This window comes from Lontra canadensis, unplaced genomic scaffold, assembly GCF_010015895.1.
Source record: "Lontra canadensis isolate GAN:19392208 unplaced genomic scaffold, GSC_riverotter_1.0 scaffold52, whole genome shotgun sequence".
Lineage (NCBI taxonomy): Eukaryota > Metazoa > Chordata > Mammalia > Carnivora > Mustelidae > Lontra > Lontra canadensis.
In genome coordinates, this window is record NW_022631046.1 from 6,431,045 (window position 1) to 6,503,133 (window position 72,089).

The 72,089-nt window shown below is 37.2% G+C and overlaps 1 protein-coding gene across 4 annotated transcripts; it reads right to left on the bottom strand.

Moving 5' to 3' along the window:
• Window positions 1-10,951: 10,951 nt before the first annotated feature.
• DCN (decorin) lies at window positions 10,952-52,867 on the bottom strand. Of its 4 annotated transcripts, none has more exons than XM_032874207.1 (8): window positions 52,555-52,867; window positions 48,279-48,525; window positions 33,463-33,575; window positions 26,016-26,229; window positions 25,100-25,213; window positions 19,765-19,858; window positions 16,064-16,202; window positions 10,952-11,703 (listed from the first exon to the last, which is right to left on the bottom strand). In XM_032874207.1, exons 2-8 carry the CDS (start codon window positions 48,490-48,492, stop codon window positions 11,509-11,511), a joined length of 1,083 nt encoding a protein of 360 aa, XP_032730098.1. In that variant the 5' UTR covers window positions 48,493-48,525; window positions 52,555-52,867; the 3' UTR covers window positions 10,952-11,508. The 4 variants fall into 4 exon arrangements, with proteins under 4 accessions (XP_032730098.1, XP_032730099.1, XP_032730097.1 ...); XM_032874208.1 differs by lacking the exon at window positions 52,555-52,867 and adding an exon at window positions 49,983-49,999; XM_032874206.1 differs by lacking the exon at window positions 52,555-52,867 and adding an exon at window positions 49,348-49,505.
• Between the last annotated feature and the right edge of the window lie 19,222 nt (window positions 52,868-72,089).

A 72,089-nucleotide genomic window follows, 5' to 3' on the forward strand; every position in this document is an offset into this window, starting at 1 on the left:
ACTAGGCTGTTTGAGTCATTCGGTCTTCATTGCCTCAGAAGTGGAATCAGATCCTGAAGCAACAGCTGAGGCTTCTGCACAGGCTGCTTGTACCTCCAGACACATCCTCCCTCGGCTCTGAGACCTGAGTCTCACCAGCCTCACAGTCCCATGGGCAGCTCCACCTCTGAACATGAAAGCAGAGCAAAGCAAAATCTTCTGAGACTTATCAGGGCACTAATTCCATTCACAAAGGCTCCACCCTCTTGAACTCCCCTCATGCTCATGTAAAGAAGTAGAGGCAATACCAGTAAGAATATGGAGCAGGACAAGTGACCTTTCCTTTCTTCCCCAGCTCTGTTAGCAGCTTAACTCCTTGGCCCTTAGCTTATAGATCAGGCCTGTGTTTATCTCATCCGTCTATCAAAGTCCTTTTATTTTATTTTTTATTTTTTTTAAGATTTTATTTATTTATCTGAGAGAGTAGGAGAGAGCAGGAGAGGGGAGAAAGAAGCAGACTCCCTGCTGAGTAGGGACCCTGACTTTGGAATCAATCCCAGCACCCTGGGGTCATGACCTAAGCAGAATAATGACTGAGCCACCCAGGCACCCTATCAAAGGCCTTTTAAATTACTTATTCCTTGTCTCTTCTTTTTTTTTCCCCTTGTCTCTTTTTCTTATCAGAATATAATGCAATTGAGCTGTCCGTTATGAAACAATGAGAATCTACCAGTGAACACACTTGTCAACTAAATGCTGTCAGATCAATACAAAGTAACATTGCTATTGTTATTACTATAGCAACAAAGGAAAGGTGATCAGTTTACTACATATACATATTTTGTGAACACCGAATTCTTATATTGCATATAAGGTGTGTATACACCTTAAATGTATGTACGTTTACATGTCAATAACATCTGATTAAAACTAGGAAAAAAAAAAATTTCTCCTATGAAAACAATACCCAAAAGCCAAAAGCCAAAAATCCCCCTCTGAATTAGTGTGTTATTTGCAAGAGTCAGAAAGATCCAAGGTCAAGAATTTCAAGCAAAGGAAAGACCTTCCACATTATCACCTGATTTCCAACTTTTGCCAACTACAACTTGAGGCATCCTGTCTCAGACAGTTTAAAAGTGGACACTGGTAGCTGGAGAAAATGTAGGCTTTGTAAATGTGATGGCAGCATTCAAACCTGGACTAAACCTGTTCATGAGTCATTAGAGTTTCCTGCCCTGACATCGCCTCTCGGATAATTTCTAGCTCTATTATCACTCATCTTATGTAAACAGATCACAACTATATCTATCATTGAGAGTTGCCAAAGCTAGGAAGAAATATCCTAGGGGGAAAAAAATCCACCTATCAATCCAGATGGCATGAGAAGGATCTTAATCAAAATACGGCATCTAGAAACATCTGGTCTCATAAGCTTTGTTTATCATTGCCTAGACCTCAGTGACTGCTTTGTGATTTGTAGGTGGCCTGGTATTTCTTACAGTATTCCAGATGTTTTTTTTTTTTTTTTAAAACAATGACAGCCACAGGAAATTTGTTTAACATTATAATTTTTAATCATGAAGGGGTGCACAGTACTCTTGGCTTTCATTTCCTTTCAAATTCTTCTCAGATATTATCTTTGTATTCATTTTTAAAGTTTATTGAAAGAATGTCTCATTTTCATATCCCACAGTTTTTTATTACAGGGAAAAAATGTGTATTTTTTTTTTGTTTTTATTTTCTCCAGACAGATCATAGTTCCTGTCATATCCCAAGTCCTCAATAAACGTGTGAATTAAAGGAATAAATGAATGAATGATCATATTAATTAAAATAGCTTTTTTTTCTCTTATGAGCATGATACCATTGCAAGAGGATACACCCGTCCACCCCCCCTCCAACACACACACACATATAGTAACTGGTTTTGTGAAAAGAGGGAAAAGGTAAATTATTTCAAGAAAAATATTTTATATTTATTATAAATCAACTCCAGATCAAATGGCCATGTGGATTCTTGATAAACTAACCTTCACTATAAATGATTAAAAGATTGTCTGTGCTAGTATTCTATAAAATAATCACCTCCACTGTGGCATTTACACGTTTCCATGGTTTGCTAGTTAAATGTGTGGGTACAGTGCCTGAGGCCCGCTGAGACCATCAGTGGATTCAGGAATATGCTTGCTTTATTGTACAGCACAGTTTATTCATAACTGTCAAACCACCAGCAAGTTATCAGCCTACATTCAAGACAGGCACCAAGCTGCACTTTTGTTAATATGAGCTCTTGAGGGAAACAGAAACGAAACTGTTTTTATACAATTTTAAACTCGTAAGAGAAAACACAGGAATCTTTTCAAAAACAATAAAATCCTTTCTCCTCAAGAGGTTTTTCTTTCTTGATGTTGTTTAAGCAAGGTCTGTTTTGGAAATGCTGACATGATCCTAGCAAAGGCATCCAGAGGGAAACATATAATATGTTTATTTATCTTAGAAACCACGGGAACATTGCAAAAGGCCAGAATTGGCCCTGTAAAATGTGTTGCTAACATGTACAGTGTGATTGCTTAGTGTGGATCAAGTCAAGTCATTTCCGCACTGATAAAAGACAATCTATGTGCTGGTATCTCCCGAATTTATGTCCACAGCCCAACCCTTTCCCCTGAGCTCCGGCCTCCTAAATCCAACTTCTTGATACCTTCACGTGGGGACTGAAGAGGAATCTCAAAATGAACAGATCCAAAAACAACTTCTGATTTCCTCCCCTCCACCTCAACGTCCTCACAGTCTTTCCCATCTTAGGCAATGGTGACTTCATCATCTCAGGGGATTAGGCCAAAATTTTTGGAGTCACTTCTCTCTCTCCCTCTCTCCCCATTTGGTTTCTCAGCCCTCCTTGTCCTCAGTATCTGTAAGACGCTTTTGCAGTGGGACCTTTCTCAGGAACTTCCCCACTATGCTACTATCCAGGTCGTACGCTGCTACCAACCAGCATCACATCCTGCTTGGTTATTGCAAGAGCACCCTAAATATCCTCCCTGCGTCCCTCCTTGTCCCTCTATGGCTTTTGCATTGGAGAGAACCCCTCAGAGACGCTGAATAAAGTCATCTTTCTGCTGAGAACTCTTCAATAGCTTCCTTCAATAGCTCAGAGGAATGGTAGTCTTTAAAATTACCTAAAAGCCCTACTGGGTGTGGGATCCTGTTCCCTCTCTGACTTTGCTTTGCCTTTCTCCATTTACTCTGTTCACATTGGACCTCCCTTTTGTTCCTAGAACCTGCCACGCATCCTTCCAATTTAAGGCTTTTTTTTTTTTTTTTTTTTTTCTTTTTGGCTTGCTTCCTTTTGTCTTTCCTATCCCTGCCCACCTGTCACTTTCTCTGGAGGGTCTTTCTCCAACTATCTTACAGGAATAGTGAGTCTCGCCCCCCCCCCCCCCAATGCCTCACCCCTGTTTCATTTGTCACACCCTGCCCCACGTGACAGCTATTGCTTGCCATGGTGAGACAACCGTACTGGTTCCACCGCGGCCGCTAGGACATTCGGGCTTTAAGAAACATGTGTTGAAGAAACAAAGTCGTCTGTGCCAGAAAACATAGCAGGCCTGGGCAGGATGGTTGGATTATTTTGATATTTTATGGGTCCTTTAAAGTTGATTTGTGTTCCTACCCTTGTTCGTGGCCACCTTGCAAGTACTTAGCTCTCAGGGTCCGTAGTGAAATAAACCGCCTGGGGCGAAAGTCTCCAGCTCACGGAGGGCTGACACAGTCATTGTTGTGAGTCCTAGAGGCAGGAGTTCTCCAGTTTCTTTGCCTTGAGGTGCACATGGACTTGAGGACACACGGACTGTCCCCTCCTTCAAAATTATTTAAATTCATGTGGGGAGGGGGTTGCACTCCACGGTGTTTATCTGTGTATCTGTTTTTATTGAGTGTAGTGTTATCCCTTTCTCGATCTTTCTCCATTTTCCACTGTTCTGCTCTGTCGTGTGAAATGGGAGTCTGTGGCAGAGCTGTGACCGGAAGTAAAGGTGGCAGATGCTGTGCGGGGATAGAGAAGCGGGTCCACGAAAAAATTCTGCAGCAGCAAATGGGGGAATCATAAAATGAGCAGCAGAGTGAAGTTGAAATGACTATAATATGGACTCGGCCACTTAACGATAAATACCTCTGCTGCGGGAGAACAGTGTCTGATGGGCGATGGAATCTGGTCAAGAGCTATGTGTGTTGGGGCCAGTCTTCTGAAGACTTTGCTGGAACTCTGGATGAATGGGACACTGGTGTATATAAGATTTCCAGTTTACTTGAGGGATTAGATGTTTCTTTGTTTGCATGGACGATAAAGCAATGGGATCTTGCTGAGATAAAACTCCCGACGAAGGAGTTCCTGGAATAGTATTATGGGTAAGAGGAAGGGAAAAATGAAAAGGGAGATGATGATGATTCAGTAAAACGAGTGAACGAGAAGGAGAGCAGAGACCCCTGTGTACGCCTGATTTATGTGGTAAGAATGACACGGTAATTCTCATTGCCAGATCAAGGTCATTGAAGAAGAATGCATTAAAAAGAACATAAATACTGTATTCTGGAAAACTGGGTGGCTTGAATAAAGTAAGATGACTTAAAACTAGTATGAATGCACAAAGGGTGCTTACCCAACCACGGAGGGTCAGAGGCAAATTTACACTTTCCAACCTCTTACGTAATCTGTACACAATCAAACATAACTGATAACAAAAATAAGATAACAAGTAAATATTTTTATAAAGATAAAAAGAAGGTGAGTGTTAATGGTTGAATTGCACCCCTTCCCCCACCATATGTTCAAAGTCTAATCTCTAGTACCTGTGAATATGAGTGACCTTATTTGGAAATAGGGTCTTTGGAGATCAAGTTAAGATGAGGTCATACTGAACTGGGCTGGGGACTAATATAATATCATGGGCGTCCTTACAAGAAGAGAAGAGACACACACACACGGGAAAAGAAGTCTTTGTGGAGATGGTGGCAGAGATTTGCCTATTACTGCCACAAACCTAGGAATATCTATCTGGACATACTCTGAAGTTAGGAGAAGCAAGGAAGGGTTTTCCCCTAGAGGCTTCAGAGGGAGCATGGCCCTGCCAACACCTTGAATTTGAACTTCTAGACTCCAGAGTTATGAGAGGATAAATTTCTGACATTTCAAGCCACTCCATTTGAGGTCGTGTGTTACAGCAGTCCTAAGAAACTAACACTGTGGGGGTTTCTCACCCAAGCCAGCCAGTGTGGGGAGACAAGAGTCAGCCATGGTCCCACAGAAGATGAGACAACTCTGTTATTTTGTTCCTCAAAGTACGGACCAAGAAGCAGCAGTCTTCCTGGGACTTTGTTTGAATGCATAATTTCAGACCCCATCTTAGACCTGAGAACTAATTGCTCTTGAGATGACGGTAGCCCAAACTATGTGACCTGGCAGCCAATGTCTGTGAACCCTTTTCACGTGCTCTGGTCTAAGAATTACACACTATGTTAACCCCCTTTGTTCACACACCAACCATAAGGTAGGGACTAATATTATTCCCATTTTGCAGGTAAGGAAACAAGCCACCAGAAGGTTAAATAACATTGCTCAGTTGTGTAAATAGCAACTTTTGAAGTCAAGGAAATGAACCGTATCTATCTTTATTTCAAAGGAAACATATGTAAGAAAGAAGTCGCATTGCTACTTGAGAGAGGGATACTGAAGGGTCAGGCCTCATTCCCCTGTGAGTCCTGACAAAATTAGAAGCAGCTACAGGGCTGGCAAAGGTGAGTTGGAAGATCTGTTTTGCAGATCAAAGTCCAAATGGTCTTCTCTGTCCCTTATCTTGACCCCTCCCTCCCCAGGTTGTAAGTTAGGCAGCGGGCTAACTACCAGCTTTTCTCTTACAACAGGAAGGCTACGGTATGCAGGAGAGAGGACTAGGGAAGAGAGGGTATCATTCAAGGTCCAGCTCTGAAGAAAATATCTAGTGAAACCGTGGACCTTGAACACCAAGGGAAACTACCTTTTCACTGGAGTAATGAGAGTGGGATCCCTTGGGAGGTGTAAGAGAGAAGAAAAATAAAACCATTTCCTCCCTCCTATTGACCATTCTGAGGGATCGACGTTTTGTGAGCCAGCAAGACTGTGGACAAAGGGAAAAGAGTGACTTCCTCTGATATCCTCTCTAGTCCTGTGGATATCAAAGGTAACCGTAGACTGCTGTGTGTTTCAGAAGAAGCAAAGAAGTTGACGAAGTCCTCCTTTTGTATCAGACTATCAGAGAAGATGTGCTTAGACATACTTCTGGGACTTCGAACTTCCTACTTTCTTGTCTTTACTCCTTTCTTCCAAATGTTCCTGCTGAACTCTTACACATTCATCCAAACCTGCCTCAAAAATTACTTCCTCAGTGAAGTCTTTCATGGTCCTCTGTGCTCATTCTGCTACCCTTGACAGAGCTGATTATCCCTCCTATGAGCCACTCATGTAACTTGTATATAGAAGCATACTTTGGAAATATTGTGGTCTCAGTTCTAGACCACTGCAATCAAGCCAATATCCCGAAAAAGTGAGTTAAATGAATTTTTTAGTTCCCTACTGCATATGAAAGTTATATGTACACTATACCATAGTCTAGTAAGTGTTCAATAACATTGAGTCTGAAAAAAATGTATTTTTTTAAAGATTTTATTTATTTATTTGACAGAGAGAGAGGGATCACAGGTAGGTAGAGAGGTAGGCAGAGAGAGAGAGAGGGAGGTAAGCAGTCTCCCTGCTGAACAGAGAGCCCAATGAGGGGCTCGATTCCAGGATCCTGAAATCATGACCTGAGCTGAAGGCAGAGGCTTAACCCACTGAGCCACCCAGGTGCCCCCAAAATGTATGTGTCTTAATTTAAAATGCTTCATTGCTTAAAAGTGTTAACCATCATCTGAGCTTAATAGATACCCATAACAAATACAATAATAATGAAAAAAGCTTGAAATAGTATAAGAATTACCAAAATGTGACAGAAATATATAGATACCCATAACAAATAGATAATAGATAATAGATAATAGATACCCATAACAAATACAATAATAATGAAAAAAGCTTGAAATAGTATAAGAATTACCAAAATGTGACAGAAACACAAAGTGAACGAAATGTTGTTGGAAAATCGTGGTCGATACACTGGTTCAGTGCAGGGTTGTCTCAAACCTTCCATTTTTAGAAAATACATCTGCAAAGTGCAAGGAAGTAAAGCACAGTAAAATGAAGCATGCCTTTAATTCTAATGATAAAATTTATCCCTCTGCATTTCCATTATTTGTAATGATGGTGTCTTTGTTAAAATATGACCACCTTTAAGTCAAGAATGGCATCTTATTCATTCTTATATTCTTAGTTAGACACGGGCCTAGTAAATATTTTTGAATATAAATACACTCCACACCAGGAAAATCATATTTAAACTCATTGGGAGGTGCGCCTGGGTGGCTCAGGTCGTGATCTTGAGGTCCTGGGATCAAGTCCCTCATAGGGCTCCCTGTTCGGTGGGAAGCCTGCTTCTCTCTCTCCATCTGCCCCTCCCCCCTAACTCATGCTCGCTCTCTCTGTCTCTCTGTCAAGTAAATAAAATCTTTAAAAAAAATTAAAACTCATTGGGAGTGTTTAGAATGCCACATCCATATGTCATTAGTGACATATGGCTATTAACTTTAAATTCATTAAACTTCATTAAACTTAACTAAAATTTAGTTCTTCAGTTCCATCACATTTCTAGTGCTCCTACCTGGATATGCTCATGAGTACCATATTAGACAGTGCCGATACAGGACATTTTTAAAAGTTGAACAGTGTTATAGCTTCATTTTTTTTTTTATGGACAAATTTATTCTTTTTGAAGTGTAACAAATCACAGTGGTGAGATGACCCATTATTTTATGGCCCTGCACCATATGGCAAAGATGAGAGATGCTATGGAGGTTCAGTGATTCTTCATTGTTGGACACAAATGCATTCTTTCTAAAGAGCTGCAGGCAACACATGGAGAAGAATGGAAAGTTCGCCTTTCTTATTTACAAGCTGTGTGTCAATGGGAGAGCTACTTGACTTCTCTGACGCTTCATTTGCTCATCTGTAAGAGATATTAAATAACCATACATAGTCCACAGGGCCATTGTAAGTATTAAGTGAGACACTGTATGTACAGTTAAGACATTGTATTGAATAAATGACAAGTAATTATGTTTATGTCACCTGCATCTCAGGACAATGGTTTATTACCACAATGCAGAGGAACCACTGAGAGCTATGAAGAGACTCCCTTCTCAGTTTTTCAGACTACCACCTTTGGCCTTGACATGCTTTGAGTTGTACAGTTGCATAGTTGTAAACTATGGTGGAAGCAAAGGCTGACCCTAACTCGATCAGCACACATCAGAGTTATAACTCTGACTCTGCACGTACCATGTCTGAATTTCATCACCTGTGAAATAGAAACAGTACATTCTCATGGGATTTTTGTGATCGGCAGATACGGACCAGGAAGAGCCTGGCACAGAAGCTTTGTATTCACTGAATAAGCTCCAGAAATAAATATCTGTTGCTGTTGTTATCTTTCTACCACATCTTGAGTCATATTTACAATATATCAAGTGCTAGTTTATTGAATGAATGAACGAATAAATGAATGAATGAGATGCTGAATCAAGAAATAGCCTCTCCTACCTATTTATTGCCCAATGCCAGGCTGTGAATAACTATCACTCATGATCACTTCATGGAAGTCCAACATGTGATTAAATAGCTCACACAAAGCCCTGTATATTTCAGGTTGTAATTGTCATAAAGGAGAATATGACTTTGACTACAAGAGCTCAGAGCTCTATGCTCTGATTCTCATGATTATTCAAATATTATTTTTATTTTCTGCCAAATTTGTGTAAAATACATAGTTACCCATTAATATTGACAGTGTAAGTTTTCTGTTTACAATTTGATTTTTAACACTACCCATTTCTTTAAATAAGCAAACTCTGCTACACTCAAAACATTATAAAAATAGCCCCATGTTTCCTAATGGAAAACCAGATTCAGTTAATTCTTTGACCAAGTTTCATCAAATATTGTTTTATTTGTTAGCACCTCTGATCAATGCAGAAAAGCCTAAAATAATTGGGTTTCAGAAAAAGTGCCTGGGATGACATAGGATGTAGACATCATGTTTATCTGTGGCTGGTGACATTTATTTAATAATCCTACAGATACAGTTATGGTGCTGGGCTTATTAGTTATTCTCCAAGTGTCCTGACCAAATCCTTTTTTCTTCCACCTCTGTTCTGCCCCAAGAAGAACCTTCCTTTCTCTAGCTTTCTTGATGGTTGTCTTCCCTTTAGGCTTCATCAGTGGGAGGGTCTGATGTAGGAGGAGAGAAGGGGACATACCTTGCTTCAGTACCCAACCTCTGGCAGATTGGCGTCCTTCCCAGAACATAGTTCTCCAGGCACAGAAATCCTCCAAGGTTGTCCTCTCACGCGGCTCCAGAAACTCAATTCTTTCCCTACCCTCATAGCCATTTGGGAGGCAATGGCGTGACAATGGCTTTCTACCATTGCTGTCTCTTGGTGCCTCGTCATCCCTTGTTTGGTGCAGTAGATCCTGCACACACTCTAGAATAGTCCCTTCATTAACTATCTTCATTTGACCTCCCAGAGGTAAATTCTGTTTTCTGCCAGATCCTGACTTTCACAAAGATTAAAAGAGAAAGTTTGGTTGCCATGTATTTACCAGGTATTTGACTATGGGAAACTTACTTAATTTCTCCTAACTTCAGTCTACTTTTCTACAAAATGGGAATAACAATAGCCTTTACTCATTTACTCTATAGGGCTATGAAGTAGCTATGTAATAATTAGAGAGAATCTCATGACTTCTCCTGGAAATTATGTGTTGTTATGCTTTTGGGTTCTGAGAGAGAAATAACGAGGGAGAGTCATAGTTCAACCGCAAGGGAGGGCCGCTTGAAAATATAATGAAGGAAGGCAAAGAACTGCAGAGAAACTTGGCTGGAATTCTGATCAAACTGTACCTAAAGGCTCTTCTAATAGTAGGACCCTTTGGGTTTTCCTTTTTGGTTTAAACCAGTTTGGATTTGGGGCTGCCTGGGTGGCTCAGTCAGTTGAGAGTCCGACTCTTGATTTTCAGCTCAGGTCATGATCTCAGGCTCTTGGGATTGAGCCCCACATCAGGCTCTATGCTCAGTGAGGAGTCTGCTTGTCCCTCTCCCTCCCTGTCTAAACCTCACCCTCCACGTGTGCATTTGTGTGTGCATGCCCTCTCTCTCAAGTAAATAAATAAAATCTTCTTTAAAAAACCATCTTGAAAAAAAAAAAAAAAAAAAAAAAAAAAAAACCATCTTGGATTTGGTCATCAATATTTGCAACCATAAAACAACCAACGTTGTAGACAGAACAAACTATCCTCACATGTTTGTCAATTAGACGTTGGTAGCATCAATGTAGTTTTTGGTAAATCTTTATTTTTTGTAAATCAGCCCATTCCCCAGGCCTACTGAATGGTCTGCTTTGATAAGTCTTTATAAATCCTGAAGAAAAAAGTTCTAAATTTGAAGGTTTAACTAAGTATAATAAATATTTCTAATACATCTAGTAATTATAGAAATATTCAGGTGAGCAGCCTGATTATACACAAGATATTTTAAGACTGATTTAGTATTTTAATACCTGAAAATACCAGCTTTCTAGACCAATCAGGAAAAAAAATCAGCTTTGGGCTTTATCAGCTTAGCACTGATCATAGATAATGTAAGTTATAATACACGAATGTCAAAAAACAGGAGTAAAAGAAATATCTGAGAACTTGAAGAGATGTGCTATATTTGTCTAGAACACAATGTCTGCTCTCTTCAGAAAATGGGGTTTAGGGAAGATTTACAATTACACTTTTATACAATGGTAATTTTGAATGTATTTGTAAATTTATTTTTTTCAAAATGATGACATAAGCAAAAATTTTACATAGCCTTATTGAATTTACATATTCAAATGAGGCTTTACCAATAATAACGAGGATTAACACAGAGCTAGACAGAACTTGAAGTTTGGCTTTATGTCAAAGGGTCTAACACCCTATGAGCTACCAAAGATGGACACTTTTTTATTTGAATCCTTCTAAGAATTAAATACAAAAAGCTTTACTAAATTGTTGACATATATATATATATATATATTTACTCCAAATTTTATGTTTAAGGGAATAAGAGTATCTGCAATAGCTCAGTTAACATCAATAGAAAGCTTCAAAAAAGAATTCTGAAAATGGCAGGCAAAATATTTTTTTATTGTAGGCAATTATTTCAACTGCATATTCAGCTTTATGTATTATAAATCATGTGGGAAAAAGATCCACATTGCAGTTAAGTTTCCAGTATCTAGCTTTCTTTTTTTTCTTTTTTGAGCAATGATATTAATGGGATTTCTGCCAGGTTATAAAAATGAGGGCTTTCTTGGGTATTATTTATAATTTCCAAGCTGGATGGCAGAACGCACGTAGACACATCGGAAGGTGGATGGCTGGATCTCCCAGTACTGGACTGGGTTGCTGAAAAGGCTCACACCTGAATAAGAGGCCTTTTTGGTGTTGTATCCAGGTGGGCAGAAGTCGTTAGACCCAACTGCAGAGATATTGTTGTTATGAAGGTAGACAACCTGGAAAATGAATTAATGGAGAATGATTATTTTCCTCTAAGTAGACAGGGCCATTCATGTAAATACTTTATTTTTTTCCCTTTATTCTTTATCCTTGACCCTTCCTTTCTCTTACACTCTCCACCCAACCATCAACAAATGCTACTAGTTTAATCTTCAAAATGTACATGTGACCCAGTCCTCTCCCCATATCGACTCCTACAACATTGTCCAAAACTGCCATTATCTCCTCCAGGATGATTGAAGTCATCATTCCTGCTTCTTCTTCTGCCCTAAAATCAATCTTCCCTCCTTAGTTCATAGAGCAATTATTTCAAAAAGTAAGCCAAGTTATATATTCTTCCCCTCAACACTCTAGTGCCTTCCTGTCTCATGCAGAATAAAGGCCAAAGTTCTCACACTGGCTCACAAACCTAACAGGATCTGACATCCTTTTGCTCTGACCTCATCTTCCCTCGCTATTCAATCTAACCACTCTGCCCTACTTGTTTTTCCTCTATTACGAAAATCACAGTCCTTCTTTTGGTCGGCACACGTTGTTTCCTCCACGTGGACTGACCTTCTCCAGGATGTCTCCATAGCTTACTCCCTTATGTGATTGATGTAACTTTTTCTTACCAAAGATGTCATTCCTGACTATCCAGGGCTGCATTCTTCTGCCCTAATTCACTTCTTTAGATCTTCATAGTAATTATCACTATATAGCTTATTATATATTTGTGTGTTTTGTCTGAATACTCCTCTAGAATAAAAGCTCCATGAGGAAAGAAACTTATTCTGTTTTGCTCATGACGTATCTTCAGTGTCTACTAGGACTGAGTAGGTGTTCAGTAATATATGTTGAATGACTACATGAGTAAATTCATGCTATCTCACAAGCTGTGTCTCCATGGAATATTGCGCTTTCGGGGCAAAGATAAAGTGATGCACATTTTAACAAAATTATACAAAATGAGGAAGTAATATACAGTGAAGAAATAGTGTACAGGCAGCATTAGAATCAAAATAATCACAAACCCTAAGAAAACACAGAGTATCAGCATTTGGGATGAACAGACCTAGAAAGTTTAAATGAAAATGCACTATGTGTTACAAATTCTACCTTATGAATATAATTCTACTGTTCAGTAGGATTTTTTCCGAAATGCATTTTATAATTATGTTTAAGATAATGATAACACGTTCATAGATTTTCCTCGGGGAAATTAAGTATCAGACTTATGAAAAGGACTTTAGAAATGGGTTTTTACTTCTATCATGTACATGTGAATTTTGAAGAGCAAGAAGTGACTTATACAACCAAAGCTAAAATATAGAAAAAGAAAATTTCTAAAGTACTTTGTAAAACCCATGTGGTGTTCCCTCAAAATAATTAACTTAAAATATTGTTGCATCTACCAGAACACTCACTTATATGCAGGGGAAAAGGGTCTTGTTTAAGAAAGAGTTTGGAAGGAGAACAATAGATATCACATAAAAACAGAAGCAAGGGATATTAAGCCAAACAATACGTCCAAGTATTTTTTTTAATAATTCTCAAACTGAAAATTTCTTTTCATTTGCCATTCTCTGATTACTAGCAATAATTAGCAAGAAAGGGGAAAGTATTATGACTAATACTGAAGGCGAGAGAAAAAAATATCAAGACATAAAGCAAGTATCAGTCTGTGTAAAAAAGAAAACTCTATTCCCAATTCATTTTATGAAGTCAGTATTTTCTAATATTAAAGCCAGACAAAAATCATCACACACATACACATACAGCCTACAATCAAATATTTCATATAAACATAGACAAAGAACTTTAACAAAACATCAGGAAACTGTATCTCATAACATTAAAAAAAAAATCTATACACCATGACCAAGATGGAGCATCATTTATTCAAGGATGTAAAACTCATTTGGCTAGAAATTAACTAACTTAATATACTATATTAAAGGAATAAAAGGCAAAACCACACGATAACCTCAACAGACACACAAAAAGCATTTGAATACACATCCATGATAAAAATTTTCAATAAGCTTAAGAATAAAAGAGAACTTTCTCAACTTGATTAAGAGCATCTACAAATATCTGTAGTTAACATCATGCTGAAATGTAAGAGTTTGAGTGCCTACCTGTGGCAGAAGATGAGAAAATTGACTAGAAAAAGTAAGAGGAATATTTGGGGGGTAATAGAAGTGTTAGAACTGGATTGTGGTGGGGGCGCCTGGGTGGCTCAGTCCCTTAAATGTCTGCCTTCAGCTCAGGTAAGGATCTCAGGGCAGGGGTCAAGTCCAATGTCAGGCTCCCTGCTCAGAGGGGAACCTGCTTCTCCCTCTGCCCATCCCCTGCCCATGCTCACTCTTTCTCTCTCTCAAATAAATAAAATAAAACAAAAAAGAACTGGATTTTAGAGATGGTTGAAGAATGATATAATTTTGCTAAAAATAACTGAATTATATACTTACAAAAAAACAGTAAATTAGGTGAAATCCCTAGAAGCCTATAAGAAGGGAGGTGAAATTGATGCATGGATAGCCAATTAGAGAAGAAGAACCAAGAGTGAGTCCCTGTGTGAATCCTCATGAGATTTGCTGATATTGAACAAAGATTTCAAAATAGCAATACCATGTTTTATAATTTTTTTTCTATGTGACCCACACTAAGAAACACAATACATGTATTTAATATAGATAAATCTGTGCATTTAAACAAAGTCTTTATGAAATATTTACCATTACATTGATATTTTATTTTCCATTCATTCTAACCCAACTGAGCCAAGCCTATCCCATAAATGTTCTAAATTAACTCATTAAACTTATTTTATGAACTCAGTAATACAACCAGACTAACATTTGAAAAACAGCAATCAAGAAGATAAAACTGATTATTCTAGGATATAAAAATGAAAACAAAACAACTGCCCCCCCCAAAAAAAATGCCCACCACCAACAGAATCCTTATGTAAATCATGATGTATCAATCTCATTTGGAATTTTTGTCACAACTGAATAAAAAAAGAAGAGAGATCAGTAACATATTGACATAACTGACAGCAAGTAAGGGATAAACCTGTCTTGAATCCCAACCAAAGAAGTGGAAACATTACCAAAATGTCAACTTTATAAAAATGATTTATTTATAATAGAATATCATTGTCAAGGTATAATTTGTTTTTTCACAAAATTTATTTATTTATTTGAGAGAGAGAGAATGCAAGCACAGTGGAGTAGGGCAGAGGGAGAGTGAGAGAATCTTAAGCAGATTCCACGCTGAGCACAGATCTCATGTGGGGCTCGATCTCACAACAGTGAGATCATGACCTGAGCCAAAACCAAGAGTCTGACACCCAACTGACTGTGCCACGTAGGTATTCCAACATATAATTTCTGAATCGCCATTACTGAACTAAGTACCTATGTAAATTTCTGAGAGAATTTAAATATGATCTTTAAAGAAACTGAAACATTAGATAAAACAAGCAAATACATTAAATTTATGAATAACCCCCTTATTAATTTTTTAAATAAAAAATTTGAATAATGTATTTGTTGTAGTTACTCAAAGAAACAATGGAAGTCTTATGCTATTATGTATGAAAATATTGTTATTATTTAAATAATGAACATGCCATACATTTATAGATTTATAGACTAGAAAGCTCTGTTACCACAGTGGACCCCTGGATGGTATCTTCTTATTCTTATGAATGTACTATAACTCAATAATCTATATAAAGTTAACTCAGTCACACTGCCAGCTAAATATTGCCTTTGACCTACGTGACATCTGTTGAAGCTAAAAGTTATAACTGCTATTTTATTCCATATCTATGGTTCACAGATTATACCATCATTTTCAATCAGTATGTTTCTGTTACAGTGATCTATTACTTCAAACTATCTTGCCTGCTTCATTAAAAATATTATATTCTGGAAGTCAGCACTATAACTAGTTTAAGGTAACAGTCTTATTTTAAAAAATAACAATTTAGACCTATGTTTTTCAGGATGCCTTGGTGGCTCAGTGGGTTAAAGACTTTGCCTTCGGCCCAGGTCATGATCCCAAGGTCTTGGATGGAACCTGAAGCACTGGGCTCCTTGCTCAGCAGGGAGCCTGCTTCTCCCACTCTCTGCTGCTCCCCCCTACTTGTGCTCTGTCTCTCTGACAAATAAATAATAAATAAAATCTTTAAAAAAATAAACTTGGGTTTTTCACGAAACCAGAATGAATATTTATGTGGAAACATTAAAAATAACTTCCTGCAAAAAGATTTGTAAGCAGAGCTTCCCTTCCTGCCCCCATCATCCCAGTAGGGAGGGTTTGCTCCCTAGTTACCCTTCACACCATTTAGTGGTGCTGTATTACCTGGATGTACTTATGTTCCGCAAGCCCACCAGGTACTTTGATCAACTTATTGTTGTCCAGGTGAAGCTCCCTCAGATGAGGAGTGTTGGCTAGCGTGCCATTGTCAACGGCAGAAATGCTGTTAAAACTCAGCCCCAACCTGCGGAGGAAAGCAGAAATGAATGCGTGCACTGCAGACCGCTGCCCTCCTCACAGGCGCTGTGTGATTTATCCAGTCAATGGGAAAGGACATTCTTTGTTTTCACCCTTAGTGTTCTCTTTGCCTAGAATGCTTTTTGCAACCTTCCCGAGCTCGGATAGAGCCCATTTGTTCTCAAATTCCCAGCTTGGAGTCACTCTCTTTGAAACCCTTCTGACAGGCATCCCCTTGTAAATGTTCCTGTTGTCACCCTCTTAAAAAAACTCAAGGGACTAATGACTTGTGGGTCACTCCTAGAGAAAAGTGACTGTTTTGTGGCATACACAGTATGAACACAGAGTTTGTTATGATCAATGAAGCGCTGTCAAATTGATTTCTCTGTATAATGAATATAATGAATTTACTTCAGACAAAACTAAAAGGACTACTATTATCATCTTGGTCACTGTGGAAATCAAATAACTGTATATTTATTATATAAATTTATTCATTGGAAATAAAAGGTAGAAGGATCTAATGAATCAATAAACACACATGCCAGGAAGGTTAACAGAATTAGCATCTTGCTTTTGTTTGAGTTTTATCAATGACCACCTGTTAATATCAGAATTTGCCTGGTGCCGACATTCTCAGCTACTGGCCTTGATCTCTGACCGAAGTTGTCTCTTTCTTGGCCCCTGACATTTCTTATACAATGCCACTCAAAGTTTTGGGCTGCATTTTTTAAATTAAATGCATGAAAGGTCAAAGTTCTGCAGTTGTGAGGTATCTTCCTAGCAAATGGGATTCAAAAGGCAGAGGTCGACTTGGAGATAAGGTTAATGTATTTGGCATTCTGGGGATGCATGACTGTCAAAACCAGGGTGCTGCCAACCCAAAAAGGCAGAGAGGGGATACTAGGGATGAGACAACAAAGTAATGAATGAGAACCAGAATCTAGCTCCAAGAGAAAGAAGAGGAGATGGGGGGTCTGGGTGGCTCAGTGGGTTAAGCTGCTGCCTTCGGCTCAGGTCCTCATCTCAGGGTCCTGGGATCAAGCCCCGCATCGGGCTCTCTGCTCAGCAGGGAGCCTGCTTCCCCCTCTCTCTGCCTGCCTCTCTGCCTACTTGTGATCTCTCTCTCTGTCAAATAAATAAATAAAATCTTAAAAAAAAAAAAGAAGCGGAGTCTACTGGGATCATTCAAATGTAGTGGAATAGGCTTGGGAAATATCTGTGGGTCGCTTTTTGCTTGCCTTCAGTTTGTTTTGATCTTTGAGCCCTTTTGGGATTTAGATTTTGGTTTATCTGACCAAAGTCTTTCAATTTTAATCATGGCTTGATATTTGAAATAATTGAGATCACAATATATTGATTTTAGGCCATTAGTAAAATAGTTCGTTTATCTTAGTTATGGATTATTGACTTGACCTTTTGGCTGAGAACATTTTGTTTTTTTCCCCCAATCTCAGACATGTATCTCTTGTTTCTGGTCTTTTCTTTTCTATTATAGAAACATGTCTTCTATTCCTTACAACACTTCAAGTCCCATTTCCAATTTGGGACTAATTCAGTTTCAGAACATGATAATCCTAATAATTGATTCAGAGAAACTTCACTTTTCTCATGGTTTATTTAGATATTCAATCAATAAATGTTTTTGAGGACCTACTATGTTCACAATATTATCCTAGGTTTATGAAAGCAGAGGACTCAGGGCTCAAAAACCATTATTCTTTCCGTCAAAGTTAGGGAGATGATCATAGATGTATACATGTATAACAGAAGGGAGGTGTGCCTGAAAATCATCTCATATTTTTGGAGAGAAGCGTATACTATTTTCTTTCCACTTGTTTCTAATAACTAATTGGAATATTTGCCCTGCAACACTGTTTCAAGATCAGGTGTGGCTGCTTTTTTCTTCTTTTCACAGTTTTGATGCTCAACATCAAAATACGTCTCATGTTCCAACATCAGCGAAGAATAAACAACATGAGGATGTGATGGTTTCATAGACAGATTTTTCAAGGCTTGATTCCAAAAGGAAATTTTTTTGATAAATTCGAGTCAGAAAAGTTTGCTTGGCCACTTGAGTCTGTCTGTTCCATTTAATGAATGGAATTTTTAAAAAATCTCCATACCACTTTCATTACAAAATGAATTTTTCTTCTAAAAAGGTACAGATATTATTAATGATTTACCATATTTGGAATTAGATTATTGTTCATCTCTACTATTACTACTGCAACTACCACTGGCCATCCTAAAGATCATTCTATAAAATAGTCAATGCAACTTGTCTTCCTACATTGTTCTGCAGCTAGAGGGACTGAATCACAAAGAAAGGTCAGTGATGCCTAATACTGTTTCAAAATATATTTGCTGTATTAGAGACTGTAATTCAAGTATCTTTAGATAAATGATTTCTTTTTTTTAAGATTTTTTATTTCCTTATTTATTTGTCAGACAGAGATTATAAGTAGGCAGAGGGGCAGGCAGAGAGGAAGGGAAGCAGCCTCCCTGCTAAGCAGAGATCCCGATTCGGGACTAGATCCCAGGACCCTGGGAGTACCACCTGAGCCGAAGGCAGAGGCTTTAGCCCACTGAGTCACCCAGGCATCCCTAGATAAATTATTTTTTATCACTGGAGACAGGAGGGTAAGAAAGGACAGCTAGAGTCACAGGTACAGGCTCACCTTTAGCCCTTACCATCCACTGGCTCACTGGAAATCTCCACAGAAATGAGAAAAGATGTATTATACATCACTGGTCTTAGCCAATTCTCAAGAATAAATGATATACTTTATATTTATTTATCTACCATAAAATTTTTTAGATAAAAGAGGAGTGAGTCAATTTGGCATAACACCGTGCTCCTTTGTAAGAACATTCTGTAATACCATTCAAGAGACCAGTGCTTCTTGAAGATAAAGCAAATAGTTTGCAAGCATTCCCTTTTTTTATTACTTAACCAGATTGTTAATGTAGAAAGGTTAAAGTTAGATTAGAAAGCAGAAAAGGAACGAATGATTATCTATCAGGGAAAAAAAAACCTTAATTTTTTGTTAAAAAAATAAGTTAATTTTTTGTTAAAAAAATAACTTCTTTTGTTAGACTACGCTAGTATGTCCAGAGACATTTTAAACTCTTCAAAGAACAGAAGTGAAAGAATCTCATCATCATTATTCCAATACCATAGGGTGGGATGCCCAGTATGTCCCATGATCTGGTAACTTTCATTTTAAGGCATTTTCAAATTCTGAACTCTGTTATAATTTACTTGACCTTCTGTTTAAGGCAACTAAGTTAGAACATATTGAAGGAACATATTGACTTAATCAGTTACCAGGTACATAAGATATGTCTTAATCTGAAAACAGTATGGTAGATAATCTTCATCGTTATGGTAAGTATGCTATTTCATTGTTTTTTAAAGAAGCAGTTGGGCCTGCTGAGGTCTGAGTTTGTTAGGACCCACAACAAAAAGAGTCACCAACCACCCATTGTGTTTCTAGTTAGGAATATGCAGGCACTAATACATCTGGCCATTCTACAGATAAAAGGTCATGAAAGAATATTATTACTTAGCCAGATTATTCAGTCCTTTCAGGCTGGATGCATCAACTTTGGTGATTTTGTTGCCTTCCAGATGTAATTCAGTAAGGGAAGGAGGAAGACCTGGAAAAGAGAAATACAGAATGTTAAATTAGCAGAGAAACGTAATTACAGGATGTAGACGGACTTAACGAACAGTAGGCCACCAACTTGCTGAAAGACACGGAGCTTCAAAGGGTTTGGTTTTCATCTTTCCCATCAGTTTTGCTTTCTATCTTTTTCTTCATCTCTTTCATAATAAGAGATGCTTTGGGAAGTAGGACAAGCAAGTTTTACTTTTCTCGTAGATTGATTTTAACAGAAACGTGGACTATCTTTATCACGTAGTAGATTTTGGTCCTAGTAACTGTTAGGATACTGTCGTAGAACTGAAGTCAAACCCTGAATCTCATTAACTTCCTCCACCTTTGTTACTAAGCTAATACTGTCACTGATAAAAGACCACAAAGGTAAAATGAGATAAGCATTTGAACTGCAATAGAGAAATTATGTGTAAGTTAAACCTATATACAAATTTAATGAAGTATTTCAGTAATGGGTGTCATAATAACAAACACTTCATGGGGCGCCTGGGTGGCTCAGTGGGTTAAAGCCTCTGCCTTCGGCTCAGGTCATGATCCCAGGGTCCTGGAATCGAGCTCCGCATTGGGCTCTCTGCTCAGCAGGGAGCCCGCTTCCCCCTCTCTGTGCTTGTCTCTCTGCCTACTTGTGATCTCTTTCTCTCTGTCAAATAAATAAATAAAATCTTAAAAAAAAAACAAACCTAACACTTCATAAACCGCGTTGGCCTTAATCTTAATGGGCTTTTCCACATTAAAAAACAAACAAATGAAACAAATCTCGAATGCCTCTACAACGTGGATGTGTAGAAAGGGCTAAAGCTGACTTGGACCTTTTAAATCAAGACTGTTTCTTTACACAAGAGGAATGCAGAGGCCTAGAATCAAGTGATCGGCCATATGTAGAACACCTGGGGAAATAATTTTAGATCCAAATTATCCATGAAACCTCTGGGTAGTACTTCTCGAAAGGCTATGATTTCTAAACATTTAGTAATATTAATATAAAAGTTTAAATATTTTATTTTCATTTCCTCCTGCCATCTGAGGATATACAATGCTTTTATATGGCTTTTTAAGGAGCATATTGTTCCACTTACAAGAATAGCCACAACTACAAAGAAAAGAGCAAATCAGTTATATGTCAAACTAACATCTGCTTAGCAGAAAGTGTTGGTTATCTGTCCATAAGGAACAAAGTTGGGAAACTGTAGGTTATGTTTGGTAAGAAAATTTTCATGGCACACCCCTGAATTCTGTCCATACCATCTCTTTCATGTAAAAGTTTAGTCCGTATTTGATTTGAACTTATTGTTAGTTTCTCTACAGCATGATGTTTTGTGCGGGAAATGCTAAGCTACTCACGGAAAGTCTGTCATGTAGCAAACACGGATACTGGCACTTTTTCTAGCTTAGCTCATTTAACTTTTTCAGTTTACAAATTACTTTTTGCGAACCTCCCTTCCATTGATGAAGAAATGGAGACTCCAAGTTACAAATTTTGGAGGTTATCTAGCTGCCACGTAGGGAAGTAATATGATTTCAGATGGTCAAAGAGAGTTCAAACAGCATGCTTTTAACTGAAGGGAATGAAATGGAGACAGTGTAGGAAAACCAAGAGGGACTTAACTCCTGAAAGCACTGGTCTGAGGCCAAGGTTAAAAGTTTCCATAGGCTTAGAGACAAATACCTCCTTCTGGGAAAAAGAACAAATGAGATAATAGTTGTTAGGAGTAATGGGTGTCTGGGCAAAATTAGAAGTAACAATTTAAAGCCTGCTTGTATAAGTATTATCATTTTCCAGGACCCCTAAAAGAATGTCAACCATGGAGAAAGACATCCTGTGATTGTCTTGTGTCCACTGAGAAGTAATGACCACAAGTTAATGACCGTGGGATTGAAGAATGCTTCCCTACTCCCTTCCCGCCCTCTGGAAAAGTGGCTTTTCTATTCTTTGCACAATACCCCTTCCTCTTTCCAGTCGGCTCCCTTGCAGGTATGGTATCTCTATAAACTCCACTAGCATTCTTTCTCTTGAGTCTGGTGTTCATTTTCATGACATGGAGGCTCAAGAACCTGGTCTTGGGGTCTAGTAGCAAAATCACAATTGAGTCATTCTTATGACTAAATACCAGGAGACCACAGTCACTCTTGGAATAAGGGATTTCAACCTCTTTAATCTCCTTAGAATAAATAAATGTGGATTTTTAAACTATTCCTACATGTAATTAATGAATGAATATATAAAACAAAGCAATTGAATACACATCTTTTCTTCCCTATCACCATGAAAAGTATTTTTAAAAATGTACTGTCTCTAGAACAACAATCATCATCGTGTCCAAAACCCTACCTACTTTCTAAGTGTCTTCCCTTCTACAGCATCAGTTTCCCAAAAGGGAAGTGATAGCCAGGAGAAAGTTTGACAGTGGACGAAAACTGCAATAGGATAGAGAGAGGCAAATTTATCAAGAATACCAGAATCATTTGCCACTGTAGTAATATTTAGCTAAGAACCTATACTCTACCTCCTTTTTTTTCCCTTTCATTTCCCTTCCCATTTTTAAGATAAATATATTAAGAGCTTACTTTGGGCCAGCTACTATGTTTGCACATTATGCATCTTATTTGTGTTTATTAATCCTCACAAATATCCTAGAAGACAGGGGTCATTAACAACTCCATTTCACAGACAGCAAAACTGAGGTTTGGAGATGTGCAAAAATTAGCCTGAAGTCACAGAACAACTAAGTGGTGGAATCAGACCTGCCAGCCATGTGGTCTACGTGGAGAATTCATAACTCTCCACTTCACTTCACTGCCATGTGTTTCCATCATTGATGGTAGATAGTGTGTGGACATTAAGATTCCCAGAAGATAGTGCTATACAGGCATAAGGGTCAAGCCTAGGAAAAGCAGACTTATCTGTTTTGTTGGCATAAATATGCATAGGTGGGAGTACTTAAGTTGGCAGCAGAGTACAATGGTCATGCCCATGAACTCATGTCAGCACAGCATAGTCCTGGCTTGGCCACCTCCTAGCCCCAGGACCTTGGGCACGATGTACTTCATGTCTTTAAGCTTCATTTTCCTCATTTATTAAACAGGTATGATTATATTACTATAGAGGAATGGTTTGAGATTCATAGCAAAGAATCCATAAAAAGCCTTCGGCACAATACCTAGTATTAGTAAGTGCTTAGCAAAACTTCGTTACTATATTTTTTATAGTAAGTGTTTAATACATAAAAGTAAGCTAGAGATGGTGAAAAAAGAGCACCTAGGGTAGGGAGGAGAAATAACAAATACAGGTCACTAAGTGATGAAATGTGTTCCCGAGGCATATTTTTGAGGATGCATTAAGAAGGAGAGCAAAATCAAAGACTGTGTTTAATGCAAGTCATTTAGCAGCATGAAGTAGTGGAAAAGACCCAGACTTTAAATTCCAGCTTTTCTACTCCATTTCCTATAGCTCTATAGATTTGGACATTGCATATATTACATGTGTACATGTAATATATAAAAATATAATTTAAATTTTAAAATATTATTAAAATATAAAATATATTAAAAATATAAATATATACACATCTGCACTCGAGATAATATTAATATATATAACATATAATAAATATAGATATAGATATGTACACATCTGCAGTGGGGATTTTAAAATAAATAAATAAATAAAACCACTTGTTATGATGTAACAAGTTGGAGGCCCAACATGAAGGTGCTTCATAAACTGTAGATCAATCTCTATCTATCATCTATCTATCATCTATCTATCTATCTATCTATCTATCTATCTAATCTATACCAGCAGTTACTATTATGGGCATAAAAACATCTTCGGTAGCAAAAAGACTGTGGAGAGAGCAAGGGGTGGTGAGAAACCATTCTATGAACTATATCTTCTTGGAAGCTGAGTTTCTGTGGAAGTACAGTGAAGGGTAATTGTTTTCTGTGGGCAAGAACCTACACTTTGTACCCAGTCCAAGAACGAGATATCTAAGCTGAGAAAGGGCCAGATGGAGGAGAAAATTTGAGAATATAGAGGGGCTTTTGTGAGACTAAAACCCTGGAGCAAGGAAAATGTGAGAATTAGAGGAATTGCTTTTTTTGGTGAGTTGATTTCTTTTCTGATCCACAAAGATTGGCTTCCTTGCCTTCCCCAGGGAACCCTTAGCATGAGGTCATGTGATGACTGCTGCTGACCTGCCTGGCTTTGCTCTGGGTGATAAGCTCCTTGAAGTTAGGTAATAGACCCTATTCATTGTCCTGTCTCTGGTATTTGGTACTTTGCCCAAGCAAAATGAGTGTCAAAATAATTTTAAGAAATAATAAAAGGTAATATTAATCTACTACTTATTTGAATACCAGATATTTCTCTAATTAGTTATTTAATTTTAAGGCAAACTAATGCTATTACACATTCATGAATAAAGAAATTGAGGCAGGGGCACCTAAGTGGCTCAGTTGGTTAAGCGGCTGCCTTTGACTCAGGTCATGATCCCAGGGTCCTGGAATCGAGCTCTGCGTAGGGCTCCCTGCTCAGTGGGGAGCCTGCTTCACCCTCTCTCTCTGCCTCCTGCTCTACCTCCTTATGCTTTCTCTCTCTGTCAAATAAATAAATAAAATATTTTTAAAAATAAAGAAATTGAGGCATAAATATTGAATAAACTTGCCCAAGGCCTTAAAGCCAATTAGGGACAAACTGAACTCAACCATACAGACCAAAATCCCCACTGTACAACATACAACCGGCACTATCATACAAGAGCATGACCTCTGTGGATGCTCTTACTCTTAAGGCCTGAGATGTCCTATGATGGAAAGGAATTCACTGAAAGATTGCAGACTCAAAGTAAAAATTGGCTCAATTTCAAGGTACGTCATGTATCTTCTTTTTTAATGCCACTAAGGTATTCTATTTTTTAAATAATTGTACATTAGTGTTATCACAATTCTTCTCTTTTATCACAATTATTTAATATGAAATCATTGTGTGTTGAGTTATATCTTAGAAGAGACTTAATAAGTAGAAGGGTCTAGCCATCTCTACTGTGGGCCTCGATGGCCCAGGGGTCATCGAGGCTCAAAAGAAACACTTCCAAGGGTAAACAATTTACCAGCAATAACATTGGCTACTTCAGTCACCATTTAAATTTCCAAAACAATTTTTTTTTAATGTTAAAGTTTTAATATTTAGTTGTTCAGACTGCTTTGGAGAGTTTTCTGTCACCTTGAGGGATGGTGGTTATATTGGTGTCAGCAATGCGGATATAGGACAGCTTCTTCATTCCCTGGAAGGCTCCATTTTCAATTCCCGAGCTCTTCAGTGGGTTGGTGCCCAGTTCTACAAATGCAAGAAATACAAAGCTTTAGTGGACAATATTAGGATATTGCAAATCAGAGTAGGGTCTGTTTCGACAAGGATTTTAAGAGAAATTTGGGTTGATAACAACTTGACTGAGAAACCAAAAAGAAATTAAAGGATACACTCTTCAAAGGGATAGCAAACTGAGGCAAAATTTTCTTTTTTTAAAACAAACAACAAACACAATAAGAAAACAAAGATTTATGGGAAAAGCAATAGTGATGAAAACAATAACAAGATTATTTAAAGTACATACACAGGATTGCACAGAAATCAACAAAAACACGTGTTAATAAGTCACACTTATTATGGTGTTATTACTTTCCTGAGATGAATTAAAATATGAAATAATTTGAAATATTAGCATCTTGTAAGCCAATTATAAAATCACCATTTTTACCACACATGGAGCAAAACGTTAGAACACATTTTTTAAAGCGAGTGATTTACACATGTTCAGAATAGAAACAATTCCCATGATGGAAAGGTATCCCCACATATCTCTAATCAATCACTACCTAATTCCATCTTGCATCTTGGGCATACAGTAGGGTGACTTTGGCCCTAGAACTTCTCCACATTCTCAGATCCTCGAGGACGAGAAACAAAAACATTGTAAGGTGCGATTCCAAATCTCATTTCTGCCGATTTTGCTACTGTTACTCCTACAGGCTAAAGATATGTAAGCTCTGGCTGGTCTACCTCCTGCAGCTATAGCTTACTTGGAATCTTCTAAGGTGGACCTTCAGTCCTGGCCTTAGAGTTTTAAGAATATCTGTACCTATGACGATCATCTGGTTCAGTCCATTGAACACAGCTTTCCGCACTTTGGTGATCTCATTCTCATGGGCACGCAGCTCCTGAAGAGTTTTGGGCATTTTTTCTGGCAATTCCTTCAGATGATTCTTGGATAGATAAAGTCGTTCCAATTTCAACAAAGGTGTGAATGCTCCAGGGCTGATTTTGCTAATTTTGTTGTTGACAAGAATCAACGTCTATAGATAATGAACAAAAACAACACCTTAATTTCAACTCTCTCTCTATATATATGTATATATATAGCAAGAAATTAGAAAAAATCAAATATTATATATATTGCAAGAAATCAGAAAAAATTAAGCAAATGTGACTCTTTCACTTAAGAAGTGTATGAGGATCTGAACATCAGGAGCATCAGGAATAAAGGTGATGAGATATAGGTTATAGGTTATAATATAGATACATAGATAGACACTTAATTTTTAAACAGTTAATACTTCTAAAGATTGAAACTACAAGAGTAACCCGAGATACCAGAAAAGAATCCAATGCCACAGGCATCCATCCCCCAGCCTAAAATCCATCTTCATTGACTGCTGCCATGAATTCCAGTACCAAATGGTGACACCAATTTATATTAACATCAGCAACGCAAAAAAGTAAAAATTTTGTGCTTTCTTGCAGCCTTATAAATTTAGATATATTTTTTTCAAAAAGTTTGTCAAAGTAGTACACCATGTTGTACCTCATTATAATTTCTTTGCATTTCTTTGTCACTTGAAAGGTTAAATGAATTTCCTTTTGTTCTGCTACTGCTTTCTGTACTTTTTGGAAAGAAAGGATTACCTGATCACAATACTACTCATTTTAGTAAGTTTTAATATATTTTAATAATTGGTCTACAGAAAATAAAGATGTAATTAATATGAAATGCAGAGCTTTAATATATTTTTCTTCTGTTTTTGTCCTTTTTACATATAAAGGTTTTATGTAGCCAAATATGCTAACATATTTGGTAATTCTTAAATTTTTGTTTCTGCAAAATTGCTTCTCATTCATTACCAGTATATGTATAGCTATTGCTGAGCTTATTTTTGGATACCTCTTTCTCTTCCAATGATACGTATGTCTATAGAACCATGCTTCTTATTATTCTAAATTTTCTATCAATTAATCCTAAGGAATTCAGGATCATTTGAGTATGGTCTAAGAAACCTCATTTTCAATTGTAGTGGATTTATATGCATATATGAAAAGCACAGGGACAAAAAAAGAAAACAATGAGAACTTCCAGATTCAGAAATGCAGGAATACTTTCTGAAGGTAACAGCTGGTTAGTTAACACATGTATATGCTCATGGAGTTCACAATACTTGACTAACTAAAAGTCCTTCTAAGTAATAGTTTTTCAGCTAATCCTAAAAGATGATGGGTTGATTAAAACAAAACCCCAGGAAATTCCAATGAATATTACAGAAAATTAAAAAACACATGAGAGTTAAAGTCATAGGAAATTAATATCAACCAGCAAAATGTCCAGGAAATTAGTAAAAGCTAGAGCCAGAGGAGAGGTTTAAGAGGACTTGCATCATTGAAAGACACCCAAAGTGGCAGATGCTTAATTATGAAGAAAGAGGAGATCTTCTATTGCTATCTATGGAAGACAACTCTGAAAGCTAGATATCATTCAATACATTCAACATGGTCTGAAAATCTGATTATTTTATGTTAAATATCAAAACCTAGTATGAAGAATCACCCTGATGATCTATTATCTGACATTTCTCCTAATAAAATATCGTCTTTTTTAAACTAGATAGTAACTAGATGATGCCTCTACCTATGAACATGCCACAGTAGTGTCTGCTATTAAGTCCTGGGGGTTGTGTGACATTTGCCCCAATTATTTCTTCAGTACAGTGGGAGTAATAATAGCACCTACAGGGCATACATGATAATGTATATAGACTTATTTGCAAGGCACCTTTCAAATGGCAACATTCCTGCTTTCAAATTTAAAAAAAATTGTAACATAAACTATGTAAATTTTAGTCATAATGAGGTAAAACCTTAATACCTATATGAATTAGAATTTCACTTAAAACCGATCCATAGGTAAGGCAGCTCTTTCTGCCATTAGGTCCTGTCCCCATGCTTTAATAAAACCACCTTAAAGAAAAATCCACAGGTGAAAAAAAGTTAATTGTGTATATACAGTATTGCTTAAAGATGGTTGATGTTAGTGCCATACACAGTGATATGTATTTAAGAAAGCACCCTTACAATTATAACAGGCAATGACAAGATGTTGAGATGGGAAAACAAAAGAAAACTAATTCCATTGGCTAATGCAAAAGGCCAGCTAAACCAGAGAAAAAGTCAAAGGTGAACTTCAGGTATTCTTCAGGAGATCAGCTGATGAAAAGCAGAAAGCTCTTCCTGTAAACAACCCAAGGTGATCTCCAAAATGGTTCACTATTCACTTGGCCCAGAAAATCCTACAAGATCATGTAAATCAGGATGTTCAAATCTTTGTGTTTGCTTTAAGAACGCATATGAAACTGCCTAAGCCATCAAGAGCATGCATATCGGAAAAGCCACCAAGTAATCTGAAGGATGTCACTTTGGGGAAGCCATGTGTGCCACCCAGTCCCTACAATGGTGGAGTTGGTAGGTGAGACCCAGGCCAAACAGTCAGTCTGGACACAGATGGCCCAAAAAGAGTACTGAATTCTTACTGCACATGCTTAAAAATGCAGAGAGTGTTGCTGAAACTTAAGAATTGTAGATTCTCTGGTCATTGAGCACATCCCAGGGAACAAAGCTCCCGAGACGCAGTGTTGAATTGACAGGACTCACAGCCGATGAACCCCTCCCTGCAGGAGCTCTCCCTGCCGCACTGAGATGATCCTCACTGAAAAAGCAGAAAGATCTTAAACCAGAAGAGGCAGTTGCACAGAGGAAAAAGATATCCCAGAAGATACTGAAGAAACAAGAATTTGTGGCCTGGGAGTCAATTCCGCATAAAAAAAATTCAAATAAAAGTAAAAACAGAGAAGAAGAAAAGAAAAGGTAAAAGACAAGCAGAATCAGTTTATCATGACTTTGCAAAGATGGTATAGAAGTCAGAGGAGGAGAGATAAAATTGAAGCACAGCCTCAAAAACCAGGATGGCCTACTTCTTTGGTAACTAAAGAAAAAGGGATCTAGCCTGGGAGGTAGGGGAGAGGTGATGAAGAAGGCGACTGGCAATGGAAATGAGTGAAAGTAGGAATAAAAGCATTTTTACCACCTTCATCCAAGAAGGAGATCAAAAGAAACAAACTTGCAGTTATAAAGTGTATAAGGACAGGGGAAGTAAGGTACAACATGATGACTATAGCCAACATTGTGGCATGGTATAGTTGAAGGTTGCTAAGAGAGTAAGCCCTAAAAGTTCTCCTCACAAGGAAAAAAACATTTTTTTCTTTTCATATATATATATGAAAAGAAAAAAATGTTTTATATGTATATATTTATGTGTGTGTGTGTATATATATACGTATATACATATACATATATATATAATATTATATATGGTGGATGTTAACTAAACTTATTGTGGTGATCATTTTGCAATATATGAAGTCATTATGCTATACACCTTAAACTTATACACTGCTGTATGGCAATTATACTTCAATAAAATTGGAAGAAAATAATCTTGAAACCTGACTTAATATGATGTAGTTTTCTCCAGAGTCACTTATATACGGTTTACACTGCATCAGGTATGGTTTTAAGGAATTGTATGGTTACTATCATTTTTATAGGCAATTAACGGACTCAATTCACAGTGCTCCTGAGTTTCAGTCTCAACATTTGGCTCTTATTTGTGAGTGACGATGAACGTGCATGACTTATAGTGCGTGACTAAGTAACCTTTCTGAACCCGGGTGTCCTCTTCTGTATAAAGGCATTATTAAGAGTGTCCACCTCAAAAGAATGGTTGTGAAAATTAGTAAGTGAGTGTGTATAGGTATTAAGCCTAGTATATAGTAATTGCTAGACAAGTGTTTACTAATACTCAATCTTTAAAAATATTTTATTTTTAGTTAAAAAAAAACCTCCCTGACTAGATTTTTTTAGCATGAATTCAAAGGAAATATATTAAATGTTGGCACTATAATATTTAATTTTCCATTATTTCGCAGGATAACTGTGTTTTTTGATTACATACGAGTATAAAACTATTCTTGCACAGTATATACTACTCATCATGAGACACAGAGTCTAAAATGATAAAACTATTGAGAAGAGAGGAAGTGTTCTGTCAAATCCTTTCTATTTTAATCGTTGCTGAAATTTCACTTCTCGTCCTCCTTTTCATTCAAATGTGGCTTTCCTGGCTGAAATTATAACATTTATTTGCATAATAACAAGGATAGAAACTATCATGAATGAAAGAGTAAGAGAAAAATAGCTGTTTAACATCCTCTGAAGAGTTGGAAGCTCTAATAAACTCTTCCTCTCCTCCATGTATACTTTGAAGTAGAAAGAAAGAGATTGCTAAGATGGTACTTGCCTAAAACATACAGAGAAAGAAACATGGAAAAGAAAGAACATATTATTACAAATGCCAGATTTAATGACAGTGTCACAGAAACAGATATCTCTTATTTAAGGCCACGCAGAGTTTAAATAAATTATTTAGATTATACTTAACAATATAGAAAGTTAGGATTCGAGTAAGAGAATTTTCCTCCCTTAAAAAATTAGCTTTAGGGTAAACTTATAAAAAAAATGAAGTTTTAAATTTTAGTTCATTGAAAATAATATTAAGTTTTTCTTAATTAATCTTTTAACAGATCTGGTGATAGTTTAAGTAGTCATTGACAAACCTTGTTGGTATCACCATTGTCCCACTCCCAGGGAAAGCATACCATGGAGGCGGAGAAAAGGTGGGTTGGGGCTCAGGCCTGGCATCCTAACAGTGAAGATGGATCCTACTGGTTCAAGATTTGAAATCTCTAGCTCAAGCCTTATCCTCACTTTTTCTAGCCTGTCTTTCACTCTAGCCACCTCCTATCTGCTTATTTTCTTCTTTCCTTTCCTTTTGTAGAGAAAACCCTCTTTTCCTTCTTTTTCCTTTCAAAATTCTGCTAACCCTCTAAAAAATCCTTTGTCCCATATTCTCTCACATACTGGTCACCTGATGTAGGATATGTCTGATCTGTCTGATAGCATTCACTACTTATATTACATTGGTCTCCGATGGTTGGACACTTCAATAAACTGACTATGCCATTTTATTTGCCACTTTTGATTATATTAATTGTTCCATAGAGAATCTTAAAATCTTAAGGAAAAAATCCTTACAACCTTCTAAGAATATGGTATTTTTTCTCCTAGTGGGTGTTTATTGCTTTTCTCACCCTAGCTGTCAGAAAGTTGGTATCTAAATCTTGTCCTGATTATATTAATTCTATAACATAGGATGACCAGTTTATTTTACATTATTTCCCTTGAATCTATATTTCTTATTCTAAAGCATACCAGCCAGATGTCTTATTTTTATATTTACATGTATTGCCTATTCTTACTATACATCCTTTCAATTATTTTCTATAATGGTTACAAGAACTAAATGGATCTGAAATTAGAGTTTTCTGTTTATACTCCCAACCTTAAAAATGTATTTCTCTGATATTCATCATAAGAACCTGTAAACTTATCTCTACATATAGGTCACTCATAACTAAGCAATTCTCTCCATTGTTTTCTGAAACTTCTAACACTATACATTGCATTTTTTTTAAAGATTTTATTTATTTGACAGAGAGAGGCACAACAAGAGAGGGGAACACAAGCAGGGAGAGTGGGAGAGGGAGAAGCAGGCCTCCTGCTGAGCGGGGAGCCCGATGCGGGACTTGATCCCAGGACGCTGGGATCATGACCTGAGCCGAAGGCAGACACCTAATGACTGAACCACCCAGGTGCCCCCTATACATTGTATTTCTAAAGTTGAGGAAAACTCTGCTTCCCTGAAATTTCCACTCAGTTGTCAAGAGGACAATTCTGTCATCTTACAGTTGAAGCAAGTAAATTCAATCTCTCTTTTCCAGCATGGCCCTTCAAAATTGTCACTCACTACCTCTTTCACTCAGTTTGGGCATCCATATCTCTGTCAACTCTGCCTATCAGACATGGTTTCCAAATTCTTTATCCACATGATAACCATTCTACGGATACTCAACAGTTAACGCCCTCCTTAAAATGTCTTGCCCAGGACCAGACTTAATACTTCAAAGAGTGGTCTACCAGAGTCGAATACAGAAACAGTGAGACTTGCATTATTTATTTTAGACATTGAAGGTTGGCTTATTTATACTAAATGTGCAATGATATTCTGAGGGGAAACTACATTCTATTTATCTCACAGGTAGAGAGTTGGACTAGAGCATACAGTTTATTAGGATTCTGATCCCCTACCTGAAAAGACAATGCACTTACTCTGACAGAAGTCTGCCTTAGCAATGCTGAACCCTATTTGATGGGGTTGGTCATCCTCCATTTACCACACACCCTCTCCCAACTATAGTTATACTCATTCTTCATTCTTTGTGAGCTTCCTTTGTGTCCTGGGAAGATAAACTCTGGGGACTACTTCACCCAGATGATCTTGACCCTGGCCCCCAGTTAGGTTCACCTATAGGAGACACAGACAGGAAATGAGGAGGTAGGACTACGGCTCCCCACCTCTTTCAAGGTGGGCTTGGGTGTTTCATAATGCTTCGTTGGTTCCTATATCCCTCTGCAAATCATCCCTTCAGTAAAGCCTTCTCTGTGAACACTTTAGAGAGTGCCACCAATTTTCTGCTGGAATCCTGTTTGGTAGACTGGATGTGCGACATAATAGAGTAGAGGTAAGTAAAAATCACAATTAAAGCACAGATACAGATAAGAATGCAATAAGCAAAGTTCTAAATACAAAGCAAGCTGTAGATATATAGATATTTGAAGATAGAATTATATTTACTAAGTAAATTACAGATGGCTATCCCTTTTTCTCTTGGTGCTAATCTTTGAGCCTTTACAACATTGGCACCTCTTAGAAAATTAATGAAAGAAGACCAAAGAGATAAACTAATACTAAGTTCAGTAATCCATTTTGTATTTTGCTCCAATATTAAAATAGAATATACCTAGGAAGATAAAGACTTTAATTCATGAAACGTAAGAGAAGACTAAGATATGAAGTATTTCTTAGGATATAAAGACCAAAGATATATGGGGTAAACATAAGAAAATTGGCTGATTTTTTTAGGGGTTAATGAATATGATGCTTTGCTCCCCTCTCACCCCCTAAATAGAGGATTTAATAAATGCTTCTGTGCTTATTTATTACCATATAGTACTCCTAGCCTTGTTTTGAAGAACCCTGTGAGTCAGATCTTGTTACAACTCAAAAACAAACACAGAACTCTTACATGAAGGTTCTTCAGGTTCTTGAAGTCCCCATCTTTTATTTCAGTTATTTTGTTGTTTTGCAAGTCAAGCAGCGTAGTGTCAGGGGGAAGATCTTTTGGCACTTTTTCCAGACCTTGTGTGACAGTAAAAGAAATATGCAGTCAGTAAGAGGGACACAGGACCACAGAATCACAAAGGATGTGCTCACAAAAAAATCAATGTTGCAATGAAAGTTTTACCACTACCATATTTTTCTTCTTCTAGGAATTACATCGACTATAGTTTAAAATATCTGATTTATCCTTTCCAAAGAAGTCAAATGCTCTATATACTTTTTAAAATTATACACTGACCACATTATTTTTCCCATGTAATTACTTTGCTGTGTAAAACTAAAATTCATATTTTGTAAGAGAGTGGCTGAAAATTCTCAGGGCACATTAGGGTGTTACCTCATTGTTCTTGTTTTAGAAAATAATATGCTGAGTGAAATAAGTCAAGCAGAGAGAGTCAATTATCATATGGTTTCATTTATTTGTGGAACATAACAAATAGCATAGAGGACAAGGGGAGTTAGAGAGGAGAAGGGAGTTGGGGGAAATTGGAAGTGGAGGTGAACCATGAGAGACTATGGACTCTGAAAAACAATCTGAGGGGTTTCAAGCGGCGGAGGGGTAGGAGGTTGGGGGAACCAGGTGGTGGGTATTAGAGAGGGCACGGATTGCATGGAGCACTGGGTGTGGTGCAAAAATAATGAGTACTGTTATGCTGAAAATAAAAAATAAAAAAAAGAAAAAGAAAAAAAAAAGAAAATAATTCCTTTGATCAGTGTTAAGTGCACGTGATTTCTAAATTTATGCCTTTCTACATAAATATACCATCTAGCTTTAGCCAAATCATTGAAGATCCATCTGACCTAACCTACCATTGCCACAGAGGTACATTCAAAATGCTTCTGTCTCTTCCATTGGCTTTGTTTCATATTGATGTAGGAAGTTAAGCAGAAATTTGATATTCTATTAAAATTCTATCAAATTCATGTGATCTTTTCTGTATTTGAGATTGCATAACATACATCAGAAAAGTTTTTCCACCTCTCCATCGTACTTGAAGCTGGAATTCTTTCATTCACTCAACAAAGCCAATAGAATACCTCCTAGACATCATCAGTTTATCAGGTTCTGAGAACACAGCATGACCAACACAGAAATTGTCCACATCCCTGTAGAAAATATAATTAATCTACAGCTTTCAATTAAAAGGAAAACTGTAACAGGGAATGCAATTGTTATGTTGGAAAGATGTCTTTTCAGTTTTGAACCTTACGTAAGTGTGTGCTGTTCAACTATCATGGTAGTCATCGTGCTGTCTTTAAGTCCTCCATGAAAATTACAGAAAGTGTATCTGAAATCACCTACCTTCTAAGTTCTCTGCAAATAACTTTTTTACTCACATGACTCTGTTGATAGTGGGGAAAAAAAATCTAGTATCCAATTCAGAGATCAACTGTTATAAATTTAAATATCAAAATGCATGTGATTCTAAACATACATAAATATATCCCAAGAACTTACTACAGAAACAGTTCACAGAGAAATGACAAGAGTGAAGTGTTTTCGGTGATAAACAGCTATCTTGTAGGAGGATTTTTAACGGCATTATGCAGTCATGTTCACTGCCATTTTCAGAAATGTCAGTTTGATAATTTCATGCAATTAGGAGTGGCAGTCCTCTGCCAAATCTTTGATAATTAGTGTTCTCCAACCAAGTAAAGACATATTGCCTTTCATTTGGAAAAAAAAAAAAAAAAGTTAACTGCCTACATTTCATTATTACTCCATGGGTTTCTTTGTCAAAGTTTTAATTTCCACTTATGCTCACTTTTATACATTATTGAACTTAAATCCCAGTGACTCTTTTAACATTTGTTCAAACCTAAAGTGCAGATAAATTTCAGTTGTGGAGGGAAAAAATGATATATCTGCTTGGCTAACAATTTTGGTTATGTTGTCCTTCTAGAATTTTAGGAACGTCTTGGGGTGAATTGTATACATTATTTTTTTGGAAGATTTAGCATAAAAAAATCTTAAAGCTTGGGATCTTCACATTTTAATGCTTAGAAAGTCATTTTAATGATTAAAATCATAACGCTACTATCTTCTCTGAGTTACTAGTAAATTTATATCCATCTCAGGGATTTTACATATTCATATTTTTATAAAAACTTTGTATTTATTCTGACATCAGATGCAAGAACTTACTGTTACATTTAAGGTCTAGCCAGGGCATTGCACTGTCAACTAGCTTTTCCAACAACTACAGGCAGAGTAAAACAGGGACATTACCCTATTTATGAGTTCTTAGAATGTCACAAAGGGAAGGACTATTAAGTAACAGCTAGTCTATGATTCCAAATGCTGATCAGATAGACTCTATAATGAGGTTCTTATCAGTCTATATCAAAATTAGAAAAACAAATGAGTGCAATGAAGTTAGTTTTAATATAAATTACACATACGCACATACACACATGGATAAACACATTTCTGAAACTAGCTTCTGCTTCTGTATTAAATATACCTTCTTAAAAATCATTATAATAAGCAGATGGCAGCTTGTTGTTATTTTGTTGAATTTGGTTTTCACCTTATAAGAAATTAACTTGTTCAACATTCAAACAATCTCACTGGTCCCAGAAATTACAGAATTTCTAAATTAGTCCAATACTCCCTTTTATGGGTAAAGAAACAGAAATCAAATGAAATTATATGACTTTGGGGTGCCTGGGTGGCTCAGTGGGTTAAAGCCTCTGCCTTGGCTCAGGTCATGAACTCAGGGTCCTGGGATCGAGCCCAGCATCAGGCTCTCTGCTCAGCAGGGAGCCTGCTTCCCGCCTGCCTCTCTGCCTGCTTGTGATCTCTCTCTCTCTCTCTGTCAAATAAATAAATAAAATATTAAAAACAAAAACAAAAACAAAAAAGCAAAAAACTTCTATTAAAAAAAATAGAAATTATATGGCTTCACTAAGGTGTCTCATGTTTAATCTAAACCAAGAACAAGATGGTATGAGACCCCACTCTAGAACTATGCAACATGCCATATGTACTTGTACACAGTGTGGATTTTTTTTTAAAGAAGTTGATCTATACTGTTCCTTGAACATACCATGCCTATTCTTAACTATTCGTTTTTGCTTTTGTTCTTATAATTTCTGTTTCACGGAATATTCCACCCACTCATGTCCTTCGAGCTTCATTCTCACAACCTCTAAAAGTGCTCTAACAACCCCTTTACCCCTCTCCTCTAGAATATTCATCCTAACCACACCAGACAATGGAGACCACATAGTCCCTGCCAAACTCCTGTTTGTATATAAGTTCATGAGGTATTGTCCTGCACTTTAGTTTTCTTTCTTTTCTGTAAGTTCCGGAAGAGCAGGGACAAATGACTATATTTCGTGAGAGTTGTGATCTTACCGCTTCATATATAAAGGTATCTTTTTGATTGATTAGTTTTTTTAAAAGATTTTATTTATTTATTTAACATACACAGAGAGAGAGAGAGAGAGATCACAAGGAGGCAGAGAAGCAGGCAGAGAGAGAGGGGGAAGCAGGCTCCCCGCTGAGCAGAGAGCCTGGTGTGGGGCTCCATCCCAGGACCCTGAGATCACGACCTGAGCTGAAGGCAGAGGCTTTAACCCACTGAGCCACCCAGGCACCCCAACTGATCAATTAGTTTTAAAATTATAGTCTTTCCTGCTGTCCCATGGTGAAAAGTTCATGATCATAGCTTCAAGATCTTTTCTGCTATGTTTTGGTACAATCCTCTCTTCAGATCGTGCTTTTGCAATGGTTCTTATTTTCCTTGGAAGTACTTGAATACAACTGGCTATAATAATAGTAATTTTCCTTCTGTTTCTTGGTTGGCCAGAAATATTTTAGGAATAAATATTACCATCAAATATGTCATCTCCATTATCTGCATCTGAAAATTTCTCTCAATGTTTTCTGTGTCTTTGACATATTTGTGAGGAACTTTTGGCTACATGTGTCTGAATGATACTATCCTTCCCGTCCCACATGATAACTGATCCAATGGTACAGTTTCTCAGTATGACATATATTTCTCATGGGAAGAGACCAGTTATAAACCTTTGGATGGAGAAACAGACCCTCATTTATGCATAAGTATTATCAAAAACAATCAAGCAAATAATGAATATTGAATCTGGTTAAGCCTCTAGATGTAACTCCCAATTTAAAAGAAACAGTCAAAGGTACATGCTTCAGTCTGCTAAAGAAATGGATTCAACAATGCTAATTTAAAAATGGACAGAATATATAAACAGATATTTCTCCAAAGAAGACATCCAGATGACCAACAGACACATGAAAAGATTCTCAAGGCGCCTGGGTGGCTCAGTCTTTAACGGTCTGCCTTCGGCTCAGGTCATGATCCCAGAGTCCTGGGATCGAGTCCCACATTGGGCTCCCTGCTCAGCAGGAAGTCTGCTTCTCCCTCTCCCCCTCGCCTTGCCTGTATTCCTTTTGTCACTATGTCTCTCTCTGTCAAATAAATAAATAAAATCTTAAAGAAAAGAGAAGAAAAGAAAAAATTCTCAACATCACTCATCATTAGGTAAATGCAAATTAAAACCATGAGATATTGGGGCACCTGGGTGGCTCAGTGGGTTAAAGCCTCTGCCTTTGGCTCAGGTCATGTCAGGGTCCTGGGATCGAGCCCCGCATCCGGCTCTCTGCTCAGCAGGGAGCCTGCTTCCTCCTCTCTCTCTGCCTGCCTCTCTGCCTGCTTGTGATCTCTGTCTGTCAAATAAATACATAAAATAAAATAAAATAAAACCATGAGATATCACCTTATCACCTATCAGAACGGCTAAAATCAACAACACAAGAAAATACAGGCATTGGTGAGGATGTGGAGAAAAAGGAACCTTCTTGCCCTGTTGGTGGGGATGCAAACTGGGGCAGCCAATGTGGAAGACAGTAGGTACCTTCCTCAAAAAATTAAAAATAGAACTACCTTATGACCCAACAATCACACTACTGGGCATTTACCCAAAGAATACAAGAACACAAATTCAAAGGGATATATACACACCCATGTTTATAGCGGCATTATTTGCAATAGCCAAGATATGGAAGCAGCCCAGGTGTCCACCGATTAAGAAGATGTGATATCTATCTATATAGATAGATAAATAGATAGATATAGATATTTTATATCATACAGATATAAAATAGAATATTATTCATCCATTAAGAAGAATGAAATCTTGCCATTTGAAATGAAATGGATGGAGCTAGAGAACGGAATGCTAAGTGAAATAAGTCAGTCAGAGAAAGACAAACACATGATTTCACTCACAGGTTGGAATTTAAGAAACAAACAAACATGTAAAGGGGAACAAAAGAAGAGAGAGACAAAGACACAAACTCTTAATTACAGAAAGTAAACTGATGGTTACCAGAAGGGAAGAGGAAATGAAACAATTCAGCAGATAAACTGCAAAGAAACTGTAAGAAAAAGTAAAGAAATGTAAGTTTTCCAAATAGTTTAAAAGAGACTTAAAAGCTATTTAAATGATTACAATATGTGTACTTCATTAGGATCCTAATGCATAGGAACTGTAAAATAAACCATTTCTAATATTTATGAGACAATTGAAAATGTGTACTCAGAATGAATATTGAATAATTTTAAATTTTAGATGTGATCTGATAGTTATGATTGTATTAATTAAGAGCTTTCATCTTTCAGAGAAACTTATGGACATATTGTTGGATAAAATGACGTGACATCTGGAATTTGCTTTGAAATAAAATGGGAGGGGGAAGGTGGGTGGAGATACATAGAAAAATACTGGCATTCGTCGTTCCATGTTGAGAGCTGGGTGACGGGTGCACCAGAGTCTCTCATTTTGCAGGTTTCTTTCTTTTTTTTTTTTTTTTCCCCAAGATTTCATTTATTTATTTGACAGAGAGAGCTTGAGCGGGGGGAGTGGGAGCGGGAGAATCAGACTCCCCGCCGAGCAGGAAGCCCCACACGGGGCTCGATCCAGAGATTCCCGGATCATGACCCGAGCCGAAGGCAGATGTTCAAACCACTGAGCCACCCAGGCACCCCTCGTTTTGCAGGTTTTGTATATTTTTAAATGTTTCTACAATTCTTAAATAAGATTGGTATTTGAATTTTCATCCTGGTTCCTCTTCTTGATCCTTAACATCCCCAAACAAGTTGCTTCCGCTGTCTAGGCCTCGGTTTTCTTGCATCTTTCACAGAATTTTCATGAGAATTCAGTAAGTTGTTCTATTGTTCTACTTCTATTAAACTCTAGTTTAATAGTGGCAAATGGTATGCTCTTTTGGAGACTTTGTAAACTATCAGTCTCAGTTTATGCTGGGTTATTTGTTTTGGTCAGCATTATCATCTTTAGAATCAGAGGGGCTTTGAGTTCAGATCAACTCAGACACTAACCAGAGATAACTAAGAACATTTACCTTAGCATCCCCTTGCTGCTATCTCTTCATGTGAAAATGCTGAGCATGAAGTAGACCAGGGTAGAAATACTAGAGCTAAAGGTGCTTTCAAGGTGATTAAAAACTTTATTTTAGTTGAAAATTGTTCATTTGAACTGAAGCAAATCCTCAAAGAGTATGAAACCATTAATAACCATTAATATTCAACCTTAAGTATATTTTTACCTTTAGCTTTTAAATAAAAAACTTAAATTCTGTCTGTGTATATGATCTTATTAACTATATATGATTTTAACTAAGTCACTGTTATTGAAACTAATGAATTTTATAGTCATTCCCAAATTATATGGGAAGTAAGATAAGCATTTTAAGTGAAATATTGATTAGCCAGGTAAAATTCGCTTCAAAAAAGATATTCTACAACAGAAAGAAAGCCATCGAGATATGATTCAATGCCTTTCTTACAATCTTAAGTAAAAAGTTTAAGTAACTATGACATAAAGTTATAAATTAATGTGCATATAATTGATTTGACCTCTTAGGTAGTTTGCAACTGTTAAATAATAACCTTCACAGGGATGTGTAATACCTGTGGACCTTCTATATATTATACAATTTATGCCTGTGTTTCTCATTATAAATGTATATAAATCCATTTTGTATACCTATTGAGGTAATTGCATTTTCCAAAGATGGCATTAATTGTATCTCCCATCCTGGTCCCAATATTCAATATAAACTAGTCCCAACCCCACCAAAAGATGAGGTCAAATTCTCCTCTTGTGGAATCTGGGATATAATGTCTCTATGATCTAATGGAATGGGCCAGAAGAGACACACAGCATGACTTCGGAGTCCAGGTCAGAAAAGGTTGTACAGCTGCTACCCAGTTCTGGGACACTTGCTCTGGGGGGCAGCCAGGGGCTAAGGGCTATGTAAAAAAGCCTGTGTAAGCTGAGACCACCCTGCTACAGAGCCACGTGAAACACTCCAGCTGACAGAACAGCTGAGCTCACAGGGAACAGCAGCACCAACTCCAGCTACAAGGGTGAGCTGTCTTGGGTGTGGAGCCTAGGCTAGACTCCCCATGGCCATGGCCCCAGCCAACACTTGACTGCGATGCCTGAGAGACCCCAAGCGAGAACAGCCTTTCTGAGATCTGTCCAAATTTCCTGTACTTAAATAATGAGCAAAATAAAATTATCTTTTTAAGTGGCCAAGTTTTGAGATAAAATGAATTCAGCAATTGTAACAGGAGCAGAGTGGTTTTCTAAATGTAATTATTTTTCAGTGAGTATCCTTTAATATAATTCTATATTTTCCATTTAAATGCATTATTTCCAAGGCTAGTCTGAATTATTTATTTGTTCCCCCAAAATCTGTAAATGGAAATTTATTTTCTTTAAAATAGGATTATTTATTGAAGTAAATAAAATTCTACTTAAGATGTTACCAGAAAATCATTTCTGAAATAAAGTCTAATGAGAATTGTACTTTTTTTTTCAAGTTGTCCCAGTGATGTACATGAATAGCATGGTTCTGCTAGCAAATGTCAACAATCTGGTAAACATCATGTTGGACAAAGGCCAGGTTGTCCTAAGACATGATACTTTCTTTCCACCCTCTGTTCTGTGGCAGGGGTCCAAACTCCAAGATTTATTCTTGTTGGTTTCCAATAATATTTTTTATAATGCTGTCTTCAATTTAATAATTAGGACAGTGGTGATACACTTTAGTATTTGGCACGTGACATGACATGTTGGAGCCCCGGCTCCATCACAAACCTTTCCTCTGCTCAAGGCAGGCATGTTCCCTTATTTCCCTCTTAAAAATGGCAATTTGATTGTGGTGGCAGTTGGATCAGCTTTCAGAAATAGGAGTTTTCCTCCCCTTCAATTCAATTCTTTTTTCAAATAAGCCCAAGGAAGGCTTAACCTTTCTGGTCTACGTATGGTCACCCTCAAAACAAAACAAATGAATAAACAAAGAAAAGCAAAAATACTGTGTACGACAGCTCCATGACTCAATTCCCACATAGCCATGTTGCCTCCTTTTTCCAGCTTGACAGAATGAGGAAGTTGTAGAACTATACACTCATCCAACACTAGGTCCCGGATATGTTCACTTACTCATCAAACATTTATTGATGTTGGACTATCCACCAAGTAGAAGGCATTTTACTAAGTAGAGGATATACAAAAATAAGTTCTCACTATGCTTCCCTTCTGGTAGAGAAAGTAAATGTATAAATAGATAAATAAAATAGACTGAATCACTATTATATACTATATATTTGATTAATACAGAATAATCAAGCAAATATGGATTACAGCGAACCCACAGACGTAGACAAGCTGCAGAGATCGCCTCAAAGCAATCTGCAGACTAAGTCAAGGGTTTATTGAATCCTGAGTGTCGTAGTGTAGTTGCTAGAGGGCTCTAGAGGGCTTTCTCCTTTTACTAAGACTGGATTGAAAACTGGATTAATTCTTCTTTATCCTTATTTTTAAGGGAAATATATAATCTTTTTGCTACTCTTTGAAGGCGAAAACTTCAGATTAGAAGGTCTCCTGCATTTCTTTTACCCAGGGAATTGATATTCTCACAACCTGTCCCCATCCTGTCTCCTGGAGCCAGGAGGATCTTCCAGAAGAGAATGTCTCACAGCTGCAGTCTGATCAAATGCCTTGATCCCACACAGCTGCTGTTCTCTCCCTCCTGGGACCGAGAAGGAAACCAGGGATTTCTCAGTCAGGTCAAAAAGACAGATGCTTCCTTTGGCTTTCTCTGACTCTTCTCTTCCTCCTCCCCATCTTTAACCCCTGGTGTCAGGAACGTTGGCCATCTGGGTCACATGAGAATTCTTCCTGCTGCGTCTAATGATCTGCCACGCTCCACACTACCCAATATGAATTTAGGCAACCCACTGGGCATGCTCTGCACACAGCCTCCTTCCTGTGCCACGTCTTAGGCACACCCTTTTGATGCATCTGAGACTCCTAATGAGGGTCACCCTACATCCCTGCTGTGGCAGAGCCAGATACAAACTATAAAAGCAGCTGAGCTTCCAGCATTCTCTGGGCCCCTCTACAAAATAGCCCTAATTTATTCTTCGGAGTTGATTTCACAGAGGAAGTCTAATAGTTCATTTACCTCACATATAAAATTTGCTTCTGGAAAACCAGTTTCCCCAGACAAGAAATAAGCTATCGCATGTATGTCCCAAGGGGTGGCTACTGATAAAATTTTCACCAGTTGAAGCAAAATGATTAAAAAGAAGAAAACTAATTCTATGCAGTATAAAGGTGGTGGGTTTTTCTTTTCCTTTCTTTCTTTTCTTTTTCTTTCTTTCTTTCTTTCTTTCTTTTTTTTTTGTTAAGGCATTTTTAAATATAAATATCCTTTGCCATATGAAGTACATTTTAGGAACCAGTAGTGATTTGCACTGCTTTTACATGGCAAAATAAAATGTTACATCTTCCAACATCATCCCTGGAGAACCAAATATGTGGGTTGTGAATCATTTATGATTAAAAATATACAAATGTTTCACTGTTCTCTACTTCACTTAACCCATTTTGTTCAAAGGAATGGTGTTTGGAGAAGGCTGAATTGCTTGATAATTGTACGATTTTCTAATATGTGTCTATTTATAGTTAGAGGGGATGTGGTCCTATTCAGGAGGGAAGGGAGAGAAGGTGCTGCTTTGTTTCAGCTCTCCAGGCCATCCACTTCTCAGAAATTCTTGGTTTCAAAGAAAAATAAAAGAACATTAGGAGGAATAGCCTCATGTCACTAGCCAACTTTGTCTGAAATGGTAAACTAAATAGAACAGTATGGTAGACACTCATCAATATTTTCTATTCTTACCTAATGAAATGTGATCTATTCCCATTTATCCAATGAAAGTTTCAATGTAAAGCAGGACTTGAGTTCAGAGGCGTTGAACTGCAAAACCCAAGTTCTTGCAACTATTAAATCATTTTAAAAGCTATTTAAATTCTTTTGAAATTTGCTTATAAGAAATTCATCAAGGGGCTCCTGGGTGGCTCAGCAGGTTAAGCATCTGAGTCTTGATTTCGGCTCAGGTCATGATCTCAAGGGTCTTGAGAATGAGCTCTGCACTGAGCTCCAAGTTTAGCAGAGTCTGCTTGAGGATTCTTGCTCTCCCTCTCCCTCCGTCTTTCCCCCTACTCTCTGTCTCCCTCAAATAAATTAAAAAAAAAATTTTTTTAAGATTTTATTTATTTATTTGACAGACAGAGATCACAAGTAGGCGGAGAGGCAGGCAGAGAGAGAGCCATTGGGAAGCAGGCTCCCCGCTGAGCAAGGAGCCTGATGCAGGGCTTGATCCCAGGACTTGGAGATCATGACCAGAGCTGAAGGCAGAGGCTTAACCCACTAAGCCATCCAGGCGCCCCTTTAAAAAAAATTTTTTTTAAAAGAAATGTATCAGTAACTATTACTTTAATTTGGAAGAATAGTCAAAAAACAATGCTTCAGCTTATTTCACCTACAAGGGTTGATCTGCCTTTTAGCAACAAGATGGAAGTCGGTACAAAATAATGCTACCTGGTAACACTTGAGCCAAAGATGAATGGTTACCTAGTAACACTTGAGCCAAAGAGTACACATCTAACTAAGGGAACTGTTTTCCTTCAAAACAGTACACAAAACATCATTCACTCACAAGATCAATATTAAGACACTTCAAAAATATTTGACAAGAATGACTTACATTGTAGGCTTATTATTTTAAGGTAACCCATAGATTGTTGAATTTCTTAATCTTACATTTATTTGTTTTATAATTTCTACATTTAAGAGGAAATTGCTTTATGTCTCAAGAGGATAAATTAAAAAAAGAGAGAGAGAGAGAGAGAGAATGAAGACAGGGATCTCATTTAGTTCTGGCTCAAATGGCAATCTAAATTACAACAAATTCAGCCAAACAACTTGGCCAGTATCTATGGAGTATTCATTACTTTCTTTGACGGGTGAAAATATGTTTATTTTCTCAATCCCCCATGCTAGAGAAAAACATACATAATGCTAGTCTGATAAATTGGAATGAGGAGAACTAAAACAGTCCATGTATCTTCTTAAAAACCTCAAATTTTCCTATGGGCTAATTATTCAATTCCAATTTCACAGTTTTTACTTCTTAGCTTTGATGTAGAACTGCTTAAAAATTTGATGTTGTTTAACTTTGCCAAAAATACTTCTTAGCAGCAAAAATAAACAAACATTTTAGTAAGAATTGTTTACTTTTATTAAATATTTGTTTAGTTATAAGATGGCAAAGGACTACTGTCCTTCAACTCTGTAGCTCCCCTCTGCTCATTAAAAGCTCTGGCAAGGATAATCCTTAATAAAACATTAGCCCTTGATAAGGATAAGCATTCACTTTTCTCATCCCAAAGTGCATAACATTTTCTTCTCTATTAAAATAACTCAAGTTTCATGTTCAGATCACTAAATAACTAAAAACAAAAACAAAAAAAATAAACTACATGTCCTCACAATGAATAAGATTGACTATTTCTCCTTCCTTGTTTTTTTCTACGTATCTTCCACCTTTTACTCCATACAGTCATCACGTAGAAAATATATGTTGAGAGTCTACTATGAGCCAGGTACCACACACAAATAATAGAATCTCTAAGATTGGCTGTGATCTTTCTTCAGATGAAGATGTCAAGGCTCCAAAGAATGCCAAGAACATAGAGTGAGAAGTTTGATGGTAGTGGAGAGTGTCAATGGAGTGTTTTCTTTAAAGACGAACAATTGTTCTTCCTTTTCAAGATGTATTTTCTGTTTTAGAAATATCTGATCAAAACCTTCCATAATATATTTAAGTATGAATTTAATAAAAACTAAAAGTAACTTAGATGAGACTACTGCTCATGGGAACTTAGTTCCCTTCATGTGGTAGGGTTTCCCAAAACAAATCATTAGTATATTCTTCGCTATGTCCTTGGTATATAGGGTCAGTCAGCCTTTTCAAGGAATGCTATGCACTCTGGGCTCTTAGATAAAAGGTAACATGTAGAAAACATCCTCATCCAAAAACAAACACAAAATAAATGAAACAAAATAATAACAAGGACATCAAGGAAACCAAATCATGAGACACCCAAGTCAATGAACTTGACGTTTCTGGAGACTGGATTTTTCTGTTTAGTTTTGAGCAATAGGCTTAGGCCATTTTTATGAGAGTCAACTGGAAAACTATCTCATAGGCTTTCATCAGACTCAAGTTTTATAAGCTATTTATTATGTGAGCAAACTATATTTATGGGAAATAAAACCAATGAAGTGACTGGACAACTCTTTCCTTCTTAAAAATATCAGCTGGTCATTGTTGGCAATATATGTGGTGGAAATAATCATGGATCCCTTTAACCGTGTTTCCAGAGGCAAAATGAGATTTAATTGGATTCACATTTCTTAGGAACTTGGCCATTTAAAAAAATTTTTTTAAGTTTACCCCTAGTCTATCCATCATATGGTGATTCCAATGTGCAGCTATTTTCAACTGCATGATTCTCCTGCCTATACTAGTAAGGCAGGTAATGTCCAGTTGCTTACAACAGTTTCTGTAGAACTAGAGAGTGATCTAATCCCCCTTGTAGCAAATATACAATTCAAAAGAGAAATAATCACTGCCAATATCATGTCAGACTGACGAGAACAAGGACCATATTTGTCTTCCTCACTCCTTCCTTGCCAGAGCCTACAAGAGATCTGACCCATTGTGGGAACTCAATATATTTGGTGAATGAATGAATGAATCTTGTGAAATTATCCTGTAGCCTTTTTAAAGCCTTACTACACACTTTCCCCAACCCCAGCGTTAAATGGCTATACAATATGTCCGCATTTAAAAAGCTGTCCTGAATGTTTGATTTTGAGTTGTTACTATTGAACATGATTTATGTTTCCCTGGGTTTCAGCATGTAGTTTATTCCAACTGTAGAGGTTAGTGGCAAATTTTCCTATAAAATATTGCTAGAGAGACCATGTTCTGAATAGATACAGGGTTCCCAAAAGAAGTACCCTACTAAAAACAACATCAATAACAAGAACAAAAAAAAAAAAAAAACAAAAACAAACCACAAAACAAAACAGAAGTACCCGACTACGCTATGGAGTTTCTTCCATTAGGAATTACACCATGGCAGAATCATTCTGTGAGGACTTTTGGTTCTTTCGTTTTTCCCTTATAAGAAAATAAACCGGGACGCCTGGGTGGCTCAGTTGGTTAAGCGGCTGCCTTCGGCTCAGGTTATGATCCCAGCATCCTGGGATCGAGTCCCATATCAGGCTCCTTGCTCGGCAGGGAGCCTGCTTCTCCCTCTGCCTCTAGCCTGCCACTCTGTCGCCTGTGCTTGCGCTCTGTCTCTCTCTTTCTAACAAATAAATAAAATCTTTAAAAAAATAAATAAATAAATAAATAAAATAAATAAAAAAATAAAAAAAAATAGAAAATGAACCAAAATGAGAGGGAGAGAGAGAGAGATGCAAATCAACTGTCATGTCAACTATATTCATTCCCTTTGGCCCATCTGCTGGGGCCTCAAACTTTCTGGAGATTTATCTTTTGAGTGTATTGCTCTTGGAATTCCCAGACCAGATTTTTCTTCAAACATGATAAATCAAGCTGTATACAGTGTTAGGCTAAAGATAAATGTCCTGTGATTATATTGAATATTTACACCATATCTTAGTTGTAAAGATTGCTTTTGAAACTTTCTAAAGAATATAAACAGCGAGATTACAAAATGCCAAAGGCAAAGGCAAAACCAAGACCCAGAGATTAGGGGAGTATTTTGGTACTTGAAAGATAAAGTTTTGTTCTAAAACTTTACTTGTTTTGCTTCTGATAACTCTGCATACTTTACAGTTTTGTAATGTTCGAACTCTGTTATCTGGGCTAGGCCAGGAGTAGAGACATCACCCAGGTTTTAACATCTAACATTTCTTGAAAGCCAATCACGGAATTAAAATAAGCCATCCCTTTGGAATCGTGGAACAGGAGACATTATTTGGCTCAAAATTTCATTTTACAGAAATGGGACCATGAAGTTCGGAAAGATTTTTTTTTTTTTTAAGTGACTTGCAAAGGTGATGGAGTCCCAATTTAAAAAAGAAAGAAAAAGGTCTCCTAACTTCAAAGTTCCTTCTTTCTATGCTAGCCAGCTTCCTGCACTTCTCCATAGGTGGCGCTGTCTCTCACATTTGGAACTGCAGAGATGAAAAGGGAAAATGCTAACCTCTCCAGGAAGCCATTCCTGTGAGTGAAGCAAGACAGGTAGAGAGAGCCCACACCTACTCACCCAGATCAGAACACTGGACAACTCGCAGGTGACACTGACAGCGGAAGGGACACACAGGTCCCAGAGGCTCTAGGTCAGACTCCACAGGAGCGCCCTCTTCCGGGCCTATCCCAGAAGCCTCATCTTCTAGCATAAAGTCAAATAAGCCTCTCTGTTGGAATGGCCCAGCCCAGGAAACTTGTGCAAGCAGGAGGAAGATGATGGTGGCCTTCATGATTTATCTCATGTATTTTCACAGACAAGGAACCTAGGAAACAAACGAAAGGTTTAGAAGAGTTGCAAAACCTGGGTACTGCGTTATCTTCTAAAACACCCCACAGTAGAGTGAGTGTAAAGTATATATATATATATATTTTTGTTACATATATATATGTAACAAAAACAACAACAACAAAAAAAACCTTTCATTTCTTGTTAGGAAGCAGAACACTGAAATGTATTTGAAGGGTACGTAACAGATTATGTACAGCTCTTTATTTAGGAAAAGAAATTTGAATGTAATTTGAATCTCCTGCTTGAATTTGGGGTCTGGATTGAGACAGTATATTATATATTCACATCATTTGCAAACTTGTTAGGATGATAAGCCCTATTGGAATTCTCAGGGCTCACTCAACACAAGTCAGGCCACAGTCAAATAAACTCTGGTCTATAAACATGAAAGATCGTCAATTCCTGTGTCAGAAATCTCTCTGGAAACCAATCTCATCTCCCCATCCCACTGTATTTATCTTGGTCCAGAACTTTCTCATCACTCCCCCAAACTATCCCAAGAGCTTCCAAATGGTCTCAGCCTTGAATATTTGTTCTACTCCAGGTCTTCCTCCACTCTGCTGCTCAAGTCATGTTCTGAGAATTAGATTTCATTGCCTTCCTATTCTATGGAAAACTCCTTGTTGACTTCTCAAGGCTTGCCAATAAGGTCCACATCCCCTCTGTGGCCTGTGAGACTAATTGTAATTTGGTACCAACCAATGTTTCGAGCCCAGTTTCTCTCCATCTCCTCTCTCTCCTCCAGTCCCCACCTCAATCCTGCCACTCAAAGCTAAGTGCCATTTAAAATACCTACCTTGCAAGATGGCTGTAAAGACTGAAAATGATAATGGACTTCCCTTGTGGATACCCTGGCTCATCCAGGCAGGGCACGGCTTCTTCCCTCTTCTGTGCCCCAAATCACGTTGCTCTTACCTCTTTTAAAGAACTTATCACATTATACCGTAATTTGTTTTGCATGCTTGGTCTGTCCCCCCAACTAGAAGATGTACTCCTTCAGGGCGTGTCTTATTATTCTTTGTTCTGTACCCAGGCCTTGCACAACATTTTGCCCATAAATGACTCAATTGACCATCAATTTATTAACAATACAAGTTATTCAGTTTGTTCCAGGCAACCAGTGGGTCTGATTTCTTAAAACACAAACTTATGTTTTTTCAATATCAAGTTTCTAGCCTGAAAAGTTAACAAATGGAAAACCTTAATTTGGTGGAAGCACAATTCATTTTTTAAAATAAATCTATGGGCCAGTTTCCCAAACTGATTATTTTTTATTAAAGCAGCAAACATATATGGGAAATCCTGATTTTTATAGGACTTACATGTTATCTGGTTTTACCTAGAGGGCAATTTTGTAAACAAACATAAGTACGGTTTTGACAAATCCATATCGTGTTTATCCATTCATTCGATAAGCATTTACATACGTACATCTGTCTTTGAGTTGGTGTTCAGCTGGCTGAAGGGAACTACATAGATCTGAATAACAAAGAGTAGTTGATCATGTAGAGAACAAGCAGTTTATTTCTTACTTTATATGTTTTAAACCCCTATGGAAACTGTTCTAAGGATTCCCAAAACACACAGCAGATGTTACCTTTAGTTCCCCCCACATCTACTTTGAAGTGTACACTTATAAGCATCATATTAAAGCTGCCCATTCGTAACCAGACTTTAAAATATGATTTTTAGTCATCAGCCAATTTTAACACATGCAACAAAAACAACAAAACCAAGAAACAAAGACAAAAAATCACACCATTCTGGATGCCCTGACCTCAATGTATCTATCTATGTAACTTCTGGAAATTCTTGGCTAGATGCACTAGAGAAGGAAAAAAAAATGTTTTTGGATTTCTTGCACTTTTGTTCTTCAGCTTATATTTATTAGAGAGATATGTGTAAGGCAGTAAATACACAGTACGGGCATGTGGCTTCTCATTTAAAAAATACCACAAAGATTATTATTCACACTGCCCCTTTAAATTCAGTATCAGGTTTTCTCTGGGAGCATGTTACCACTCAGTTACTGCACTGGCCTTTTAACGGAGACCCTATTGTTTTGGCAGTGTTCCCTTGGACTCGATCTAAGGGAGTGGTTTCTGTCTGTTTCACATTAAAATGTAATGTTTACCGTTTACCATGGTTTGCTAGGCTTGCATACTTAATATCTTACAATTTTAGAAGAAAAATGAAGCAAAGTAATTGCAGATTTAATAAATCGCAATGAGAATTAATGCAGATGTCGTTTTTTGATCTTTTCTCCAGAATAGAAAATGCCCAGTTGTTTCACCAACCCCAAAAAGGAAATCTTGAACGCTAGCTCAGAGGAATATTATCATTTATATGTGTTTACTCTTGTTAAAGTTGTGCAAATTCTCTGCACAATATTTTTCTTGATTTAAAGCTGAACACAAGCAGGGAGTTTATAGCTTCCATTACTTATTTTATATCCCTTGGATGCATGTGTGCGTGTGTGTGCGTGCGTGTGCGTGTGTGTGTGTGTGTGTGTGTGTGTGCATTTTAACCCTGAATGTCCTGGAAAGAATAATACGTCCAGAAACTTTATACAGATCCCCCCAAGAGATAATTTCTTTTAAATTAGTGTCATCATACTTGAAGACCCAGCATCTTAAAACAATTAATGGGGACTGTTGATATTAATAATTTCTTAATCATTTCCTTCCTTCCTTCCTTAGTATATAAGAAAAATAAACAAAAAAGAGCTGATGCCCTTGCAGAAAACAAGGAGATTATGAGACAATATACTGTCCAAATTTCATTGAGATTGTTTTAAGGGTTCTCAAAAAATAGGACTCCTTCCTAGATGCTAACTGCTAAGTATAATGTCACTAGTCCACTAAAGCTAGTCCCCACAGTTTAGAACTGTTTCAACAAAAATCACAATTTCTGGCTCCTTAAACTGCTTCAGCTCATTAAATTAACTATATCATTCAGTTCAGCATTTGTAGGATATCATTTATGTCTTTGGTATGACTTTCAAAATCAAAATTTAACCCTCAGGAGATAAATAAAACTATAACTACAGAGCAAAATAAAAATTCCCCAGCACTAGGTGCATGAAAAACCTCAATAATACTGGAAATAATTTAAAAATAGACAATAAAAATGGCATTTATCTATAAGGACTGCTATAGGAAGCATTTGGTTCTTTTTCTCGTCAAAATAGCAATAGGAAAAGAAAAAGCCACAGGAATTTATGTCATTGGGACCCCACTTAGCCAGTGGTCATTGTGTTACCCTGTTTGGAAATTATCAAGAAAAATAACCTACACCCTCCTTTTCAAATGATGTATCTTACAATAAAATTTCATTTGCATTGAAAATACTGGCTGGGTTTTTTCTTTCTCTGTAAGGAATTATGTAGCTAACTGTGAGATTATCTTCAAAAAGCAGCATAAGTATTTTCAATGTTTCTTTTCACCTCTCTGGTGATAATTTCTATTATTTTCTAGGTTGCAGAAATAGACATTTATTTGACTTCTGCAGCTAAACACCAGAGTTCACATCTCTTGAGTTTTTAAAAGTTCTGAAAATATCAAGAATTCAGGAGGGAACTAAATCTCTTAAAAAAATAATAATAAATAAATATATATATATATATATATATATATATACAGCAACTACAAATAGTATGCTGATCTAAAATATAAATACTTTCTAAAGAGGTAAAACATTTCATTAGTTCAAATACAAAATATATCAATATAGACAGTCATGGTGTTAGGTTATATTATTTTTTTAATAAATATCCTGTAAGAACAGAAAGAACTAAAACAATGCATTCAACCATTTTACCAAATATTTCACTTTTGTCTTCAAGTAATACTTGTTTAAAACACTGTATAAAGATTATCAAAAGTTTAGCATGATTTTTTTTTCTTTCTTTTCTTTCTCTCCCCAAATAATTCCTTCTGCTCTCAACTTGATCAAAGTTTTATTAGTCTGTAGCAGAGTTCAGGACAATTATTGAAAACCATACCTTTTAATCCGGGGATTTGCCACAGGAGCCCTCAAAGCTGAGATGTAATTACACTAAATATTCAGCCCAAGCAAAAGAGTTTGCAGGTGTGGAAAGGAGGAGGGGGTAGGTGCTGCTCTGTGACTGTCACTAGGTTGCAAACCTCCTGCTTCTACTCCATAGCACAGTTAAAAAATAAGGTTTCCCTCAATGAACACAATCCGGCTGACACCCACATTAGATCATATGGTAATGATATGTGTCTTGTATTGCTGCCAGAAAGTTTATCGGCCTTTTTTCTTCCCGTTTGCTTTATTCCTTTGGCATCTGCTTAAGATTCTAAACTGCTTATGTGGTATAGAGGGGCAACTTGATTTGAAATTTGTTTTATTGTGTTGATTCATTTCCCGAAAACATTGTAACTAAAGGGTTTGCTTCCCCACCCCCAGTCTTACTCCACTATCCACCCTTTCTAGTGTTGTTTATAAGTAACATTTAGACTTCCAAAATGACAGTTTTTCTGGCTTTCGTGATGTGCAAATCTGGCAAATGGAACGAAATTAATCTTGTGGTTATTTTGAATGTGGTCTGCAGAAATACATGAGTAGTTTTATATGAAAATACTCTTTCAGATTCTTACTTGCCCTGGGCTGTTTGTGCAAATTCAAGTACTCTGCCGTGGAGTTTTTCTACGTATTTCGAACATATTTCTAAAGCGTCCTGGAAGGAAGTCATGGTTTTATATAAGAATGTCACTTTTGCTGCTATTATTATTAATTATTATTATTTCATTACTTGTAGTTTACAATTTTTCTTGTCATTTACTAGCCATTGGGTTTCTTCTTATTTTTCTAAATAAAACACATAGATACTAGAAATTGGTAACTTTTTAATTTAGCCTGTATATGAAAATTTTGATTTATTAGAACTTTGAAAAGGCAACAGAGTCTATGGCTCTTTTCAAATTTCAGTAAATAGAAAAAAGAAAGTGTAAACACAAGGAATGATATTTATTTAGCCACTGCAAAGCTTTTTTGAGTTTTTGTAATTCCCTGGCTGGATGCTGTTTAATTCTCTCCCTGTGTGTTTCTGTGTTTTGACTTGTATCTTTATGCTGGCCGTAGGCTGTTGTTACCAGGTGGAAACTTGACATCAACATCTGTGAAACATGAGAGGATAGCCCTCCCATCCTCCACCTTCCATTTCCCTCCTCTAGCCATCCCTGTACCCAATTCTACAGTGAATACTTTTGCCTTGATGAAACTTGAAGGAATTAAATTCTTGAGTGGGTATCTGCAGGAGGGGAGGGGATGATATTTTACGTTATTTCCCAAGACCCGCCTGCCTAATTTTGTAATGTCTTACCCCACACCTCCTCTCTTTGACATTGGAATAACCACATGCCTAGTTTTTCCGATTTTTTAGAAAAAAAAAAAAAAAAAAAAGCCAAGTATTATTTTCCCTGGACTTTGGTGCAAAATCCATGATCCCCTTATGTGGACTTAATTATGTTTTCCTCTTGAATTCCTCTTGCATCCATTTCTTTCATATGACACGCAATCCCTTCTTCTTCATGTAATAGCTGTTGACAGACGTGTGTTGCCCAAGGAAGGAAGTGCACCATTTTCATTTGTAGAGTCCTTGCACCCAGCACAGTCATGGTATATAGTAAATTCTTAAGAAACCCTTGGTGAATGACCACATAAAGACTGTCAGAACATTGGCTCTAGATCCCACCATAATTATTGTTTTGCCCAGCCCCCGGTTTGCTCCTTATCAAAACCCAACCCTACCGTAGTGTATATGATGAGTAATGGCAATAATTGTCACCGAAGAGAGAGAAAGGGGTGGGGGGATAAGGGTATGAAGGAGAAAGTGGAAGAAGAAGTAGGAAAGGAAGAGGAAAAGAAGACACATTATCTTGATATGTAGTTCATCTTACTTTCATACAGCAGAGGCATTTTGGTTGCCATTTACATCTGGGTTTTCTTCCTCTGATAGTAAGACAGCATACTGAATCTATCTGAGTCTCAGTTCCCATATCTGGATGATAGGTAAAAATTATGACCTACCTTAAAATATTGGAGAGAAGATGAAATGAAGCAGTATATAAAGCACAGAATTCAGAGCATGGCCCAATAAATTAAGTTCTCCATAAATATTAGCTTTTATTGTTTTCTGATGTATGTCATAGCAATCCTTTGAGAACATCAAAGGAAATCATTTTTACTATTTCCATTTTACAGATGAGTAAATGCAAGTCCAGTGATCTGCCCAAGTTCACGGAGCTGGTAAGAAGCACAACAGAAACTAACACCCAATCTTGCAACTATTCTAGTCTTCTGTTATTGTACTAGATTTTAAGAAAGACCAAGCTCTTAGTAAATAAAATTAATTAGCAAAATTCTTGGATAACATGTCTTTGCAGACTAGTTTAAAAACTGTGACCAAGTTACAATTCTTTTTATATGTCACATTTGTGCAAGAACATGCATTTCCATTTTGTTCTAATTTAAGAAGTTCTCTTCCAAAATCCCAAGGATTTTACCAAACCTCATCTTATTTAAAATCCATTTAACCGGATGTTAAGTTGTATACATTGTCACACCCACTTTTAGGTAGAAGACACTAAGACACAACCAAGTCTTATGCAGCTAAATCACAAAGACGCCATGCGGCTATCAACAGAACCCAGGTCTCTTGTAATTCTAGTGTGAAATGGAATACTTTTGAGGCTAGAAGCAGTGGTTGTGCAGAGGCTGCTGAAATTTATCCTGGCTTGGAATGTTTGGGGGTAGGGTTCACCCAAACCTTGGCTGCCTTATAGATATTTGAAATATTCAAATTCAGAGCACATACCACATCTGCTGTTAAAACCACTTAAGCTATGATTTCTACTGACAACCCACTAGTTAGCAGGGTAACTATATTCTCCATGTTGTCAAAGTTCATTTCAAGGCTAGTCACTCTTTCTCCCCAACATCAAATACAAGTGATTTAAATTGTACCTGTATATTAAAGATGTGAAGAATGCCAGAGTTTAGAAAGGTCTCCTTCAGACACCCTTTTATTTTCTAAGAGGTCTGGAAGCAAGTGATCATCTTCACAAACCTGATGTGACTGGTTTATTCTTAGACTGACTCTTCAAAGTCAGGTCAGGGGCTGGAATGGGTTGTCTGGCTCTTTATTTTGCTACCCTGGACAGATTTTCTCTTTTAGCCAAGAAAGAAGGTTCAGGTGCTATTCAAGGCAGCCTTGAACACAGGGTGGCTCGAAACATAATCTGGTAGTAGAAAACTATTCGGTTAGCATCTTTCTTTCCCACAAGCCTCCTCTTCCCTGACCCATCATCACTGTGTTCCATTTACATGCGCTTGTATAAATAACTTAACCTCTCCGTCCCTCGGGTTTTAAATCTATAAAATGTGCGTAAGCATAGAATCACATACATCATAGATTTGTGGAGAGGTTTCAAATAGGTTAAAACACACAGCGCTTGGAATCGTGTCTGCCACCTATCAAGTAGCACATGAGTGTTGCTTGTTGCTTCTGTTGCTGTCACACCTGTGGTGGTGTTGTTGCAGAACTTTCCTCAGAAACTCCAGTCCGGTGACCAGAGTGCACCCTTTCCCTAGCCCAAGATGCCAGAACTCACCTAAGCCATGATAGAGTCAGAAAAGCAAGGACATTGCAGTTAGGTAAGTTTGAGTTTAAACCTTCCCTTTGTACTTGTTAAATTACTCTCTGCCCTTCCTTATCCATAACATTTCACTGGGTTACAAGTCCTGCTCCAACACATTCATGGACTTCGAAAGGAGCCAGAGACTCCAGGTGAAGAACCTCTACTCTGGGAATAGAGACGAGGACAGGGTAAGTTCTGAACTAAGGCAGGGCGAAGGTGCCTCTCTTTCACCACAGGGAGGTACTCGGTTCCCTCATTCTCTGCCTCTCCTCTTGAATGCTCAGGAGCATCTCTTTTATCAGTGACACTCGAGAGATTTTTATTCTTTTCCTGAGTTGATCAGTTTGTGCTGGGACGACAAGGCAACGTTTATTGAATATCTAGTAGTGTGGGCAGAGAACATAACTCTCTATTAAATACAAGGAAATTTCCAGTAACTGGTCAATCAACCAGCAAATACTAACTGAGGAACCACTATGTGAGAAAATATTAATATTAGGCACAATGGAAGATACTAAGAAATAAAAAGTACAATGCAAAAGGCATGACCTTAAAGAACTCACACCAGTAAGGAGATAAGGTATAAACTATATATATACATATATATAGTATATATATATATGTATATATATAGTTTATATATAGTAAAAGGTTTAATGTATGTTTATTTATTTGTATTTATGTTATATATAATGTTACATAATACAGTAATGATATATATATAATATACAATATGTTAGATAACAAATATATGTGTTATATAATATATATAATAGCATTTTAGAGTTTTCATCCCAGGAAATTCATAATGTTATATAACTATAATTCCTAGCCAAAGTGAAGCATGATATAATTAAAAATAATTGTCTTAGAAAGGGAGAGGAGGAATGGGGAGAGATCATTTTACACATGGATAATTAGGTAAGTGTTTATGGAGAACAAGGTACAATTTGAGCTGCTGAATCCTGAGGGATAAAAGGAATGTGAAAGAAAAGAGACAGCTTTTTAGTCTGGCAGAACAGAGCTATCAAAATCTTGGCAATGAGAGGCAAAAGACAATAAATAAGTCAATGCGGTTTCCTTCAAAGAAGCCATGAGCCCTCTTATTACCCTTGAATATTCATGGTACCTGACATGTTGAAGTCACACAGTAAGTGAATGTTCCCTGTTTGTGGTAATCACCAGCAGGAGATAAGGTAAGAAAGGAGGGTAGGGTTTGTGAAAAGTTTTCCATAGGGCACTCATGTGATTTTTTGTTCACCAAATACATTTGCTGACTAATATTTGCCAACTGATGTGCCAGAAGCTGGATATTATCAAAGGTATTTGAGTGAAGTAATAGCCTGATAAAAGTTTTATTTTAGCAAATAAAATCTGGCAACTTCAGGCAAGGTGGTGGGAATAGAATCAAGGAAACCAGTAAGGAGGTATTTCTTTAGTGCTGATGTATTAATATCTTAGTAACGGAAAGGTGGACATGATGAAACAGGCCCACTGCCCAGGAAGGGGATGTGATATATTAAAGACAAAGGTTTGGAGCCTCCATCCTGTGCCAGGCACTGTGGTGTTCTTCAAAGATATTATCTCAATTAAGACTCATGATAATGCTATCATTTAGGTGCTATCATAATCAATTCTCATCATCAATGCTTTTTTAAACATTTTATTTTTAAGTGATCTCTTCAGCCAATGTGAGCCTGGAACGCACAACCAGGAGAGATCAAGAGTCACATGTTCTACCAACTGAGCCAGTCAGGCATCCCCTTGTAACCAATTTTTAAAAGCACAGAGCTGAGGCTTCCAGAAGCCATGAACTCCACTCACTGTTGCCAGCCATCCTGACCAGGGGCTTTGTCCTGTGAGCAAAGGCAAGGAGAGTAAACTTCTTTGTGCCCATCTTTATCTCTGGGAGAACATTCTATAAATGCAAAAAAGCATCAAACAAAAAGGATTAAGCTCACTAAAGCCCTTGATGGATGCCAAAATCCTAATAAATTAACCATTTTCTGTGAAGTCAGCTTTTAGGGCACTAACATGATTTGCAGCCTTGATGGTGACTCTTGTGCAAGTAATGAGGGAGAAATCATACAATATGAATTATAGGATTAAAAAAAAGAAAGAATTAATGTAGAATCTTTGCCTCTGAATTCATACATGGGGAAAACTTTATGTGGAATGCAGGTTGTTCTCCCACTGAGTGATGGCAGACTTGTCATTTTACAGATGAGACCAGGTCAGGACATGTATATATTGGAAGTGAGGGGAAACTACAAAAGAGAGAGAGAAAAGCCAGACATTTCCTGGAAGACCACCTCCTGGCCCAGCTCCCACCTGTTGACTTACTAACTGACTAGTGCTGCTGGAAGCAAGACCTGCTACCATAAACCACTGAAGTAAACTCTGTTGGCAGTGCTGTCCTTGCTTTTCCAACAAAGGAAAACATCCTTTGTGAAGATGAAAGTTGAGTTCAAGCACAAGATGGAATAGAATAGAATAATGTGCAATGCCTGAATTGTAGAAAGCAAAAGAGTCCCTGTCTTTGTAAAATTCCCTTAACGAAGCTCATTTCATGAGTTTCTCTAGGAGATAGCCTCATATAATAGTTGAGCACACAGACCCTGGGGCCAGAAGGCTCAGGTTTGACCCTTGACTCTGTGGGGTATTTCTGTGTGACCTTGGGCAGTGTCCCCATGCATGATAAAATAGGATAAAAGGAGGAGGATACAATGAGTCTGTATTTGTAAAGGGTGTAGAACAGAACCATAGATGATAGGCTGTGTAAGACTATGTCAAGGACTGAAAATGTCAGAATGGACTGAGGATTTTAAGAGATTATTTTCTTCTCCGTGTTGTTTTTTTCTTCATACTCTAGCCTGAAAGTTATGTCCTGTTTAGTTTGGAACCCTCAAATGCAGGTCATGTCTGTGCAGTGTGTACTTACTGCATGGTACCTATTTGCTCTGTAAATATTCTCCCTTCAGTTTACCCTGTATCCTAAGAAAAGTGAATGCTCCACCCCAGAATACAGCCATTTGGATTTAAGTAGGCAAACGAATGAACCGTTTTGTTCTAATGTCTGTCCTGTCAAATAATGACTTCATTTAGGAACTTTTTCTGAGATCGTTATAGCCCCTTGAGAACTATTTGATTTGATTCAAGTTGTCCCTTTAATAGCAGTAATTCATCCCTTGTAATTTGCCTTGTTGAGGTTAATTCTTTAATAATTCATGAGATGAATTTTTTGATGCAGACATATATTAACATGACAACAAAGTGAAACATGCTTTCCCATTTAAGTCACAGGAGAAGTTTTATATTTGGAAACAATCCCATATTTTGAGTAAATCCACTTCAAATACTTGAGGAAATATTACTGTTCAGAAATAATTTATGTGCCCATATTTTATAGAAGGATGTCTAAGCATATCATTTATAAAAGCATTAAATCACCAATATGCGAGCTTACTTTATAATTATGAGTCTATGGGGATAAAGAAGAAAATTGAGGCATGATCACATTTGGTGTTTCAGGTTTAAATCTCTTTGGAGCTTTCTTCATCAAAAGGTTGGATTCTCATGAAACATCTTCATTCCTGGGGGCCAGTTTCAGGAACTTCCCTAGCATTACTCATGGTCGGAAACAATACCCAATCCAACTAGAAAGAGTATTTAATTCTTCCCATAGACCAAGAACCCAAGAAGTGTATGCTATCAAAGCAGCTCTTTAAGCAGATGATTTGCTAACCTTCTAAATGATAAGAACATTGTGTGCCTGTCTGAGGAGGGGAAAACCACATAGTAAAAGTGGCTGAGAGATTCCAGGAAATAATTGAGATTTTTTTTTTTTTTTTCTTTCATGGAGCTGCAAATCCTGATGTTTGCCAGCTGGCAATTAAAATATGGTGATACCAATGTCACATTAAGAAATATTTAATGATGCCATTGCAAAGTTTGTGGTTTCAAACTCCATGTAATGTGTGTATGTGTGTGTGTGTGGTAAAAGTATACATAATGAAATTTTATCACTTTCTATTTTAAGTGTTCAACTTAAGGGCATTAAGAACATGGGTTGCCTGGTGGCTCAGTTGTTAAGCATCTACCTTTGGCTCAAGTCATGATCCAGGGTCCTGGGATCGAGCCCCACATCAGGCTCCCTGCTCATGGGAAGCCTGTTTCTCCCTCTCCCAGTCCCCCTGCTTCTGTTCCCTCTCTTGCTGTGTCTCTGTCAAATAGATAAATAAAATCTTGGGAAAAAAAAAAAAGTACATTTATAATCAACCATCACCATGTCCATTTCCAGAACATTGTAATCATCCCAAACTGAAACTCTTTCCCACCAAATAATAACTCCCCATTTCTTTCTTCCCTTTGTCCTCAGTAAACCTTATTCTACATCCCCATAAATTTGCCTATTCTAGATACCTCATTTAAATAGAGTCATGTAACAAATTTTTGATTTAGAAAAAAACTTTTTTTTTTTACTAGTTTAAAAAATGCGTATTTAAGTGGAAAGATAGTGAAATAACAGGAAATTACCACAGGCAGTGAAGAAGCCAGAGCCATATTGCTTCAAGGGAAGTGTTTCTTCTTGGAGAACAACCCTAGTCTCAATCAATAAATCCTAGTCACTGGGTCCAGGAGTTTGCCATGTTTATGTCAAAGATGAAATTTAGACACCTAACATTTTAAATTCAAATCATTACCAAACAAAAACATAACAATGAAAACACATAGGTTTTTTTGTAGGAAGTAATTCACCATGAAAGCTTTAATATCCCAAACGTTTGCTTACAAGCATTGCGAATGTAATCTGAAGACCAGCTAACGCATTTGGAATGATGGTACTGACTCCTTATCAGTAGGCATTTCTTTTCAGTTCTTTGCTCAGTACTGATAACTGAGCTTCAGTAAGGTATCTGTGTCTTGTCAAAGTAGTCCTATGAAACAAAGAACATAAGTCTATGTTTTATGATTATAAAATACAGTTAAACTAACTTGGCATGGTCAAAGATGTATCTTATTAGAAATATTTTCTACACTAAGTAGCTATTTTTATGAAAGTACTAAAAACAATATCTTCCTGAAAGAACAGCATGTATTTCTGTAAAGTGCTTTTAAAATTTCTTTAAAAATAGGGAGTATGTTGAAATTAAAAGCAAGCCACTTAAATGTTTAATTCCAAACAAGAGAAATAGTGTAAGCCTTGTGTAGAGACTTTTAGGAAGGAAAAAATTCAGTTCTGGACAAAAGTTACCTTGGGAGAAGTGAAGTTTCTTTCTTTCATAATTTAAGAGTCATAATTCAGTTCACTGCAAACTGAATTTATGTTAAGGCATCCTGGATGTGGGTACCAGAATGAAATCTCCATTAGAGCAGGGATATGGGTCCCTTTTGTTCACTGCTCAATCTCTTATGCTTAAAACAGGCAGGGCACGTGGTAGGGCCAGGTAAATAGTTATTGAACATTAACCCTTAGGACCTAAGGTTCCACAACTCAAGGCACACACATTCATTCCTCCATGTTACCTGCCCTTAAACAGCTAGAACCTGTCTTCCCCAACAAAGTCCTCTTAGATCGACAGAGGATCAAGTCATTATTCCACTTAAGCTGAGTATTGTTTCAGAGTGGCAATTTGGAAGATCTCAGCCCTTCCAGCTTCCTTGCCATTTTACAGAGTTGAGACATCACCAAACCTGTTTGTTCTCCAAAGCCCCGCAAATGACCCCCAGGTCCCTACACATAGCATTGCAAAACTGCAGCTGTCTAAACTTCCTTAATGTGCCTCTCTACTTCCATTTCCATAGCCCAAGACTTTTCCACACTGCATCTTTCCAATACCACTGTTGTTTCCCTTATAAGTCTGTGACTTTCAAAATTCAGACAGATTGCCAACATCATAAATTTTTGTCATCTCTGTTTTATTCGATGATTATGTATTTTACTTATTGATTATTCATTGTTTACTTAATGGTTATTGTTATTGCTCTAAATAATAATAAAATCTGCAAAACCACATCAGCATATGATAAGTTTTCTGTTACATGCCTAAATACATACATAATTATTCTAATAAAACTATTTATTGATGTATCATGTAAATTCACATTGCCTGTTATCAATGGCAGAGGCTTTACTTCTTGGAAAATATTTAATAATCCCTAACCCAATACTTTTAAACCAAATTCCAATTATTTCGTATTTAATTTAATGTTCGTAATGATTAATCCATAAGATGTCAGACATATACATATTTGGGGACTTCCTATCTAAGGCCACTTTAGTTTGGTGGGATCAGGTCAGAAGCATATCCCTAGTACTTTACATTTGTGAGGTCATTCAAACCTCCTTCTGAAATGTTACGGAGACTCCCCATAACAACAGTGTAAGGGCTACACTAATCTTATTTCCTACGTATTAAAACTACTTTAACTAGGCTGATCAGCCACTCTGCTCTTATTGGGTGAAGCTACCTAAAGGAAGTGTCTAGTCCAAGTCTCATGGGTGCTCTAATGCCCTATAAATCCCACCTTAGGTCTTCCCTAACAAACGCCCTTATTGAATGCCTTATCCTATTTCCAGTCTGGCCCCTTAGGATTTTCCTTGAGGACATGGGACTCTTATGTGTGCATATTGTCAGAGAGGTCTCAGGTCAGATTCACCAGAAAGCAGATCTTGAGACAAAGCTTACTTGGAGGAGGGTGATTGTTTCTGCTCACAGAAACAATCCTTGTAATGGTGTGAGGAAAGCAGGATGAGACAGGAGAAGCAGGGCTGTGTTGGCAGTCAAAATCACAGCCTCAGCCAGTCAAGTGGGAACTTCCGGAATTCAGAGGACTTGATACTTAACTTGAGTTTGGCAGTTCTGTACCCTCACATCAGCCAGATACAGTGTATGAGTAGCCTTATGCAAGGTGAAGCTCCCTTCCCCAACGGGGCCATGTTGGGAACTGCCAGTTGTCAAAAATTCTGGCAGCTACAGGAGTGAGTGCCTCAGTGCTGAAGAGAACTGGGCAATGGTCACGAGGGCCTCCAATCCTATCATGTCAGGGAAAACCAGCCACATTTTCATATAAATAAGTACACGGTATTTTCCATTATTTTAAAAAGGTCTTTGTAACTGTTTATCTCACTAAACTATGGGTTGGTTGGATATAGGGGCCATGTCTTTTCAACTTCATCATCCTGGACATCTGGTAGAAGGGGAATACAGTTGCTCAATAATTGCTTGTTAAATCATTGAAACTAAAACACTGGACATATGACACAAGTCCATAAACAAATTATAATGGATTGATGGTATATAAAAGTCATGAAATTGGCTAACAGACTTGTACATGACTGTGTATACATTGTTGAGGGCATAGAAATTCCAGGTGGACTGTATTACAGAATTTTGTTACAGAATGGGATGGATTGCGGTCTAGGCAAGGGGTTTTCAAACATGCTAACACTTGAGGACTGAAGAAAGAGGTGGCTGATTCTTCCCAAATCTTCTCTGCAACCAGAACAACAATGACCTTATCTGTTCACATGATCCCATCCCTAAGAAAAAGGTCCATAAAAATCCAATGGTTTTCATCAGTCACTTCGGACTACATCTATGAGGAAAACACAGTGTCTTGGTCTGTTCAGGCTGCTACAGGAAAATATCACAGACTGAGTGGCTCATACATAACAGACATTTGTTTTTCACAGTTCTGGTGGCTAGAAAGCCTGGGATCAAGGCATTGACAGATCCGGTGTTTGGTAAGAGCCCGCTTCCTGGTTCAGAGACCATTGTCTTTTTGAGATAACCTCACATGGCAAAAGGTGCGAGGTAATCTTCTAGGGCCTCTTATGAGAGCATGAATCCCACTCATGAGAGCTTGACCCTCATGACCAAACCACCTCTCAGAGTCCCTACCTCTCAATACATTTATTGAGGATTAGATTTCAATATATGAATTTGGGGAGAATACAAACATTAAATTTATTACACACTGTACTCCAATTTCTTATATTTACAATTTTCTCTAAAGTAAGATAGTTATACAAATATAAAAATTAAATGTATTGTCATTTAAAAAAAATTTTGGCTATTTATAAGGTAAATTTTTTAAAATTTTGTCTGGTTTTGTAAGATGAAGTTGGTTTTAGGTCTTTCTTCTTTTGTGATATGTGCATTTACTACTATAAATTCCTTCTTACCACCGTTTTGTATGGTATTCCACAAATTTTGGTAACTTATTTTCTCATTTCCATTTACTTCAAATGAAAATTTCTCTTCTTTGACCCAAACATTTGTCTTCTTTAACCCAAAAGTTATTTAAAAGTATGTTGTCTAATTTCAAATATTTGGGGATTTGCCAGCTGTTTGATGAATATCTTAATTCTACTGAGTCTAATAACACACTTTGTATATTTTCTTATCTATTAAATTTATTAAGGCATATTTTATGTCCCAGAATGTAATCAATCCTGGTGAATGCTCTGTGTAAGCTTGAGAAGGATGTGTCCTCTGCTGTCATTGGTTGGAGTATTCCATAAATATCAGTTAGATCAAGTTGATTGATAGTGATATTCAGGTAAAATATATTCTAATTTTCTGCTTGACCTATTAGTTACTGGGAGAGGAGTGTTGAAGTCATCGACTATAGGAGTGAATTTGTTCTTATCTACCTTCCATTTTTTAATCTTTTGCCTAATGTTTTTTGACACACTGTTCTTTTTTTTTTTTAAGATTTTATTTATTTATTGGACAGAGAGAGAGATCACAAGTAGGCGGAGAGGCAGGCAGAGAGAGAGGAGGAAGCAGGCTCCCCGCTGAGTAGAGAGCCCGATGCGGGGCTCGATCCCAGCACCCTGGGATCATGACCTGAGCCGAAGGCAGAGGCTTAACCCGCTGAGCCACCCAGGTGCCCCTGACACACTGTTCTTAAGTACATATGCATTTAAGAGAAATTAAAATTGATTCACTTATCATTAAGTAATGCTTGTTTATCCATTATAATTTTCCTTATTCTGAAGTATGCTTTGTTTGAAATTAGTACATCTTTAGTTTTATTTTGATTAGTGTTAGCATAATATATATTGCTCTATCCTTTTTAACCAATCTGAAATTTTATTTTTAAATTTGATATCTTTTTTTTTAAAGATTTTATTTATTTGACAGAGAGAGATCACAAGTAGAGAGAGAGAGAGAGAGAGGAGGAAGCAGGCTCCCTGCCTAGCAGAGAGCCTGATGTGGGACTCGATCCCAGGACCCTGAGATCATGACCTGAGCTAAAGGCAGAGGCTTAACCCACTGAGCCACCCAGGCAGCCCCTTAAAGTTGATTCCTACAGTGGGTTTTATGGGGCAATATGAAGTTGAGACTTGCTTTTTTATCCATCCTGACAGTCTCTGAATTTTAACTGGTGTTTGACCATTCACATTGAGAGCCTTTCTTGATAGAGTTGGGATAATATCTTACATTTTTGCAACTTTATTCTATTTGTTGAACTTTTTCATTCTTTTTTCCCCTTTTCTGCTTTGTCTGGCTTATAAGTGAGCATCTTATATGATTCCCTTCTTTCTCCTGTCTTAGCATGTAAATTAGTTTTTTAGAAATTTAATGGTTGCTTTAGATTTTCCAATATACATTTTTAACTAATCTAATAAACATTCAAAAAACACTATAATGTTTCACTTGTAATGCAGATATTTTATAACAGAGCATTCTCAGTCCCTCCTTCCTCTCTTTATGATATTGCTGCCATTCATTTCACTTACCCATAGGCAGCAGGCATACAGAGGACTGGTTGGCTATTATAAGTTTATATAAAGTTATCTTTTATATCAAAAAAGAGTAAGAAAAAGAAAATATTTTTATTTTATCTTTATTTTTTTTCTTCTAACACTCTTCCTTTCTTTAGGTAGATCGAAGTTTGTGGCTTATATTACTTTCCTTCTGCTTAAAAAAAAAAATCTTTTAATTTTGCTTTTTTATTGTTGTTGTTGTTTGCATATTTCTTTAGTTTTTGTTAAAGGGAGTCATTATTTCTCTTGCACTTTGAAGGATAATTTTTCTGGATATAGAATTCCTGGTTGGTATTTTTTTTTTTCTATCAAAACTTTAAATTCATCCTACCTTATTTTTCCTTACATGATTTCTTACAAAAAGAAGTCCACTTTTATAGAATGGCCACCTTGTGCCTCTGTAAGTAGGATGCATTTGTTCCCTTCTGGATTTTTTAAGAGTTTGTGTGTGTGTGTGTGTGTGCGCGCGCGCGTGCGCGTCTCTCCCTCTCTCTCTCTCTTTTTTTTTTTTTTTTGAGGGAGAGTGGTTCTAAACATAATATGCCTAAATGCTGTGTTCTGATATTTATCCCACCTAGTGTTCTCTGAACTTCCTGGATCTGTGGTTTGGTATCTATAATAAATTTTGGAAGACTTTCAGCCATTATTACTTATTGCAGTTATGTGTATGTTACATCTTTTAACATTATTCTACAGTTTGGGGATGTTCTGGGTTTTTTGTTCTGTTTTTTTTTTTTGTTTGTTTTCCATTCTCTCTACTTCAAACTTCAGTTTGTGGAGTTTCTACTGATCTCCGAAAGTTAGATCTACTGATCTAGATTCAAGCTCACTGATTCTTTCCTCAGACATATCTTGCTTACTGGTAAGCCTGTCACACGCGTTTTTTGTGTCTGTTATGAACTTGGGATTTATAGAATTTCTTTTATATTCTTCCTCCTGGTTTCCATCTCTCTGCTGTGTTACCCAACCATTCTTGCATGTTGTCTCTTCCTTCCATTAGAGCTGTTAACTTATTACCAAAGATTTAAAATATCCCCTGTGATTATGCCAACATCTATTATACCTGAGCATGGTTCAAAGGCTTACTTGGTCTCTTTAAACTATTTTTCCTTGCCTTTGGAATGCCTTGTAATTTTTTGTTGAAAGCAAGGCATATTGTATCAGGTGAAAGGAAGTAAGGGAAAAAAGTCCATGGCATGAGGATTTACATTAATGTATTTAGGAATGGGACTGTATTTATACCTGCTGTGGCAAAAGTGTCAAATTCTTCTAGTGTCCTTGGTTTATCTCTCCACTTAATTTTGGATTTCCTAGTTACCCTTCCTCAGACAGAGTATGTGCCATGAAACTCTTTGTGCTGTAATCTACTATTATTATAATGGAGCTTATTATGATGAAAAAGAATAGGAGAGGGAGACCAATAATGTCACAATTAAATCGTAAGTTCTTTTAGTGTGCCTGTATGTCTGGGCTGTGACCTTCACCACTCTCTGTTCCCTGGTATAGCTTCACCCCCAAACTTAAACTACTTTGGTAAAACAGGAAGGTTGGAGGATCTGGAGTAGTGGGAAGCCCCCCTTCCCTCACCTGGGATTAGGTTCTGATAAAGCTTTTTCCCTGGGATGGTATATCTTTGGGACAGGGAACATTCTGGATATATTACTAATGATTGCTCATCTTTTCCCCATTCCAGAGCCAGGAGATCTTCCTTAGATCCTCAGTTTCAGAACCTGGTGGAGTTTCTAGAGGTAAAACCCCTGAAAGTGTGATGCTTCCCTAAGACTGAAGACCAAGAAATTTCTCATTTTCATGGTAGTCCACATTTAGCCTTCAGTGATTGCTCAAAAGTACCATGTAAGTGTTTCTACCAGTTTATGGCTAAAGTGGCTTCTGCCCCACTTGAGCAATTCCAGCTGTGAATCTGAATTCACCTGTTTAGCTAGATTTCAGTATGGTGTTTCCTCTGAAACCTCCATTTTATTATGGGTCCAACAGAGGTCACTGATACTCACTTTGTTCAGCCCTTTCTTTCTTTCTTTCTTTCTTTCTTTTAAATAGTTTATTTATGTATTTGACACAAAGAGAGGTCACAAATAGGGAGAGCAGCAGGCAACCTGCTAAGCAGAGAACCTGATGCAGGGCTCGATCCCAGGACCCTGGGATCATGACCTGAGCTGAAGGCAGAGGCTCAACCCACTGAGCCACCCAGGTGCCCCATGTTCAGCTTTTTCTTATTGTAATGGGAGTTACTTCCAAGCTTTTTACACCTTGTTGCTGAAACTGGAAATGCCGTAGTTCTTTTAAGTCAGTGAGCTTTGTTCTTTCTAGCTTCCAAAATTCTATTACCATAGTCTTGTTTTTTTCTTTTCAAGGTCCTTTTTGATACCTATTTTTAAGACTCTTTTTACTGACATCTTAATGGGATTTGGTGAAGAAATAGAAGTTAATAAAATTGTTCCATTACCCACCACTATTTAAATTTTACCATTATATTCCCTTAGAACTCCAGGAGACATAATTTCCTCAACTATCTCAACATCTGGATTGGTTCCTGGAATCATTTTTGTTGTTGTTGTTCATTTTTCTTTTTTGTCTGACAGACCAAAAGACTACTTGATAAATAATAGGTACTTTTTCTAAAACATTTGCTAAATAAATGGATGGGTGAATGAATGACTGCATAAGTGAAGGGTCACCTACTTTATTGGAGTTGTAGGTATGCTAAGAAGAGCCAGATTTTCATTTATTTTTTATTATATGTCTGGTTCCCATAGGCATTAAAATCAGTGCTGTCCAACAGAGTTTCTGCAATGATAGAAATGATTGATATCTGTACTGTCCCAAATAATAGCCACTAGACATAGTGGCTTTTGAGCTCTTGATATGTGGCTAAGGTGATGGTGGAATTTACTTTTTAATTATAGTTAATTTAAATTACTTGAAATAAAATTTAAATAGCCACATGTCACTAGTGGCTATCTTATTGGACAATACAGAAACAAATCTTGCTACCTGAAATACAAGAGTAATGGCAGGTTCTTGTTTGGTCTCCAGTCTCATCTTTTATTGTGTTCTTCCATGCCCTTCCTGAGCTCCAGCCACAGTGAACAGCCTAGAGGGCCCCAGATGTATCACAGGGTTCATTGCTTAGGCTTTGAATTAGTGAAATTTACTTAACTTTCAATATTCATTTTAAATATAACCTTTCTTTCAAGTCGAGCTTGATCTTTGTCATTGCTCTGATTCTTAGTATTAGTGATTAATTTTTGCCATTCACAACATCATGTAGTCAGGACAGACTTTTCTCAAATCACCTATAACATATGATGTGCTTGTTTATTTACGTCTTTCTCCCTTACAACACAGTGCATTTAATATATTTCTTGAGTATTGGGGCACCTAGGTGGCTCAGTGGGTTAAGCCTCTGCCTTCGGCTCAGGTCATGATCTGAGTGTCCTGGGATCGAGCCCCAGTCGGGATCTCTGCTCAGCAGAGAGCCTGCTTTCCCCTCTTTGTCTCTGCCTGCCTTTTTGCCTACTTATGATCTCTGTCTGTCAAGTGAGTAAATAAAATCTTTAAATATATATATATATATTTCTTGAGTAATAAAAATAGTGCATTATTACAGTTCTTGAGGATTAAAAGTAGTGCACTACTATTTTCAGTACCCAGCACAGTGGGTACTCTGTAGATGCTTAGTAAATGTTTGTTAAATGGATGAATAAATGGAGGGAAATTTGGCATTAATACTAATGCTAATCAATTTAAAAACTGGGTAAATGATCTTATAAATATGTATTCTGAAAAAGTAATCTTCTACTAAAGAAGAGCCATATTATCAGTCTCTGAAAGTTTGAGAGAGACCAATATCTCTTTCATTTTATAGGCTATGATTTTTAATATTAAGGTATATAACAATGGGATTTAAAACCAGTTGTGTCTTTAAAGAAGTGTGATCTTAGTTTCATTTGCATTCCATCAATGTATCTCTGAATTGATATGTATAAGGGTATTTGGGATAGTGCTGAAGTCAAATCTGAAAAGCTGTGAATGTCAAATTGACTGCCAGCTGGTGCTACCATACACCTTTTCCCTGTGATGGGCTTTTATTTTCATATATGTGAAAACATATATGAAAATAAATATGTATGTAATATATTTGTTCTCTCACGTATACAATTCATGTTCTGAAACTTTACAAGTTTTCAGTGAAAAAAACCTAAGAATGATGGGTTAAAATTTTTATAATGCTGTTTTGAAAATAATATAGATTTTCTTAGAAGTGTTAACATTTCCAAATTTCATTTCCAAATTTCTTACCAATTGATTGCCTTTTTTCTCACTGCTTTATTTTGTAGGTAATTATAGACCAAACCTACTTGTTCCCTAAAAGAAATTCATTTCCCTATAATGTTTGTGTGGAGTATGGGGTTATGAGACCTAGAGACACATACTTTATGTACTTGGAGGGATGCATTGCTGTATGGTTCCACTTGCAATTAAATTATACCCTGAAGATAACAGTAAATATTACTCAAGCATTTTTTTAACATACAAACACAAATTTCCTTTATCTATACTGTGGTTGAAGATCAGAATTTACAAGTTACTTTTATCCTTTATGAAAAGAACTTTAGCTTGCAGATAGTATTTATTTTATGAGAATTTGTCTACGAACAAAAGAAATCACAGTAGCCATAAAACAGCTCTGCCAGACACTTAATTAATTTTTTAAGGCCTCATTATTCTCACATTCATGCAAATAAAGCAGAATCTATTGACAACTATATATTCAATGTGATATGGTAAATATTATCAATGAATGTAATATTCTTTATCTACCCAAATTATTTCCTCTGATCTCATATCTTTTTCCCTCCTCTCTTCTCATCACCGCAAATACATGTCCATTGATTTTACATGGTTAAAAGGGGGAATTTTCTATGTTTAAGCATAATTTCTCTAGATAAACTCTTCACCAGGAGAGGCAATTCCTAGAAGGGTATTACTACTGTAAAAACAAAACAAGGGGCACCTGGGTGGCTCAGTCATTAATGCTGCCTTTGGCTCAGGTCATGACCCCAGGGTCCTAGGATTGAGCCCTGCATAGGCTCCCCACTCAGCAGGGAGCCTGCTTCTCCCTCTCCCACTCCCCCTGCTTGTGTTCCCTCTCTCCCTCTCTCTCCATCAAATAAATAGATGGGATCTTGAGAAAAAAACAAACAAACAACAACAACAAAAACCCTCTAAAATATTGGCTTTTGGACTTGGGACTGGATAGTGAAACGCAAGAAAACAGGTTTTAAAGAGACTCAAAAATGGAAAGAAAAACAGGAGATTGGCAAAATGGCAATCCGTGTTACCCACTCATAGTAAAAATGTACTGCTATTCCTAAAAAGATAGCAAATGAACCCAATTAATTTGTGGATTTAAGCAAGATGGTTTCTAGGCAAAATGCTGAAACTTGAGCTAATTGCTTTTATTAGCATATAAGTTACTATAAGAAAGGTGGTATTTTATGTTAGACTTGTAAATGAATCAAGGCTTAACTGGTTTATGGCTTAGAAAGTAGGGGCAAGATTCCTTTTCTAAGATTTGCTTGGTAAAGTCATGGTTAAGATAAGGATCATGTCACCTGCACCCCAGGGAGTTAGTGTAGGCTTTCACTTGTCGTTAAGACATGCAATGTGCTGGGCGCCTGGGTGGCTCAGTGGGTTAAAGACTCTGCCTTAGGTCAAGTCATGATCCCAAGGTTCTGGGATTGAGCTCTCTGCTCAGCAGGGAGCCTGCTTCCTCCTCTCTCTCTGCCTGCCTCTCTGCCTACTTGTGATCTCTCTGTCAAGTAAATAAAGAAATTAAATCTATTAAAAAAAAAAAAAAAAAGACATGCAATGTGCTTGTCGCAGCACCCCAAACACCTAACTCATCCAAAGAGCCTCAAACACAGTAATGTATTCAATGAGTGACGATCTTTCCAAATGATTGCTTATGATCTCTACAGTAAAATGTAACAGACAAGCGCATTGAACTCTATCACCATCTCTATGGAGCAGAACAGCAGCTTGATGAGGGCAGGAACTTTGTCTGGTGCATTG

Excerpts from the sequence above, each read along its gene's own strand:
- DCN (XM_032874207.1), bottom strand. The coding sequence starts at position 48,492 with ATGAAGGCCACCATCATCTTCCTCCTGCTTGCACAAGTTTCCTGGGCT. Across the intron at positions 33,576-48,278 it reads TGTCCAGTGTTCTGATCTGG|GTCTGGAAAAAGTGCCAAAA; the intron begins GTGAGTAGGTGT and ends CTGTCACACAAG. Across the intron at positions 16,203-19,764 it reads GGACTGAATAATCTGGCTAA|GTTGGGGCTGAGTTTTAACA; the intron begins GTAATAATATTC and ends TTTCCTCCGCAG.